The 57525-nt window shown below is 50.1% G+C and overlaps 2 protein-coding genes across 2 annotated transcripts in view; both read right to left on the reverse strand.

Moving 5' to 3' along the window:
* The window catches only part of HOXB13 (homeobox B13), a 3551-nt gene extending 2935 nt beyond the window's left edge, over positions 1–616 (reverse strand). Inside the window, 1 exon segment of the mRNA XM_006109608.1 lies at positions 596–616. Within this exon segment, the coding sequence (XP_006109670.1) occupies positions 596–616 (21 nt within the window).
* Positions 617–21835: 21219 nt separating this feature from the next.
* Positions 21836–43684, reverse strand: TTLL6 (tubulin tyrosine ligase like 6). Its single transcript, XM_014464493.2, has 15 exons — positions 43475–43684; positions 43041–43081; positions 41503–41621; positions 41258–41388; positions 39485–39641; positions 38386–38529; positions 37539–37624; positions 34927–35152; positions 33089–33264; positions 30900–31088; positions 29927–30104; positions 28451–28723; positions 24858–25215; positions 23790–24058; positions 21836–22569 (listed from the first exon to the last, which is right to left on the reverse strand). The coding sequence occupies exons 3-14, from the start codon at positions 41521–41523 to the stop codon at positions 23790–23792; spliced, it is 2208 nt and encodes a 735-aa protein (XP_014319979.1). The 5' UTR covers positions 41524–41621; positions 43041–43081; positions 43475–43684; the 3' UTR covers positions 21836–22569.
* Positions 43685–57525: the final 13841 nt, after the last annotated feature.

Genomic DNA, 57525 nt, shown 5'->3' on the forward strand with positions numbered 1-57525 from the left:
CAGGGATAGCAGCACAGAGGGAAAGAGACAAGTTGAAGAGGGGATGGGAGAGATCTTATGAATTCCTGGAATACCAGTGGGAAAAGATAATTCCCTCCCCTTCTCTGAGAACTAAGGAATTTCCAGGAAGTCGGGCCTGGTTAACTAACTGGCCATGAACTAGTTGTGGAAGTTCTGGACCCCAAGAGCACAGGAGCCTGGCCTGTGGGCCTCTGCCTCTCTGCCCTCCTGCCTCTGGCACGCTTCCACTCAAGCTGAGAGTCCAGAAAGTCCAGCACCTTCTCCTCCCTGCAGGCTCTAAATTTTCTTAGAAAGGGGATGGGGGGTGGGGGCGGGCCCAACCACTGGAGAAATTGCTGGAGGCCCCGCTGATGGGGCCTATTGTGCGGTGTAATTCAAGAAACGAAAACTGCTTTGTTTCACAAATCTGAGGTGTTGTGTCTCTTCACTACCTCGCCCAAATCAAATCTGTCCAAGTCCACTTTTTCTAGAACCCCCAGTTTTTTCTGGAGAAGACAGGAATGATTCCATTTTGCATAGGGGTCATGGCAATTATCTAGAACAGACCACCCTGAGCTCATGCCCACTCACCAACTTGAACCTGAACTTGAGCCATCTTTCCGGACTGGCCCCATGCAAACTGGAGTTGCAGGACTATAGGGGAAATTATAGATCACCTATAACAAATATTGCTGCCCTGGCCACGTAGCTCAGTTGGTTATAGTATCTTCCTGATATGCCAAGATTGTGGGTTTGATCCCTGGTTAGGGCACATACAAGAAGCAACCGATGAATGCAAAAACAACAAGTGGGACAACAAACAGATCGCTCTCTCTCTCTCTCTCTCTCTCTCTTTCTCTATATTTTATTGCATTTGAGAGAAAATGGAGGTGTCTCTTCAACGGGTCTGGGTACTTTTGCTGTAGCATCTTTGCCTGTAGACATCTTTGCCGCAAATATTTTTGCTGCAAACATTTTCACCATATAACTCTGGCCATAAGGCAATTTTGCCCTTAAAAAAGATAAAATCACAAAAAACAAAAGAGGGATGTTAAAAAACAGACATAACAAAATTTAAAAGACTTTATTGAGAAATACAAAACACTTACACGTATTTCAAATGTGTGTAGATTCGTGGCAATCCTGTGCAAATAGCTGGTTTTAGTTTGTGGATTGTATCTAAGCCGTTGTCCTCATTGTATGGGAACTGTGGGTTCCACTTGGTGCCCTCAAAGAACCCTCAGCTTCTTTTCTCCTCCCAATGTACAGGTATACCTCAGAGAGATTTTGGATTCGGTTCCAAACCACTGCAATAAAAAGAGCGTCACAAAAGTGAGTCACACGAATTTTTGGGTTTCCTAGTGCATATACGTTATGTTACATGACTGCAGTCTAATAAGTGTGCAATAGCATGATGTCTTTTAAAAAGTACTTAGCTTAATTTAAAAATTCTGTACTACTAAAAAAAATACTGACCACCACCTGAGCCTTCAGCGAGTTTAGTCTTTTTGCTGGTGGAGAGTCTTATCTTCAATTTGTAAAAAACACAGTATCTGCGAAGTGCAATAAAGCAAAGAGCAATAAGATGCCTGTGGTGTGTTTCAAAATAAGAAACCAACTCCTGGGGCAAATTGTTGTCCTCTGCAAGAAATAAATGCCAACTATTCTAAGACCACCATCATATCTACTCACTGTATTGACCTTTATGTGGGCTAGCTAAGATTTATATATAATATAAAAATGGAAGTAACTGTAAGAACTTACTTTGTCAATGCAGAAATGAAACCAAACTAACAACTGGCTTAAGTACATTGTCTTCAACGCAGTTAATTGGTTTGTCATTGGAGAAATAAAACCAAGCCAAAAAAATCAAACTGTCAAAAATCAAACCAAGCCAAAAAAAATCAAACTGTTATTTTATTTTTTTATAGCAAAATTGCTTTATGGTAAATTACTTATGTGGTGAAATGTTTATGGCAAAAATGCTTTCAGCAAAGATGCCGAAGGCAAAGACGCTTATGGTGAAAATACTGAGCACATTCTGACACTTCCCAGTTTCTTATCATAGCTTCTAGCTTGTCTAACTCTGAAAGACAGAAATATCAGGATTTTTACCTAAAGACAAAGTTTTTTCACTGCTTTTTACTTGGTAGATGACAGTACAAGCATGGACAAATCTCTAAATTTAAAAAAAAGTAATCATAGTCATTCCTGGACATATACCCAACAGAAAATGTTCCTGTCCATCACACGCCATGTACTGGAATGTCCAAAGCAGCTTTATTCATGATAGCTCAAAAATAGAAACAAAACTGAATGTCCATAAATAATTAATGGGTAAATAAATCGTGCTATAATTAAAAACTAGAGTACTACACAGCAATAAACAACTACTGCTACACACAAAATGAATAAATCACAAAGATATGTGGGTGAAAGAAGCCAGACACAGAAGATTAACTTGTGTCTGCCTATTTCTATGCAGTTCACGAACAGGCAAAATTAGGTTAGAAGAGATTACGCTGGAGAGAGGGGGGCTCCTGAGTGGGAGGTGCCGTAAGGAAGCTTTCTGGGTGCGGCACATGTTCTCATTTTCAATCTGCACAGTAGTTACATGGGTGTGTTCACTGCGTGAAAATGCGAGCTGTACACTGGTTATCTCTGCACTTTATCAGTTTTATCTCTGTTTTGTCAGTACAAAACCTTAAAGATTCATAACAGCATTGCTCGCCGCTGTGCTTTTTGGATACATGGTTTTCTTCTTCACGTCTATGAAAATAAGCAGCGAGGCTCACATAGCTCTGCATTGTTGTGGGATACCAGCTCACCAGCTGTCCCACAGATACATTTCCATACAAATAAAAATTATGGGGCTTGTTGGTTTGTTTTTGTTTTGCTCTACAATTTATTTAGCAACTACCAGGTCCCAGGGAACCGTTCTGAATGTCATATTTATTAGCATATGAGCATGTGCTCCCATTTCCTGTAAGGCATACCTATAGGCAACTGTCTGTGATGTATCATAGACCTCAACCGGAGTCAGATAAAGTAGGATTCAGTCTCATCTGTAAAAAGTACCAGTCTCCCCAGGGGCACAATAATCCCTACCTCACAGGAATGCTGTGCAGATTAAATGGAGATTTTGCATATGAAAGCATTTTATGAATTGAATAAGTATGAGTTATATTTGTGTTTCTGCATGTGTGTCTGTTTCTAATGAACTACAAGACGGAGGTTTGGGGGTCAGGAGGGAGGGGGGTGGGAGATCAACCGAAGGACTTGTGTGCATGCATATGGGCATAACCAATGGACATAAGACACTGGGAGGTAGGGGAGGCCAGGGGATTGTCAAGGGCAGGGGGGAAAAAAAAAGGACACATATGCAATACCCTTTGTAATACTTTTAGCAATAAAAAAAAATACTCAAAAAAAAAGACACCTGTTTTTATTTTAAAATTAAAATGCAGTTGTCCTAAAAAATACGGGACACTTTGTACTTGCCTCTCTTGGCCCTGAATCAGCCTGAGGTTCCCACATAGAGAAACTGAGGTTCAGATCCCGTCCCTCCTCCCCGCCACCCCCAAACCTCCCTAGGGCTCTACAGGAGGTTAAGGCCGAGGTCTCAGGATAACCCAGGCGTCTGACCGCCCAGCCAGCCCTTCCCCCAGCCCACAGAATCCTTTGTGTCCTGCTGGGAGCCTCCAGGCAGACCCTCTCAGACCTTGAGCCTCCCCCTCCCCTTTCCCGACCCAACCAAACGCGCTGAAAGCCTCCTCTGCTCCTTTACATACCGGCCAGACACCTCCAGGAAGGTCAAGGCCAAGTTGAAAGTTAAGAGTCTGTTTATCACCGGGAGCCCATTCAGCGCGGCCCCACAGACCGCCTGTGACCTTTACTGCCGGGCCTTTGAGCGCGGCCGCCGCGCCCCGGGGGTTCTGGCCACGGGGACTTGGCACCTCGGTGTCAGCTCCCGCCCCCGCCCGGGCTCCGGCCCCGCAACCGGAGGGAGGGGGCGAGAGGCGCCCACCCGCCCCGCTTGCGCTTGCGGCATTTGTTAAATTCTGTTTTACTTTTCTGTCAAGCAAAGATTGCACCCGGTGACTTCATTCCCCCACTTGGAACAGTGTGCGTGGTCGCGACCCCCGAGGCCCTCAGGTTGGTGGTGAGCAATAATGAGAATTTATTTGCAGCGGCGCCGCTGCTTTTTCTGGAAAGGTCGGGGCTCCGGTGCCGCCAGACGGCAAAGGGCCTGGCTGAACGGCTGGGGGAGCGCTTCCCTCTCTGCGTTTATGAACGGGGCCTAATGGGGTGCGCGCTTTTCTTTCTTTCGTCTTTTCTTCTACCCTTTCTGCCTTCAGTCTCCTGCTATCTCTCTTTTCCTTCTTATATTTGTATTTTTTTCTTCCTGCCTTTCTTTCCTCCGGGTTTAGTTCTCTTGCTTCTTGTGCGTTCTTTCTTTTGTTTCTTTCTGTCTTTAATGCTAACTTTCTCTTCCCTCCCACCACGGGTTCCTCTACCCCCACCCCCTTTGGTTCCTTTCTGCTTTTCTTTCGCTTACACATATTTTTCCTTGCGTCTGCCTCTCGTCCTCCTCATTTTTAATCCCTTTCGTTTTCAATGTTCCCTTCCTTCCTGCTTGCTTTTCTCTCTTTCCCTTGCATCTATTTCTTTGATTTACTTCTATTTCTTTCTCCCTAATCTCCATTGTACTTTTTCTACCCCCTTTCCCTCAACACATAGATACACTCAGGTTTTCTTTCCAGCCCTCTCCACTTTCCATTGTTCTCCGAAGTCTGGGAAGGGCTTGTGGGGCAGCTGTCTGCCCTTGGCAGGGGGCAGCCTTGCGGGCAGGTCTAGATCGGTGTGGCCACCCTCCGAGCTCCTGCCAGTGACTAGGACTGCGAGGCCCAGTTGGGAAAGAGAGGCGCCAGGGCCCTTCTCCCTGAAGTGAAGTCAGACAGGCCCCTCCTGGCTGTAGAGGGAAATCTTTTGGACAAAATGAAGGAGGGGTCCCGGAGCTACAAGAACCAGAGAGGGAAGGCCTGGCTGGTCAGGAGGAGGCCACTATCACCTTCGGGCTCTCCCCATCTGGGCAGCCCCGCACCATCCTTGGGATTAGGTCTCTCTCAGGACAAATCCCCGGGCTTCCGAGGCTGAGATTTGAGGGAGCCGGCTATGAAGTTAGAACTGACCAACCGCGGACTCCATCATGGCACAAGTGTATCTATGAGGCGATGAAAGACGGTCTGCTAAGAGGAGAGGCTACCTCCAGAGACACTGCGCCCTCACTATTAAATGCCTAGAAACAGGAAGCGCCTTAGCCAAGTCCACCGACTGTGAGTGGGGTCCTGATCAGAGGGAGGGAGTGGGGAAGGGGAGACAAAACTGAGGGTCACTGAACAGAGACCAAGGCCCCCGGTCTCCGGTCTTGCAGCTCTGGGCAGGCAAGTGGGCTGCTCCTTGCATGCCACGTGTGTCACTGGCAGAGTTGGAAGGCCCACGGACCCGAGTCCCCTGGCTCCTCTTCTGACCCTGGCCTTTGCTGGGGAGGCCTGGACTGTGCCCCAACCATTTGGGATTCTGAGCCTAGAGGGCTGCACTGTAGAGCCCAAGTCTTAGGCAAGGTTTTGTTCAGCTCAGTGTGATGAGCAAAGTCATTTCTCCTCTCTGTGCCTCCGTTTTCCTATCTGCTCTGTGTAAGGAGTGCAGGGCTGGGCCAGCTGCTCTTTAAGTCCTCCTCAGTACTCACTTTGGGCAGAAGAGAGGCAAGCAGGCAGAGGCAGGGATGTTACTAGAGGTTGAGGGTGTCAGAGTGGAGGAAGACTGCAGAAGGAGCCGCAAAGAGGCCACTAAGTTCACCATTGAGTATTCCACGTAGACCTAGGGTGTGGCGGCACGGTTATTAGGGCCTTGAGGGAGCCCAGCCCCTTGACCTGGCATCTGTGAGGCAACCATCATGGGCTGGCTCAGTTGGACCGGTCAGCTCCAGGGCATGAACTCCAAAGTACCCATTAAAGAGGTCCATTCTCCATAATTCCATGAGGAACCTTCCAGCACTCCCCCCACCCACCCACTTGGAAATGGAGTAACAGGGGTGGGTTTCTTAAATGGAACCCATAACCAAGGTCTTTGGTGTTTGTAGCAGCTTCCAGGGTCCTGGGAGACTCAGCTTCCTTTGTTCCAGCCCCTGAGATCCTGGCTGGCACTCAGAAATGAGGAATATATGAAAAAAACTACAAGTTCAAGAAAGCAATTAAAGTCGCTTACAACCCCCCGCCCCGCCCCATCTCCACCTTATCCCTTCCCTCTCAGGGAATGTAGAGATAGGTGATAATTATCAGGATAAATACTGGTTATTCTTAGGGCTGCTCTTGTATAGACACTGCTAGAGACAAAGACTGAGTTTTTACTCTTTAAATCAAGAGGAATGTCAGTGCCAAGTCCCAAACCCACCTAATTGGCCTGAAGTGGAGCTGTCAGTTTGAGGCTTGGAGGAAAGTACATTTTGAGAGGTTTGATCTCTTGCTCTGATTCCCCCATTTCCCTTGCTGAGAAGCCCGAGACCATTCCAATGGCCCAGAACTTGACCGTCTCCCCCTTCTCTGTCTCTTCCCCACTCCCACAGCAAGAAGTGGCAGGGATGTTCCTAGAGGTTGAGGGTGTCAGAGTGGAGGAAGTTCTTCCCACTAAGTTATCTGTTCCAAGAAACAAAGCTGGGAGAGGAGAAAGGCAGACATTTCACACACAGGAGATCCAGGAGATCCGTCCGTGGGTTGGCTCTGGACTGCTTGAGTTTAAACTCGTACTTCTTCCCCTCCAGCCTCCTTCAGAGATTCCCCTTCACTTTAAACCAGAAAATAAATTTTTTCATAGTCTCCAGAGAGTCTGTAGCTTTATCCATGACTGGAGAGGATTGTAGCTGTTATTGGCCTTGGTGCCAGAACTCTTTCCCCAAATACATTAAGATCTTTGCTGTCCCTTTGTGTGGCTTATATCATGGTGATAGGGCTTGAGAAGAGATTCCCATCTTGGAGGCTACTAACACCAGGGGCCAAGAATCTAGGAGCTTAGAAGAATAGAAAAAGTTTCTCCAATGAAATAATTAATTAGAGCAGTGCTATCTCTGATTGAGGGGAGATGTGGGGCTCCCCCTTTCTCCCTTCTTTTGAAGAATAGGAAGCCCCAAATTCCCCAGTTATGCAAACCACTCAACTGGTGTTTGGGGTTGGGAGGATCCTTACAGATCATTCCATTCTAGTGGGCTGTGTGCTCAAGTGGCTGGGTGGCAGGTCCCTGGGGAAATAAGCTGTTTTGTCCAAGTCAGAATGAATTGACATCAAGAAACCAGTGGTCAGTTCTGTGGTTCCGGGCAGTTCCAACATGCCATAGTGGGAGCAGGAGGAGGGGTGAATAACACGGCATGTAGACACCATGGCAGCTGGATGCAGTGTTGGAACTTCCAGGGATGCTCCGACTGTCCTTCCCAGGGCATTCCCAAAAGTCAGACAGACTGGGACGTGAGTGTGTGGAAGCTCCTCAAGTTCAGCTCCATGTCTACCAGGTCCTACGGGGCCAAAGCTTGGTCACAACGGCACCCCCTCCCAGGCACTGCTGGGCTAGCTGTCCCAGCTCCACTATACTAGGCCAGTGCTCCCAGGTTCTTATCCCTAGAGTCAGCCTGGAAACTTTCCATAGAATGGAGGCCCGGGGAAGAGCCCTGGGAAGCAGACTCCATCTCTCTGGCCCCTCCAACCTCTCAATAACCCTGGGACCTGGCACAGGCCCAGCCAGATCTCCAGGTGTGTGTGTGTGTGTGTGTGTGTGTGTGTAGATGATGCAGAAAGGGTTGGGTGCTCTCTGACTTGGAATCCCCCACACCAGTCTACCTTCAGATTCTGCCTCATTTGTCCTCTGCTCAGCCCATCTGCATGGTTCTTCCCGTGAATCATCTGTCCCAGGGGCCCAGGTCAAGCCTTGGGCCAGGGAAGGCACGGGTGGACCCTGGACCAGCCCCTCATCCCAAGGCCCTTCGTGGCCTTAGATCCCTGCATGTTAGGCGAGTGCGGCGGCCCCTCCAGGGTAGGAGAATTCACAGGAACTATGGAGACCACAACAACTCTCCATCTAAATGAAGGGCGGCCTAAGGACCTTCCCCCTTTTGTCCAAAAGCTTTCCTTCCTTCCTTCTGCGTGTGTAAACACCTGACCTGGCAGATTTTTCAGTAGACTCTGCACCCGGAGAGGTTTACGCAGCTCCTGGATGGCACAGCGTCCCAGGGCGGGTGAGTTCTCTAACTGCAGCGCAGCTGGAGAGCGCGGGAGCTTCCTCCCAGACCTTCCTCCACGACCCAGAAGCCTCCTCTAGGCCAGCAGGTGCGCCTACCCTCCAGGGACCCCTCACCTTGAGGCAGAGGTTCTACCTCAAGGCGGAGGTTCCAACTCAAGGTGGATGTGCCCGCTGGACCAAAACCCGTTTAGTGCGTCTGCGGGAGGCACCCTCCCTCCCTCGGGCCCAGTTCACACCCCGGAGCTCCCTGGACACCACTTCGCCCAGCACCTGGCGCCCAGACTCTTACATTACATCCCGGGGGGTGGGAAGGGGTGTTCTTGGGGCAGCCCATTCAGCGTCCTCATCACCTTAACGGCTGTGCCAGGAATCATAAATGCCCTGTAGGTATGTGCCTTTCATTTAATCCTTACAATAGAATCGGGTAGAGGACAATTGTCACGCCAACTACCCTTTGGAGTTTCACTTTGGAGCTGTGTCCATATGAGCAACAAGAGAGCTAGGCCTGGAAATTTTCACCTACAGCTGAATCAACTGAGGCCCTAACTCCTCAGCGTCTGAAAGTGGCACCTCCAGCACTGCAGAGGGAAAACATAGTAAGGGTCCATTTGGGGCCAAAACATTTTCCAATTCTGACCTCTCCCTGGGGAAAAGTTTGGTGAATCCATGGAGGTTCTCAAAGGCTTACCCCCAGAAAGTGAGGGTGAAAGTTAATGGGTGTGTGTGTATGTGTGTGTGTGTCCTGTTTCTAGGACATTACTGACTTGGGGAGCTTGAACTCCTGTCCCTGCTCTGGCCCACTGTGCCAGCTGTTTGATTTTCAGCTCTCTGACCCTCAGTCTCTTGGTCTGTAAAATGGAAGTGATCATCTGCCCACACAAAGATGAGGGAAGTGAAAACTCTATAAAGAGTACAACACGTGTATAACTGATAGGTTGTTTCTCTCATAGTCGGTGGTGTTTGAGAAGAAGGTGAGGACTTCTGCTGGGGAATAGGAACCAGCCTACCACCTTGTGCTGGCCTCATGCCTATGGAGAGAGCCCCCCCCCCCCAAAAAAAAACAACTAAGAAGAGACCTGTGCCTGGTGGTTCCCAGACAGAAAAGAGTGCCAGGATACCACTCCTCTTTCCCAGAAACTGCCAAGGAGCCTGGAGCCAGGATTTTTATCTCATCCCTGAACCCCACCCCCTCTCCCCTCACCCCTTCCCTCTTTCCAGGGCTCCCAGCTGTGGTGCATCAACCACCCCAAAGCCCCAAATTGTCTTCAAGAGGAACTCCTGGAAACACTGGCTGGGACGTGGGGGCAGAAGCTGAAGGGGGTCCAATAAATTGGCTCCACCCTTCCAAGCCAACCCCTCCATCCGTCTTGCTCTCTGGGACCGGCGAGAGGGAGTCTTCATGCTGGTGCAGACATCATTGAAGTCCTCAAATTTTTCATTTCCCAACTATACCTGGGTCATAAAAAGCCAGCAAATGTGATAAATTCTTCCCCGTAGAACCTAGTTTTAATTGATTGCTGGTTATTCAAGGTGAGTCGTGTGTGAAACACAGTTTGCCTTCGTAAACTGAATTGCACAAAATCCATCCTGAGCAACAGACTTCCCCAGCCCCTTCAAAGACTTGCACAAAACTTCTATTTATCCTTGGAAGGTCTTGGGGTGAAATTTAAGTGTGACTTTAGCTTGTAGAGAGCTCACTCAGTCAGCTGGGGTACGAAGAAGAGATTGAGTCTTGTTTTCTCAACTGCTGAATTCTTTCTTAGAAAATCTAGTGTTTTATACACACACACATTTATCTATTCTAGTCACTGTTTCGCAGTACCTGCAAAGGACCTGTGAAGCCACCTCATTGCAGAATAGAAAGTTATGCTGAATGTTGTTTCAGCTGACCTGGCAGCTATCTCTCCTGCTACTGGGGCCTCTGAAATTCGGTTTTATCATCCAAGGTTCATGTTCGCCTCCCGTCACGAGGTCTCTGCTGTGCCGCCTGGAATTGCTCTTGTCTGGGCTTTAGATTCCTTTCCGTCTAACTGAAAAGCCCCTTACTGTAGGCCCCACATCTACAAAGCAGGCTCCTTCCCAGAATGAGTGCAGGGTCCCTGCAGAGCCATTAGCCCTGCAGGGCTGGTCCATGGCATTGGCATCCGGGAGTCTACATTTTATAAAACGTTTTTGAGATAGTGGGGCTGGGGACCTGAAGCTGTTTGGTTAAAGAGACTCTGGAGATCCAGAATGAGGTAGGGGGGTGGAGGGGAGGGTGTCCGGGCTGGGCAGTGACACCTGTTTGCCAAGCTCCTTGCCCAGACAGACCAAGGCAGTTCAGAGTGGGGGATGGGAGGGGGAGGGGAGCAGGGATTCAAGGCCAACTTTGAACCACCACCACCCGCCAATCCAGGGTTTAACTAGAGAAGGGGAGGGAGACTCCGCATTGTCTGGGTTCCTATCCCAGAGGAGAGTGTGGGTCTTGTGGAGGAAGAAAGGAAGGGGAGACTAAGGAAGAACAGCAGGGTGGCTTGTTTTGTCTTAGTCTTTTGTTTGGCCCCAGAGTTGGGTGTGGAGGGTTCTGACAAGGGGCCCTGTACTGAGCCAGTTCCGCTCCAGCTTTCTTCTTCCCGGTTTTCTTCGGACTCCTTTAATGTTTTATCTTGATTTGGACACCAGAATTTATTTACTTAGTTTTTAGTAAAAGGGAAGCTAGATTTCAAACACCCTGTAGCTCCCTCCAGACCCCAGGACTCTACCCTAGCCGGTCCCCAAAGTCCCCCAGGTCCTACCAAATGGCAAAGTCTGTCTCAGCTTCGGTGGCGGCCTGGAATTTTTTTCTACTCGCGGCCAAGCCCAGGAGACTGCAAACTGAAACAAAATGAAACCCTCTTCTCTCCCTGGCCCACTTAAATGTTCAGTTTCAGGAGGAAAAAACAATGGGTGTCATTTCAAAGTGTGTGGGAACGTAATAAACACAAACTGTGGCAGCTCACCCTCCCCATGAAGACACATTTATCTACCCCATGAGGCATCCGAAACACTTCCCACGAGCCCCACCTGCAAAAAGACAGGCGGACAGACCACAGACAGCGGCCGCACACACATGCTCCGACCTAGCATTTGAATGAGCCAGTTAACCAGTGACGGGTTAATTCCTTCACCAGATCCGAGGCACTGAATCCAAAGGAACCTCCCGTCTCCCAGAGAAATGAATGCAACCTGTGACCGGCAGACAGAAGGAGAGATGGGAGCATATATGGAGACAAGAAGAGGAATGCAAATTAGAGTTAAAGGAATTGGGGGATTCAGTGCACACCGAGCCGAGGGGAAGTCCTAGCCAGCTGGACGGGAGAGCAGCAGGGGCTGGAACTGTCCAGAACCCATGTTGATACAGATACAGATCGCCCAGCCCAGCCCAATCCAGGTTGGCTTTCTGAGATGCCAAAATAACCAGCCAGCTCAGCCAATTCCAGGAGAAATCAACCAGAGCCACTGTTTGGTTTTTCTTTGACCAAACAATAGTTGATTGGCTGGAATTTTCACGTTACCTGAGTTAACTCCTGGGGAGTTGGTCAACTGCCCCCCCTTTGCCCTCATCTAGGAGTAGGTGTGTTTCCCACCCCACTGCTCCCCAAGGGGGGGGGGGAATCCTCTCACCTCTACTGATTGAACATTGGAGAGAAAGTATTCTGGTTTGTTGCTTATAAACAAAACAACCTGAAGTGATTCTGAAGTTTGGCCAAGTCTACGCTCATCTCCTAGGTCAGGTTAGAGGCCAGAAGTAGGACCGAGAGAAGCCCACCCACAATTTTTAAGTCCCGAAAAGCCAACTCATTTTTGTTTTAATTTTTATTATTTGTCTTATTCTTGATCATCTCCTCTTGCTTGGTGTCACAGAGCCACACCACGTTTAGACAAAGAAAACGGGTGGTTTGGGGCAAATATTCAGAGTCCAAGCCCCCTCCCCCCATTTTAGCCGCGCAAATCAAATGGAACCGAACTGGGAGGGGGGAGGGAGGGGGGTGACAGAGGAATAAAATTCCAAAGGCCCTGCTGGGCTGACAAGGATCTTTCCAGCATTTAACAGTTTTCCTTTGGAGGGGCTGACAATGGGGAGCAGAATCCCCAGGAAGGGAGAGAAAGGAGGAGAGGGTGGGAACTGCTGTTGGGGATAAATCCAGTCGGTTTATAATTCCTGGGATGTTTGAACCACCTCAGACCCGCAGCCCAGGAGGTTGGCGTGCCCGCTCTCAAGTCAGAGACCGCCTCCCAGGGCTCTTGGTGGGGTTCCTGGGACGTGGGCTCTCCCTGTCCCCCAGCACACCCTCTCCTAACCCAGCCCCAACTTGAGCCCCCCTTCCCGGTCTGTTTCCCTTCACACAATTCCTTCTCCAAGCTTCCTAAGGATCCTTGCGACCAAGAAACCATCCACCCAATCTTTTTAACCCCATTTCAGCAGATCTCTTTCCGCCTTCTGTGCCTCGGTTGCCCTCTATTGTTAGCGAGGCGGACTCGGGAGACAGGGGAGACCCCAGTGAAGGCAGGGAAGGGAGGATGTGGGCAGAGCCATGGGGAGGAGGCTGGACCCCAGACCTGTGTTTCTCCTGCGCGCGTAGGAGTCTGTTGCTCGCTCCAGGGACCCACCGCGAGCGCCTAATCAGAGCGGGTGGGAGCCGCGGACCCGGAGAACAGCCGAGGGCGGGTGCCGCTCAGGGCAGTGCGAACGGGAACCCCAGGCCGCCGCTACCTCGGCAAGTCCTGGGGTGACCTGCGCGACCGGCCGACCGGCCTGTGAATAATGCGCGGAGCCTGTCCAACCCGATGGGGGCGGCTCCGGGGGCCCCAGCAGTCCGGGTGGGTCGGGGAGCGAGGGGCTCCTGGGTCTGGGCCCTCAAGTCTCGCCTCGGCACCGGGAGGCCGCAGAGGGGCGCAGAGGGGCGCAGAGGGGCGCAGAGAGGCACTGCCCTCGGGGAGCATTTATTCCCATCAGGGGTGCGGTGCCCGCGACTGCTGTCCCAGCTCCATCCCCAGATGCCCCTCTGTTCCCCCGGAGGCGCCACCTCTCGGGGCGCCCCAGCCAGCGGCTGCCACTCCTCGCCTCGCGCCTGAGCGGCCGCAGGAGCAGCGGCTCCAGAGCCGGAGCTGCCAGGGGTGAAAAAATCCGAAGCCAGAGAGCCCAGCGCGTGTGTTTCAACTTGAAAACGAATACAAATCAACTGGAAAATTCGGACCCACGTTCCGAATGGCGCCAACAATTTCCCTTTTCACTCTTCAGTCGGAGGTCTCGGCGGTAAAGACCCGGCCGGGAGCGAAAAGAGTTCGTTCTCATTTACCCCAGAGGTTTGCACCCCGACGGCCCACCCCGACGGCCCACCCCACCCCACGGTCGCGTTAGATTCCGCAAACTGGCTCCAGAAAAAAATACTGCGTGTTTATTTTTTTAAAAAACGAATTAAGTCAATGGTCTGGGTGTTATTAGTTCTCATTATCTGGGGAAAGTCTACATGTTAGTTGTTATAAAGATTGTGTAGATCAGACCGGAATAAGCAGAAATATAGTTTAAAATTTTCCTGTTTTCAATCTTTTCCATAATAAGCTTTTATTGCCTGTGTAATTAAACACGATTAGAATAATAATGTCCAGATTTTAATTTCTTTAAAAAACACACATCACTTGCCAAAACCGGTTTGGCTCAGTGGATAGAGCGTCAGCCTGCGGACTGAAAGGTCCCAGGTTCGATTCCGGTCAAGGGCATGTACCTGGGTTGCAAGCACATCCCCAGTGGGAGATGTGCAGGAGGCAGCTGATCGATGTTTCTCTCTCATCGATGTTTCTAACTCTCTATCTCTCTCCCTTCCTCTCTGTAAAAAATCAATAATAATGTCCAGATTTTAATTTCTTTAAAAAACACACATCACGTATCCAAAAGGAAACATTCAAACGTGCTGAGAAGTACTCCTTCCTGCTGCCTCTCTCTGCATAACACGGTGGCCGGGTGCCCTGCACAGGGCTTTGTCTTCGCCTTTTATTTTTTAAAAACACACGTTGGTGGTTTTAAATCGTTACTAATGTTCCCTTCACTGTAACGACTATTTTATTGTATCGCTGTGCTGTACTTTATTTAACCAGGCAACTGTTGATACAGATTTAGATTGTTTCCAAATTCCTCTTCCTTTCTACGAGCTGTTGCATATAATATACACGACTCTGTGTACGTGTGCGAGTATATCTGTCTTAGAAATGGGCCATCTCGAAGACCTCGTGCATTTTTAATATTCATGGAGGTTGAACCTATCTTTAAGAGTGTTGGAAGCATAGAGAATGTCCCTTTTCAGATAACTGTATGTCCTCTCCGTTTTCTATTTTTTTGTTGTTGATCGAGCTTCTCATTCATTTGTGTTAATATTTTCTAAAACATGAAGTTGTGCTTTCGTGTGGTCAGCAGGACTGTAGATGTGCGGGAGAATTTAACATGCATCCGCCTGTATATGCTGGAGTTCCCCAAGCAATTTTTCCTGTAGGTGGAGGACAGAATAGAGGGGATGGAGCGTCGATTTCAGACTATCCCCCGTTTGGATTTTCTCTTGCGGAATTCCCATCTTCCCCGGAAAGCGGGGAGAGATTTGTTTTTTCTTAACCATGTCCTCATCTTCTCTGCCTTCGGGTTAGAAGACGCAGGAAAGCCCAGGCTGGACCGTGATGTAAAACGGCTTGGGCGCTGCGGACCTGAGACCTCAGGCCCCGAGCCCCCTGCAGCCTCTTTGCTCTGAGCCCCGGCCCAGGGCAAACCCCACGCGGTCAGCAGGCTCTCCTCCCCAAGAGCTTGAGCTTACAAAACGCTAGAAAATGGGGGAGAGGCTTAGATACGGCCCCGCAGGCACCAGGCAGATGGGCTATTGGAGATCCTGCACTTTCTCGGCCTCCGCTTCCCGCCAACTGGTAGAAAGCTGCCGGCCGGGCTGCTGCCTGGACCGGGTGATGGCCACGCGCTTACGTGTCCTCAGAGGACAAGGGGACATAAGAGAAGAAGGGTCGGTGGGGCTGGAGTTGGAGGGGCGAGGGAGACAAACAAGGAGTCGAGGGATGGGAGTGGCCACAGAAGCCGCCTCTCACTCTCCGGAGAGGCGCCCTTCAGCCTGGGGTCTCCAACCCCGCCACCCCCACGCTCGCCGGACCACCTCCATCCCGGTGCCCAAAACTCCAGGGTGGTGGGTGCTCGGTGGTCCCAGGCTTGTTGACAAATGCAGCCCTTCAACCGGATGTTCCCCAGGCGCGGCGCACAGTGAGCCATGGCCAGCGCTTGCAGGAATTCTTTGGAAGACGGAATGGTTGGCGGCCATTTCTGCACCTTTGATGCCAGTCAAGAAGCTGCAAACGCGTAGGCACACCTTTCTCGGGCAGGTCAGGGGGGAACTCTGGCCGGGCCCAGCTCCACCATTGGACCCGCTGGCCTTGCACTCCCTGAGCACTTGCTTCGTGCAGGGCGCTGAGTGCCTCAGGGCAGTGTTTAAGGTTCCCAAACGAGACGTACACGCTTTCTCCAAGGTTTTGTTATTTTCATCCCCTCAGAACGGTTGGAAGTGAGGTCTGGATTTGGTCAATCAAATTTTTAAAAATATTCAGATAACAACTTACCTATTTCTTTTCCTGTCAAAAGAGCTCTCTCCCAGGACTTCTGACCAAAAGATATTTAACTTTTTGGCCCCGTTATTGTATTATTTTAGGTGAGAAATGTGTCCCAGTTTATTTAAAAATTGTTTGAATTCATGGAAACCACACACTTGGGCTTAAAACCTCTGCTCCCGTCTAAAAGGGCAGGTGGTCCCTACCCATTCCCACCACAGGGGGGCCATGGACCCTCCCCTGTGGCTGTCACTTCCCCACACCCCCACCCCGTCAGAGCCCGTCTTCCAGGGGCCTTTTCCAGGAACCTTCTCTTTCTGGGGAGAAGAGCACCAGGGAAGGATTTGCAAGCAGAGCCGTCAGTGGGGGCGGCTGCAGAGAGAACGGTCAGCTTTGTAATGATGGCGGCTCTCTCCACCCTGGGAACCTGGGACCATGACCCACGCCGGCTCTGTCCCCCCTCCATGCCACCCGGGGAAAACCACCGTCTTCCTGCAGCGCAGCCAGGTGTGTGGGGGCAGACACTGCCTCCTGTCACCCTGATCCCCTTTGTATGTGAGTGAGCAAAATGTTTAAAGGCAATAGGAAATAAACTGAGAGCTGCTTGCTCGTGCAGTCCCAATGGACAACCCAGCCCTCCTCCTCCCTATTCAGGGTTGAGCTGAGAAGTTTAAGCTTCAGTTCTTGAAATCCTTGTTGACATTCTCTGACATCCCCTTTCCCTTTCTCTCTCTTAATTTTTTACTGTTTCCTGGAGCTCTTCTGAAGCAGAGTCTATGCGGGCATGGGGGCTTGGGGCGGGGGAGAGGATGAGCGAACACTATTTCTAGAGCAACCGAGTGTCACAGAAAGTTGGCTCCTCATCCAGAACCACGAAGGGAGGCGGGGGGGGGGGGGTGGGGGGGGGGCAAAAGGCGGAAGGCTGGTCCCTGGAATCCAGCACCCAGGAGAAGTGCAGGCACCCGGCAATCCCTCCGCTGGGGTCGGGGAAAGGACAGGGAGAGAAGTCTAGAAAAGCAAAGAAGTTAACGATGTTTGGCCGTCTGGGGGCTTATCAGTGTGTCTGGGTCAGCCAGGGGCGGAGGCGAATCTGGGGCAGACGCCCTGAGGTGGGGCTGCACAGGTGAGGAGGGGCTGCCTGGGGGCCAGTGCCCCCCTCCCCACTGACAACCTGGGACCACGTGTCAGCTGGGCTTCCGGAAAAGCCTTTTGGGGATCCTTCAGGTGAAAGAAGGGGGTAGCTGGTGAAATATTAACCCCTTCTGGGCTCTGAAGGGGGGATTCAGTGAGTGGAGAAAAAGAGGGGGTTAATCCTAACCCCTACTCCTAACCCCTTCCCTAACCGCATCCTGGGAGTCACTTCCAAAGCCTTTTGAATGGCCGATCCCTGGCTTCAGAAAGGTGCACGTTCTCGGGTTTCCTCCTGGCTCCTCCTCCCCAAGAGTGAAGAGAAGCCAGGTGGGCGGTAAAGGGTGATGAGTAGAAATCCCTGGCTAGTTGGGATGATGTTTCAGGTAGGTCCGGAGTGTCTTGGGGGCAAGGTGGGGCGGATTATGGAGTCCCCTCTCCACATCCTCACCCTCAATCTGACAGCTGGGGCCGCTGGGTGGGGTGCCTCCCTGCAGTGAATCAGGCTGCTGACCACAGAGGCATCCGGCCTGCTCCCAGGGTAAACATCCTCTGCGCCTCCAAACCTGGCGGGAGGAGGAAGGTAAAGAAGGAGGTGCCGGGACGAGGGAGGCTGAGGGAGAGGAGGTTCCAAAACCCTCTCTCTCTCTCTCTCTCTCTCTCTCTCTCTCTCTCTCTCTCTCTCTCCTGCCTGGAACCCAGCAGTGGCCTTCCTGGGGCCTGGGCAGGCAGCGAACGGAGCATCCCATGGGGCATTGTCTCTTTCCCACTGGACAAAGAATCAAGTCAATGGAGCCTTGGGAAAGCTGAGCCTCAGTTTTCCCCTCTGTGATATGGGGGCAACCACCATTCCCACTGACTTCCTCTGGAGTCCCCGTGGGAGCAGGGACAGGATGGAGTGACCACACTGGCCACGCAGTTCTGTCCCCTGAGCGGCCTCACACTGATCTCCACGCTGAACGCGAATTCAGAGCACACAGTCCGAGTGCAAGCCCCCGCGGTCTGGGAGGAGCCACACCGGGCCCCTGTGGCCTCGGAGTCACGGTTCAATCTTGCCTCCTACACAGACGGGTTCACTCCGCCTCTCGGGCCCACCGTTCTCGTCTGTAAATGGCGATGGCAGCCCCTCGTCGGGAGATCTGGGGGATGAGGAAGCTCCTAAGCTTTGCCCATAGAATCAGCAGCGACGCCTCTGCCTAAGCTGGTGCCTGCGGAAGCCGGTTTCACGCTCCCCTGGGGACCAGCTTTACCGGCTGCTTTGGGGCCCCTGAGCCGGAGCCGCTGGGGAGAAGCGTGGAGAGGAGCCCGGTGACCCGCTGCCTGGCCCGGCCCCGAGCATTTCCACTGGGCGCCCCGGGCGCAGCTCTCCTCACCTGTCCTCCTCCCGTCCCAGGCGGACCGTCCTGGGACCCCGCTGGGGCGAAGTCCCGGTTTCTGTGCGGGAGCCTTTTGACCCCGCGGCCGCCGTTCGGTCCGGGGCCTGGCTCCAGAGCGGGATGCGGGATGCGGGATGCGGGATGCGGGATGCGGGATGCGGGATGCGTGCGGGGCAGACAGCGCAGTGGAGGTGTGGTGTCGGGGAAGCGCGCAGAGTAGCGGTGGACTCGGGCTTGTTCTCGGCTCCGCGCCTGGAGTCAGCCCTGCTCCTCCGGTCGCTTGGACAGCAACGCCGCCCTGACGCGCCTTCCCCGTGCGCACCTTCTCCAGCAGAACCTCCAAACCAGCCCCGCACGGGCCTCTCTCCCCTCGGGACCCCCAGCCCCGCCCTGCGCTCTTGGGCCTCTCTGCCGAGGGAGACAGGAAGGACGAAGGACGCGCTCCCAGCGGCCCTTCACCTCCACTTCCCCAGGGCCCTCTGACCAATGGCCTTTCCCCGCAGGGTCCCGGGGGAGAGCAGACCAGAATGCTGGGTGGGAAAAGGACTGGTTATCAGATCCACTGAGTTCCATGAAGGGTTCCTCGTTTCTTCTCCTGTCCTTCTCTCCCCTCAAACAGGGATGTTGGGGAATAATCAGGAAATTTCAGATCATCAGGAAAGCTGTTGAGGAACGGGGACTTGGAAGGGTACAGCCAACCCAACAGCTGGCTTTCTTCTCTCAGTAGGAGCCCAGCCCTCCATGAGACATGAATGTAGCCACTGTCTATCTCTCCTCGAAACATACAGTTCCCAACCAGGTGGCAAGAGAGACGCATTTTCGCGGGTATACATTGCGTATACCCGAGACACCAGAAGGCAGCAGGTCATAAGAGGGTCTATTGAGTCTATGTTTAAATACAACCACATTGTAACATGGAAAAAAAAAAAGCAGAGATCTTGATTCAGATCCTTCGTGTTTAAATAAAGGGGGAGGGGTTGTGACTTGTTGAAATATGCCAAAAATTGAAAATATTTGTAATCGTATTCATTTTACTGGGCCTCTATGTTGGTGGGTGTGGCAGATAAAGAATCAGGGGTGTCAACGAGCTGCTCTAAAAACAAAAACAATCCCTACCCTCCTTTGAGCCCCTGCTTCTCTGGTTTAGACGGTGGGAGCTCTGCCGGTGAAGGGACTGTGGGAACTGAAATGGGAGAGTTGGGTGGAGAGGTGGGAGGGTGGAGGGAATGGGAAATGCAGCAGACCCTGAGTCAGAGGCCCCCACACTAAGTCCTGGCTCTGATGTCCCTCCCCTCACCTCAGTTTTCTCATCTGTAAGATGGGGACAACACTGTACTGATCTCTCAGACTGCTGGGAAGAATAACCAAAGCAATACAGAAGAAATGCTTTATCATGATCAGACTTTTCTTGGCCAAAGTGCCAACATGAAAGGGGACCATGCCAAGGAGAGCAAGAGCAGCCCAGGGATCGGTATGAGCACACCCATGGCTACTCGATGCGCTGGTACGTGGGCGCAGCTAGCTCCGTCTCACCCTCTGCCAGATCCGAGTAGAAGTGGGAGTTCATTGCAGCTGGTCTGCCTCGGCCTCTGTTTGCTTTGGCCACAGTGTGACGGCCCTGCTGGCTTTGCCAACAGGATTTCGGTGTTTGCTCTCCCACCTGGCATAACTGCTGAGGCAGCTGGCATTCTGCTCCTGGTGAGCATGCCTACCAAGCTCACAGCAAGAGGGATCTGGCCCAGCACTGCCTGCTGCAGCTTCCTGCGGCCTCTTCCTCAGACGGATGGGGTCCCTCTGTGCTATCTTTCCTAAGACTACGAGGCTTGAGGGAGCAGGGTGGTGGAGGAACACCACAGTCTTTCCTTTCACAATGGTTGCCCAAAAAGTACATTTTGAGGGTTAAAAGGAACCAGGAAATAGCAGGAAAAGAAATCAAAGGGCCAGAGAGACCAGGCACCAGCCCTAAATTTTTAAAGGACTCGTTTTGTTTCCCCGCACTTCTTTCCTCATGCTTTCTGCAGACGGTAGATGTTCCGGAGTAAAGAGAAAGGGGGTCCCTTGCTGAAGGTCACCCCAGACCAGTCAGAGCCCATGGTTGTGGGAGTGTCTTGACGGAAGCATGATTAGCAGGTGTCTGATGGGAAGAACACGTGCTCAGAACAATCACAACCCCTCCCACCCCGAGGCGGCTCCTGGAGCCTCCGGCCACCTCCCCAGCACACAGGGTGCCCTCAGGAGGCGTGAAGTACCCTCCACAGGACACACTGCCTGTTTGGCTTTCCCAGGCTGCTGGTTAGAGTCATGGCTGGAGAATGCAAAATAATGGAAAGCAATACTTAGGAAATTGCAGTTCCAAGGTCTTCGTTGCCTCCCTAACAATTTGCAAAACCCATTTTATTGCAGCTTTAGATTCCTCAAGTTGAAACGCCACAGTGCCCTGTAATTAACCCAAGTGACATGCCAGCTGTAAAGACGAGGGCTGTGCATGATTCTATTCGGTTCATGCAATCACCCAGGATGGGTGGGGGAGGACGCTTAGAACAGCTGCCAATCTGCCTGACTTACACTCCCTGCCAGGGTGGAAGCGAGACTGGACTCTGAGATCACCCTCTGAAGGCTCAGGAGAGGTGTCCTGCCTGTTTGAGGTGGGCTAGGGGCTGTCCAGTGTGGGTGAGCCAGATAAGTGGCTCCCAAACATGGCTATGCATCAGAACCTCCGAGGGAGAGTTCTAGATCCAGGTCAACCCCACCCCACTTCCCCACCCCAACCCACCCCCTCACTGACCAATTTGATCCACAGCAAGGTGAGAGCACACAGTCTTTTTAGCTGCCCAGATAGTTCTGAGCCTGGAAAAACCTGCCCAGACCAACGTGGCCATTTTCCTAATAATTTTAGGAAAGTTATTTTTGCATTGAGAAACTTTTCCGTTAGTGCTGCTCTTTTAAACCCATCTGAGGACAGGAACTCATCCACTGGCTTTATGACACAGACACTCTGATCTCCGTCCCCCAAAGCTGCTTCTCCCAATGTCCCTATTTCCTTTCAGGGACTCAATTCTCTGGAAGCCGACTTTTTGTTCCCTTTTCCTTGTTCCCTACATTTGTTCAACTGCCATGTCCAGCTCTACAATGGCTGACTGGCCTGCCCTCTTTTCTTTCCCACCGTCAGCCGTTCCGATAGGGGCTGCCAGGGCTTCAAACGCAGGCAGGCCACCGTCTGAGCCTCCAAACCACTCTCCTACCTCAGGCTCTCTCCTTGCCACTCATCCATCCTACCATCTGCTGCCAGATCCATCGTTCTCACCCTCCATGAAATCTCTCTCCCGTTCAGAAACCTGCAGTGGTTTGCCACAGCCCACGGAGTTAAGGGGAACACTTCCCAGGATAACATTGTAGGCCCTTCACAATATTAACGAATCGGGCTCCTTGTCCTGGCATCGAGCATGGTGATTTATTTTATTAATGTACACATGAGGGGGAAATGCAGCATTTCTGTAGGTTGATGGAAGAAACATCTGCAGGCTGGGCACTCTCTCCTCACCTCTGTCTTCACTGGCGAGATTGAGTGGGGCTGGTAAGGGCAGTAGCAGGAAGATGTCTGGGTACCGAGGTGGCTGGGATGGGAGGAAGTATGATCTGTACCTGGTGGTGATGACTGCCCCAATTCTCTCACTCGGGGCTCTGAGTTCTCCATCATGTCTAGCCCTCTCTCTGCCTTTGCTCTTTGGAGTTGAAGAACAACTGACACAGGCCTGTTGGTGGACTGAGGACTTTGGATTCTTGAAAGTTGTGAACCCTCCCCTGAAACACTCCTCCCTCACGCTGCTCCGTCTGGGGGAGTCTTCTGGATGATGGTGCCATGTGAGGGGCCCATAGGAATGACACCGGTAGGAGCAACTGGGGCGTGTCCCGGGACAACAGCAATAACTCCCGGAAGTCATGGTCCTACAGCACTGTCAGCTAACTGGGAGGGCACAAAAAGCAAGGCTGTTGGCCTCAGTGGTGCTAGTGAGAGGGAGGGACTTAGAAGACTAGGATATCTAGTTGAGAAAATAAAACTTTTGGTTGATCCCATGGGCAATGCAGACACTGTAAGAAGAGACAAATCATTTCCTGGGAGTAAAAAGTAAAATGGGGGTGGGGTGGGGAATAGCAGAGATCCAGTCTGATTCTGGGGGGGGAAAAAAGAAGATTTTTTTTTTAGATTTTCCTGTAAAATGGCCTCTAGAATATTCAGGCCAATTAACACATCATCACCATTCTTATCTAGTGTTTCAGGAGATGCTCAGGTGATTCACATCCATGGTCACCAGAAATCCATTTTACCTACATTCATCTTCCTACATCCCTATAGCCCCAAACATTTGCTATAGATTATTTAAGAGCAGCCAAGATGGCTGGCCAGAGATAATAAGTGGTAGTGATTAAGAGCACAAGCTTAGGAGCTCATTATCTGTGTGTTCTTGGGCAAGTTACTTAACCTCTCTAAACTTTGGTTTCCTCATTCGAGAAAAAAGAATGACATGGTATTAACCACATAGAGCTTCTCTGAGGATTGAGATCACGCACACAAGGCTGTTGGTACACCAAAGGCAAGTGTGCCCAGCAGCACAAACCCCTCTACCATGCAATGCTATGTTGTAGAGCTCTCTGACGTCTCTATATACCAACTGAAGTTCCGACAGAGGGCTCCCTGCTCCCTTTGGTCCTTTCACACAGTAAAATCAAAGCTTAAAGATCTTTTGTTTCCACATCTCGGTATCCACTGTCCGGCTGCTCGGTCCCCTCGGTACACGCCATTACAGGGCCAGCTTTGGGGCAAGTGGCCTGGGCCAAGGCCAGGTTGGCAGAGCATGAAAGATGTGGAAATCAACCCCTCACAGTTGACATGGTTCTACTTCTGGGACCGGCTTTAATGATGGTCTCAATTTTAGCCGTAAGTGAAGACAAGGCAAAGTGCGCTTAAAGCAGGGGGGACAGCCAAAACCGGTTTGGCTCAGTGGATAGAGCGTCGGCCTGCGGACTGAAGGGTCCCAGGTTCGATTCCGGTCAAGGGCATGTACCTGGGTTGCGGGCACATCCCCAGTGGGAGATGTGCAGGAGGCAGCTGATCGATGTTTCTAACTCTCTGTCTCTCTCCTTTCCTCTCTGTAAAAAGTCAATAAAATATATTAAAAAAAAAAAAAAAGCAGGGGGGACAGATTCGTCGTAGCAGAACTATAAATTGCAAGGGGGTCACGTGTTAACTAAAGTTAGTCTTAATTGTCTACTTACCTGTATGGCTTTATCAATCCATCCACCCACCTACTTACCCAACATTCATTCCAGAAATATATACATATGGTGCTTGCCAATGCACCAGGCACATTAAGGGAATATGCGCGGGCCTACCTATTTCCTCTCACATTCTTTTTGGCCAGAGATCAGGTAGTGATTGCATGCTTCCTGATCCTGTATAAACGGGTCCCTCATAGCACCCAGACGTCTTCTGTCAGGCCTCGGATCCAGTCGGGCTGAAGTGGCCACCACCAGTAGATCCCTCAGAGAAATATCACGGCGGTGAGTTTTCTTCAAGAAGAGGAGGGAGGGCATATCCAGCGGCCTCTTCTCATGAGAGCTTTGGCTGCGCAAGTAACACTTCTGGGGCAGGGAGAAGTTTTCTGGAAAGGCAAAGAAACTGATAAATTGGCATTATCAATTTAGGCTGCTGGACTCAGCACAAATTCTTGGAAAAGGCCACCTCCCTCTAGGGCAGCGGTTCTCAACCTGTGGGTCGCCAACCTGTGGGTCGCGACCCCTTTGGGGGTCGAACGACCCTTTCACAGGGGTCGCCTAAGACCATCAGAAAACACATATATAGTTACATATTGTTTTTGTGATTCATCACTATGCTTTAATTATGTTCAATTTGTGACAATGAAAATACATCCTGCATATCAGATATTTACATTACAATTCATAACAGTAGCAAAATTACAGTTATGAAGTAGCAACAAAAATAATTTTATGGTTGGGGGTCACCACAATATGAGGAACTGTATTAAAGGGTCACGGCATTAGGAAGGTTGAGAACCACTGCTCTAGGGTCTCCTGGCCTAAATCTGATCCTGAATCAGAATCATCCATTGTTCTGTTCTCCAAATAGTTTCTCTTCCCTGTTTTTTCATACTTAATGCCTCCATCTGGTACAGATTTAGCTGAGTGGGCCTCAACTGAATGAGAACCGGGGAATGTTGAAGAGGGTACTTAGACATAGCATTCTATTTTTATCTTTCTTATCTTCCCAGTAAGACTGGAGACTCCCTAAGGACACAGACTATGTCTCCACCATCAGACTGCGGTCACCCTACGGACAGGGAATGTATCCCCCTTCAGACTGGATGCTCCCCAAAGATTAGGACTGGTTCTGTTGGTTACTCCATGGGCTCTGGGTAGATCCCTGAACAGGCTGGCACTCACGTGACTGGTTCCGTAACGCCAGCTTTGAGCCGTAGGAAGCTGGGAACAAGGAGAGCTTCTCCCTCAGGTGAACCTTGGTGAACAGCTCTGACATCAGGTGCTGCTTCCTCGCGTTATTCTTTAGCCACGTCCAACGTGGGTTCAACGAGTAGCGCTGGGATTTTGTCGGCAGAGAAATTTTTGATATTTTCTCCTGGAAGAGGTACTGGGGGGTCTGCTGCTGTTTGCATTTAAGGGAGACCACTCTGTCCATCTCTGGGCTACTGCATTCTGGGCTGTCTGTCGTGCTCAGCAGCGGCGACTCAGGGGAGTCTGAGAACTGGGTGCAGGTTTCTGAGGTCTCTAAGGACGATAAGAGCTGGAAGAGAAAACAATCCAAAATGAGATTGTGGAAAGCAAAGGGCTCCCTGCTATGCCATTCTTGATTTAAACAGATTAAGGACTGATTTCATCAGCAGGATGAAAGATTGGGTTAGAATAGTTTCCTGACCAGGGATTGGTTAAACCAGTGGTTGGCAAACTGCGGCTCCACGAGCCACATGCGGCTCTTTGGCCCCTTGAGTGTGGCTCTTCCACAAAATACCACGTGCTGGCGCGCACGTACAGTGCGATTGAAACTTCGTGGCCCATGGCAGAAGTCGGTTTTCGGCCTGGGCAAGTCTATTTTGAAGAAGTGGCATTAGAAGAAATGGGGGGGGGGCCGTGGCCGGTTTGGCTCAGTGGATAGAGCGTCGGCCTGCGGACTGAAAGGTCCCGGGTTCGATTCCGGTCGAGGGCATGTACCTTGGTTGCGGGCACGTCCCCGGTGGGGGGTGTGCAGGAGGCGGCTGATCGATGTTTCTCTCTCATCGATGTTTCTGGCTCTCTGTCCCTCTCCCTTCCTCTCTGTAAAAAATCAATAAAATATATATTTAAAAAAAAAAAAAGAAGAAGAAATGGGGGGAATAGTATTCCTGACTCATATAATCAACTGAAAAAACTAGCGTTTGCTGTTCTTTCCTTATTCGGGTCTACATATTTATGCGAACAATCATTTTCAAGCATGAACCTTATCAAGAGTAAATTGAGAAGTCGTCTTATTGATGAGAACCTGGAATCATGCCTAAAATTAAAAACAACAACATACAAACCTGACTTACCCAAACTTTCCAAGGAGATGCAAGGCCATTGTTCACATTAGTGTTTGTCAGTCATTGTCATGATTTAATTTTATGGATATTGTAAGGTAAATTGTAAGGAATTTAATTTTATCAATATAATATTGTTATTAAGTATGATATCAAGTTTTATTCAACGCACCTATAGTTTAACTAAGACTTAAAACTTTAAGTAAAGTTTCTTAAGTTAATTTTAGGGAATGTTGTGGAGTGAAAGAAGATGTAGTGTCGAGGATTGAGAAAGGTATGTTGAGATGGTTTGGACATATAGAGAGGATGAATGAAAGGAGATAGACGAAACAAGTATACAAGATGAGTGTGGATGGGAGAGTTGGAAGGGGTCGACCTCAGCGAACGTACCTCAATCAGACTGAAGACATTTTTAGCAAAGGCCAGCTTAGGAGTACCCTAATTAAGTTAATAACAATGTACCTACCTATATAGTTTCAGTTTAAAAAAATTTGGCTCTCAAAAGAAATTTCAATCGTTGTACTGTTGATATTTGGCTCTGCTGACTAATGAGTTTGCCGACCACTGGGTTAAACACTAGGGCAGAATATGGTAGGGATGTCCACAGAGCTTCCTCTGGAGGTCTTTAAATGTGACAGAGATTTTAAACACTAGAGATTAGTAATCAGAGAAATAGCTATTCTACAGCTATTAGATTAGCAAAAATTAGAAAGCTGTTGGTGGGATGCAGAGGTACAGGGACTCTCATGCACTGCTGATGAGAATGCAGACAGTCATTCTGGTGAATCATCTAGAAATACTTGGTAAAATAAGATTACAAATACCCTGTGACCAGCAATTCTGTGCCTAGGTATACACTCAAAATAAGTTATTAGCTCCTTTTAAAAAACTATGTACACCAATGATCCCAGCAACATTATTCACAGTAGCCAAAAATAGCCAAATGTCTACCAAAAGATGAATGAATAAATAAAGTGTGGTATATACATATAATGGAATACTATTCAGTCTTTAAAAAGAAGAAAATTCCGATACATAATACAACATGAATGAACTTTGAAAACATTATGCTAAGTAAAATAAACCAGACATGTAAGTACAAATATTGTATATTTCTACTTATATGAGGTACCTAGAGCCGTCATAGAGACAGAAAGTAAAACAGAAAGGAACAGAATAAGGCAGAAAAAATATTTGAAGAAATAACGGCTATAAACTTCTCAAATATGGTGAAAGTCCTCAATTTACAAAACCATTAAGTTCAAGCATCCTAAATAGGATAAATACAAATAAAATTACACCCAGACACATCATAATCAAATTGGTTAAATTCAGAGATAAAGAGCATCCATTAAGAAGTGACACATTGCATACAGGGGATAATGTTATGAATTTTTAAAAAAGAAAGAGCCCTGGCCAGTGTGACTCAACTGGTTGGGCATCGGCCCATCCACCGAGAGGTTGCCGGTTCAATTCCGGTCAGGGCACATGCCCGGTTGCAGGTTCGATCCCCCATGGCAACCATCAGTGTTCCATTCTCACATTGATGTTTCTCTCTCTCTCTCTCTCTCTCTCTCTCTCTCTCTCTCTCTCTCCTCTCTCTCTCTCTCTCTCTCTCCCTTCCCCTCAATTAAAAATCTCTAAAAAAGAAAGAAAACTAGAAGACAGTGGAACATTTTTAAAGTGTTGCAAGAAAAATAATGTTAACCCAGAATTCTAGGTCTAACAAAAATATCCTTCAAAGTGAAAGCTAAATAAAGGCTTTTTCAAGTAAACAAAACTAGAAGGTTCATCACCAGCCGAGAGGGGAGCATTACAATAAACACTAAAGGGAGTTTTTCAGGCTGAAGAGAAATGACATCAGACAAAAATAAATAAATAAATAAATAGCCCTAGAGTTTTGGCTCAAAGACCTCCTTTTCTTTTCCCCACGTCCATGAAATCCTGAGGTGATGATGTGATGAATTTATGCGGTGATAGCGGCAGAATCAACAGCAGGGCCTAAGGAATCTAAAGTTCTGAGAGAGGGGAAACCTCACCGCCAAGTGAAGGAGCTGTGGTCCCCAGAGGGTGAAGTGACCCCTAATACTTATTCTCTCTGTGACTTCCTGCCACTTGGCCCTTGTTTTCAGACTTCTAGCCTTCAGAACTTGAGAGGATAAATGTGTGTTTTAAGCCACCAAGTTTGTGGTCATTTGTTACAGTAGCCCGAGGAGGTGCCCTGCCTAAAAAGAGGGGGTGCCTGGGCCAGCCTTTCTAACAGCCCTAAAAGTATAGGCCTCTATTCCTAGCAGCTGTGCCATTCCACGCCTGGGGCATCACCGTGGGGAAATCAAGGCCCAGGGAGGGAAGGAGGCTTACTCAGAGGACCCATAGGAGGTCGGGGGCAGAGAAGGGACAAGAAAGCAAGGGTCCCACCACCGCCTCCCGAGCTCAGCCCCCTGGCGGGTAGACCGCTCCACTTACCACGGGGCTGGGGAGTATGTTCACTACAGAGGCGCACTTGGCTTCCTTGATTCTGGAGATGGGTTTCCTGAGATCCAGCCCAGAGCAGCTGAAAAGGCTTGAGTTCCTCAGGTCGGGGAGAGAGCAGTAATGTCTCGCAGAGGAAGGCCCGGGGGAAGCAGGGCCATCTTCCTTCTTGGGGGCCTCCTGGTTGAGGCTGATCTCTGTCTCATTTTTCTTTGCATCTCCGACATCCAAGAGCATGTCAGACGTGCAGGGCACTAATGTCAGTGACTGGAGGGATTGGAAAGGAGGAAACTAAACACATAGCTCATGGGAACCCAGCTCCGTCCACTTCCAGATTCATCTGCACCCAAGAGTAGGTGCAAAGGAGAGGAGGGGGAGAAGGAAAGCAATCAGAATCGAAGTCTCTGGGGCTCTTCATCTCGAGTTCAGGGACTCCTAGAGAGCTCATGGATGGTTTCACGGGGTCTTTGAACCACTTAAAACTATCTTTGTAGCCCTAACCGGTTTGGCTCACTGGATAGAGTGTCGGCCTGCGGACTGAAGGGTCCCAGGTTCGATTCCGGTCAAGGGCATGTACCTTGGTTGCAGGCACATCCCCAGTAGGGGGTGTGCAGGAGGCAGCTGATGGATGTTTCTCTCTCATCGATGTTTCTAACTCTCTATCCCTCTCTCTTCTTCTCTGTAAAAAATCAATAAAATATATATATATTTTTTTTAACTATCTTTGTATATGTCATAGTAAGAGATTCCATAGCTTTTATCAGATACTCAGAGGGTCTATGGCCCCAATAAAGTTATGAAAACAAACAAACACGTGCTCTAATCCTGTCTCTTTGGGTGAGTCATTGAGAAGAAGGAGATGGACTGAAAAGTCAACTGAATCTCTCCACTGAGCCTATAGAGAGAGCTAGGCAGAGACGGGGGGAATCCAGAGATTCAGATCACAGGACAACCGTGGCCCACAGTGGGGGACTGCCCACACTCTGAGCAGAGAGCAGGCTGGAAGCACCCAGCTGGGGTCAGTCACCCCATGTAATGTTCTGAGGGTCCTGCCTCCCAGAACCTCTTCCCTGCTTCCTCCTTTCTAGGCGGTGCCCCTGGCCTCCTGGAAGAAAGCAGTTACAACCCCAACTGGAGCTGGGAACAATGAGTACATAGTCCTGGAGCCTGCTCCCTACGTGGGGATGGTGCTCACCCTCCCAGCTGCTAACTCCTACTGATGGAGGCAAGGACAGACCAGTGAGCGTCCTCTCTGCCTGGATGGAGGGGTCCTCTGAAGGACGCTGGGCTCCTTGTGACTTCCGGGGTCCCCCTCCTGTGGCCCAGCCCTCTGTACAGCCCATTCCTTCATCCTTCAGTGCGTCTGGGCTCTGAGCAGTGGCTTCCTAGGCATCCCCCCCTCCCCCTGTGAATTGGCCGCAGCCGGGGAAGGGTGCTGGGCACGGGTGCTCCCCTCCCATCCGGATTTACTTGGTTGGAGACTTGGGTGGCGGCGGCCTTGTATTTTCGCTGTTGTGTCTGTTGCCAGCTCTTCGCCCCCTTGCCTCTCGCGTGCTCGCCTACCGATTCTCCCTGCATCTCTACCTTCTTCTCTTTCGTTTGCAAGGATTTTTTCTCCTGTTTTAGTCTCAGCTCCTGGATCAGTTGCCTGCCCATTGAGGAACAGTGAGTGTCAGTAGGTTAGGGATGGGCTTTGAATGGGGTGGACAAGACTGGGCAAAGAGCAGGGAACTCCCCATTCCCTCCCCAGGCATGTCCAGTCTGCACACGTGATTGAAGGTCACAGAACAGGAGGTGGAGGAGAGGCATCCCTTAAACCACGTCATTCCCAGGCTTAGGAATAGTATCCAAGGAGAAATACGCAGGAAGGGGACTCCACCACACTCCACCACAACCCTATCTCGCTCCCCACCTCCCAGCAGGACAGATCCCATACATGACAGGTGCTGAAAAGAGGGTCTGGACAGGCCAAAGTCAGGAGCTCCCACAATGGACCACTTCATATCCTGGGCCTCTGGCCAATAACGTAATGGAAATAATGTAGTCCCATGAATCAGGAGACGGACTGTTGTCTCTTTCCTGTCATTACTCTATATGACGTCTTCTCTGCCCCGTCCTCCCCTCCCATAAAATGAGGTGGTGGGCGGGGACCGGACTGGATGGGATGAGTCCCTCCCAGCTCTCAGATTATATACCTGCAGGAACCCAGGAGGCAGCTCTGCGGGGCTGGGCATTCTGGAGAGGGGTGTGTAGGGGGGTGCCTGTCTCAGGGGCGAGTTTCTAGAAACAGCCACATAGCTACTTAACAACACGGGTCCTTGTGACACTAAAGCAAATGTTTCCCTGTCAAGTTCAGGGTTGGAGACTGAAGCTCACAAGCCCTCCTCACAGACCCAGGCCAGTCACCCAGCAGGTCAAGCCCACCTCGAAGGTGCTTTCCTACCGGGCATACAGCTCCCGGGCCCTGGAGGTGGCAGTATTCTGGAAGAGGGAGTTATTGTCCTGGAAAAACTTCTCATACTTCTCCGAAGTCAGATTGGGATAAATCAGGTGGAAACTTCCACAGTTTTCCTTCTCATACTTCTCAGTTTTCTCTCGACGCAAGGCCTGGAAACCCTTGAGTTCCTTGATCCTGTTGGCAAGCAGAACACAGGGCTGCGTTGAGACATGGCTCGATGTTTGGCAGACACGTGACCAACCTGGATATCATCTAGGGCCAGGCAGGGGCCTTGCACACAACAGGGGTCCGTCGGTATTTCCTAAATGTTCCCCTGAGAGGATGCTAGCCATCCCGTCATATGCGCTAAAAGCTGTTGAGAACAGTCTTCTCTGGCCCTAGCTGGTTTGGCTCAGTGGATAGAGCATAGGCTTGCAGCCTCAAGGGTCCCCGGTTCGATTCCGGTCAAGGGCACATGCCTGGGTTGCGGGCACGATCCCCAGTAGGGAGTGTGCAGGAGGCAGCTGATCAATGATTCTCTCTCATCATTGATGTTTCTAGCTCTCCCTTCCTCTCTGAAATCAATACAAATATATATATTTTTTAAAAAAACCAAACAGAAAAGAACAGTCTTCTCTGACAGTTCATCAGATTCTCTCTTGTTGCAAGTAAAACCCCTTTCCCTCTTGGCTTAGTTCTGACCAGGCAGACTATGGCCACCTTCGGCCACCTTCCAATCACAGCCCTCCTACCCTGTCACTCTCTGGAGAACGACAGCTTGTGTTTTGTTAAATTTGAGGGCTTCTTGGATGCGCTTTTATGAGCTCTGATGATCTCACTCTCCCTCACAGCCCCCTGGGAGGTGGAGGTCAGCGAGGGAGGAATGATAAGCCCCTTTTACAGCAGGAAAACCAAGAGCCACTGAGCTACCCAGGCCCAAGTTGTGACAAGGAGAATGATTCAGGAGAAGGGCCCCTAGCTGCGCCTTAGCTGACGCTGCCTCCCTCCTCCAGCAGTTTAGAGAAAGCTAGCACAGTGGAGGGCATCCTGGAACCCCCAGGCCACACACTCCTGGGGGCTCTGGGCCCAGACCTGCCGCTTACCAGCGAGGTGACCCAGTACCAGTCAGTTCCCCTTCCAGAGTCTTTGTCTCCTCAGCTCCGAAACAGGACCAAACTACACCCACTGCCCACCACCCTCCTCACGGAGAAGACAGTGCACATGAAAATGCCTTCCAGACACAGATGCTATTGCCTCGGTTCCAGAAGTTTCATCTCGAAGGACCGGGCTAGCTCCGCCCATGAGAGCAGGGACCACAGGGTCTGAAAATCAACACAGGCATCTCCTTGCCCAGGCTGAGTCTTCGGACACTAGACTCACTCTGCAGAAGGAGGCCTCTGTAAGGCCAGTGCTTCCCAGCGGGGAGCAGGGACATGTTAGCTCCTGCCCACACAGTAACACGGGGGCGGACAGGCAAATCTTTCTTTTGGTTAAAAAAAAAAAAAAAAAGGAATGGTTTTACTTTTCGTATTGGTAATCCCAAAATCTTCATCTGATACTAATAAGCTTATATACCTATAACTAAATCTCCTAAAATAGAGACAAAGGCATAGTCACAGTAAAAATATTCAAACTGCCACATTCCACAAATATAAACTAATTTTCCAAGTGGGATAATCATTTGTAAGCGCTGACTCCCCTCCCCACCAACTCCAAGCAAAATTCTTAATAGTCTCAAACACAAACGATAATGCCAGACATTATGGTAGTAAGCCTTTTATACACCATTTCATTCCCCCCAACAACTTTATGTATCATTCGCTCCATTTCACAGAAAGAACACAGAGGCCCAGAGAAGTGACATAGAGGCCACATAAAGAGCCCTAGCCGGCTTGGCTCAGTGGATAAAGCGTCGGCCTGTGGACTGAAGGGTCTCGGGTTTGATCCCGGTCAAGGGCATATGCCTGGGTTTCGGGCTTCATCCCCAGTGGGGGGGTGTGCAGGAGGCCGCTGATCAATGATTCTCTCTCATCATTGATGTTTCTATCTCTCCCTCTCCCTTCCTTTCTGAAATCAATAAAAAAATATATATATTTTTAAAAAGACCATATAACGAGTAGGCTATTGTATCATAACTTGGATCAGGACAGACCAGTCATAAAAATGGGGTCCCTGGGGGGGGGGGGCTACTGTACTTGGCCTCCCGGGAACGGCATTGCTGCAGGAACCGGCCCCGCTGCTTCTCCTCCTCCAAGACTTTCTTTTTGTCACAGCTCCCCAGGTTGATCAGGACCAAGGTGTCATACAGCAGGCTGTCCTTCACCTCCTTATCCAAGCAGGAGTCGGTGGAGAAGCTCGGAGAGTGGTTGACCTGTGAGGGCAAGACGGCAGCTGGAAGCTGGGCTCTCCAGAGCGAAAGCGGAGAGTGAGGCCTAAACGCCACCTCCAGGGAGTGACCTATGCCCACCTTGGGGCCCTGGGAAGGGAGAAGGTCTGGACTGGAGCCACAGTGAGGAACGGAGGAGGTAGAACCCCTCTAGAGTAACTAGCTTCCAATATATATATACTAGAGGCCCGATGCACGAAATTCATGCAAGGGGCTTGGTCCTCACAGCCGTGGCGGCTTGCCTCGGCCCTCACAGCCCCAGCTTCGTCTGGAAGGACATCTGGAAGGTCATTTGGCTGTCTGGTCTAATTAGCATATTACGCTTTTATTACTATATATAAATTTTTTAAATTGATCTCAGAGAGAGGAACAGAGAGGGAGAAAGAGATAGAAACATCAACGATGAGAGAGAATCATTGATCGGCTGCCTCCTGCATGCCCCCTACTGGGGATCAAGCCCACAACCTGGGCATGTGCCCTTGTCAGGAATTGAACCCGGACCCTTCAGTCCGCAGGCTGACGCTCTATCCAGAGCCAATCCAGCTAGGGCTAACTAGCTGTTATTTTAGTTCTTGCTTCTTGGGAGGCATCAGGGAGTACCCCGTCTTTGGTTTCCCCTCCATCTGGTGTGCGGTGTCCTCTCACGTGCCTGGAGCAGATGGAAGGGGCGGTCCAAAGGACCAGGCGGGGAGGTGGGGAGTAGAAAGAAATGATGCATTCAAGATCCTGACCGGGCTTGCAGGGGAGACAGGTGGGAGAAGGGAGAAGACACGTTCCTGCTCATAGGAAAGTCCATATTATCCAGAGGCACTCTGTGACACTGGAAGAGTTCTAGCCGTTTCTGCAGGCCTGCTCCTGGTAGCTAATTCTGCTCTTGAGGTAAGAGCTCCAAACAGCCATGTTCTCCTTCCCACCCACACCTGGGAACAAGGACTGGGAGTGGAGGAAAGGCAAGGCCTCGGGAATCTGATGTGCAATTCTCGGCTTTCCCACCCCAAAGGCTGACTCTTGTCATTGGCAGCTGGCACTAGCACCTCTGATTTGCACCCACACCCCTCACCCCTCCTCCCAGTGCATACTGGAGCACTGACTGCTCGGGCACAAGTACAATCTGGAAGAGAGACCGCCACCCGGAAGCTTCTCTCCTCCTCCTCCCATCACCCTGGGGTCTCGGGGAGGCAGGAACATCACTGCGTGGCTCCACATCCGTTTCTGTGGCCACAGACGCCAGGCCGCTCTCTGTTAGTGCTGGGGACGGAGCGGTCCAGGCCCCTGAGAGCCAGGCCTGCAGCTCCCACCTGATCTTCAACATCATCAGCCCAGCTTGGATGAAGAGCACCCCCTTTCTGGGAAGTAAAAGGACCCTGTGTTACAAAAGGTAGAGCTGTCACTCTGAGATCAGTTTCCAAGTCCGGGTGGACCTCCAAAAGGCACAAGGAATTCTCCAATTCCTGGCCGTCTAACCCCCTCTGGTGGCCACTTCTCAGCTAAAGGAGGAGCCCCAGGCAGCCAGCACTGGGGGAGGAACTGGCGCCAGTAAGTTGATTAAACAGATCTAGCTGCGCTGGGAGGGCGGAGAGATGAGCCTGAAGCTGGCGGATCCCAAACACAGGGGCCAGTTTTCACCCCTCGCCTCAGCCTCCCTACCTCCAGCAACCAGGGCTTGAGTTTGCGGTCCAACAAAATGTCGAAGCCCAGGATTTCGAAGCAGGCGCTGTTGAGTGTGTGGTTGGGGAAGCAGGTGTGGTAGTTGTGCTTGATGATGGGGTAGGCGGAGATGATCGTCTTGATGATGACATCCTCGATATCTCTCCATATCTGCTCCACGTTGTAGCCATGGCTCTCCATGTACGTGTTGAAGGTGGAGAGCTTCCTGGAGGGGAACCACAGGCCATGAGGCTGGGCAGCCCACCTCTGGTCATCTAAGGCCACGGCATGCCGAGAACCAGAAACTTCCGTAGAAAATAGGGTGCCAGAGCCAATAGGGATGGACACCCAAGAGCTAGGGGGGCACCAGGACTTTGTCAGCTCAGGGGGGTCGTGCAGGAGCCACAGGGCCACACTCCTCAAGCCGCCACAGCCCTGGAGTGGGCACAGATAGAATGACATGTAAGGCCTGCCTGGGCACTTGCACTGTGACCCAGAACACACCCGTGGGCTTGGACAGGGACTGAGTATCCTGGGTGGAAAGCTTAATGGATAAATTTAAAAAAATAAGAAACCAGTACCCTACCTCATGCTTCTGTTTTGGTGGTTATTTCTTTGGTGTTCATTAGAAGCACTTAGGGAGCCTTTTAAGAACACAACTACCACCCTGGTGGGTAGCTCAGTTGGTTAGAGCATCGTCCCAATATGCCGAGGTTGTGGATTCCAACCCCAGTCAGGGCACACACAAGGGTCAACCAATGAATGCATGGATGGGTGGAAAAATGAGTTGATGTTTCTCTCTCTCTCTCTCTCTCTCTCTCTCTCATCAATAGACAGACTTACACACACACACACACACACACACACTACTGCCTGAGTTCTACCTCAATCTGAGGGGGTTCTGGGGACACTAAAGACACATTAATTTTCTGTCAGGACTGCCCACTTGGAAAAGGGCATTTCCACAGATGGAGTTACCAACTGCCCTGGGAAGTCCCACATCCCAGGAAACCCCTCACTCCCAGGCCAGCCGAGATGGCTGGTCGCCCTGTCACAGAGGTCAGAGGATGTGTCCAGGTTTCTGAGGAAACATCTGAGGGGTTGCTCCAGTCAGCTCCACACTGGGCAGGTCAGAGGGAGCTTCCGTTACAAATCAACACAGCCTCTTCGGGATGATGCAGGCACATCACAATGAATGCACAGTGACATGTTAATGCCCAGGGCTTAGCCAGTTCCACTGAACACACCAGCTATGTGCCAGGCTCCTGAGAGGTGAAGAGGACCCGGTCTCTGCCCCAGAGGCCTGCTGGGAAAGGGAGATCACCCCCACCCGGCCCGACGCCACCCTTCAAGCAGGCCTCGCCTAGTGATTTCCCATTTGCTCTTTGGGACTCTGCCACGGAGGACACCGTGATTGCCCCTGCACCGAGCCTCTCTGATGCTCTGAGGCCAAACAGGTGGCCTGCTTATCAGTCCTTTGAATCTGGTGCAGGAGAAGGAGCATGTGCCTGGGAGTCTGCAGACCGACCTTCTTGTCCTGCTGTGGCATTCAAAACGGTGTGACCGAGGCAACTGAACCTCTCAGAGACTCGGTTTGCTCATCTGTAAAATGAGATGGCGCCTAACTCACAGTTCCCCATCTACAAAGGGTAGTTTGCAATGCCTCGGCCATGGTGTTGTAAAAATGTAATGGGGGAAACAATGCAGCCTGGCCGGTGTGGCTCAGTGGTGAGTGTCAACCTATGAACCAGGTCACGGTTCAATTCCAGGGCAGGGCACATGCCCGGGTTGCGGGCTCGATCCCCAGGGGGGAGCCTGCAGGAGGCAACCAGTCAATGATTCTTTCTCATCATTGATGTGTCTATCTCTCTTTCTCTCTTCCTTCCTCTCTGAAACCAATAAAAATGTATTTTTTCAATGCACCCAAAGCACCCAGCTCAGGCCCAAACACACGGGAGACCTCCATAAAAACCCTTTTTCCTTCTCCTTTGTCGGGTCATGTTCACCCTCTTCAGTCCCCCTTTCTCTTAAAACTCCAATGAGACAGGATTAGACGACAGCAGGCGTATAAAAGCTGCTTGGGAAGATGCTCATGCCTTCCTCTCATGTTTCCCCTTCTTCTGGAGAATCGGAAAGCCAGCGAGCCACAGGCCAGGTCACACCGGGCCGCGTGACACACCATTTGGGAATCTCAGTTGGAGCCACACACCAGGCAACCACAGCTCAGGAAGCGCTGCCTGGCGTGGCCTTTCCCGCGCAGACCAGAATCAATAAATATCTGTTGGCTTGGAAATGTCAGAAGGGCCAACGGTAACCAGAGTGTGTTTTGGTGTGTGTGTGTGTGTGTGTGTGTGTCTGTGTGTGTCTGTGTGTGTGTGTCAGTTCGTGTTTATCTCTCCTCCTCCCACCCTCCTAGGGTTTACGATGCGGCCCTCTTTTAATTATTAACAGCCAGAGGGATTAACAGCCAGAGGGCAGAGACTAAGGAGTCTGTTCTGGGTTTAGAGGCCAGGAAATATTTTCTGAGAGCATGTGACCCAAGATGGAAACATCCCAGAGCGCCGCTCTGAGACTGGCAGGGAAAGAGAAGAGACGTGAGGCCGCTTGCTTACCTCTTGCTGCCAGAGAGCGAGTCTTGAATGAAATTGGAACTGTGCTTATTGATGGAGTAATTAGTCAGGTGCATGCAGATATCATCCTGGGGGAAGAGATGCAGTCTATGGAGTCAGAGGAAGGGCAGGCCTCCCGCCTCCTCCTGAGGCCCCTGGGGCTTAAAGAAGAAAAGGGGGCCCAGCCCAGTGTGGCTCAGCAGTTGAGCGTCGACCCAGGAACCAAGAGGTCACCGGTTTGATTCTGGGTCAGGGGACATGCCCGGGTTGCGGGTTCAATCCCCAGCGGGGGGAGAGGAGGCAGTCAATCAATGATTCTCTCTCATGATTGATGATTGTATCTCTCTCTCTCCCTCTCCCTTCCTCTCTGAAATCAATAAAAATATTTTTAAAAAAAGGGGGGGGGAGTCTTAGAGCTAAAACTGGCAGCACAGGGGAAGAAGGAGGGGGTATCCCACAGCCTGGAGTATGAGAAACCCCAATTCCTCCTGAGATTGGGGGGTGCCCTGCCTGAGGGCACTCCCGGGGTGTGGAACTGTGGCTCTGGCTTTGCAGTCAGGCAGACCTGGCCTTGAGTCCCAGGCTGATCTCTTCCTGGTTCTGTGACCTTGGACAAGGCCTCCTTCTCTCTGGGTTTTCATTTCCTCTCTGTAAACGGGAGGTGATAATTCCTATTCCTGAGGGCTCCTGGGCGGGCTCAAGGAAAGAAATAGGCAACCCAGCAAGTGTGAAGTGTTCAGCCAAGATAGCCAAATCCACAATGTTAAAGTGTCAGTGGATTTAACTAGGATTTTTTTTTTTTTTATCACACTAAGGGAGGGAGGTAAGGCAGCATGTCCCCTGAGCTCACCAGGTTGTCTGTGCAAGGGTGGGAGTAAGAGGTTGTGGCGAAGCGGGCCAGTCCTTCCTTGTACGTAAAAATCCTGAGAGGGTCACAGGATGTCATCAGCACATAAATCCGCAGGTCAAACTTGAACCCATCGATGATAAAGGGCTGGAGGAGAGAACGGAAGTTACACCATCGGAGAGATTCGGACTGGAAAGTCATTAGCACCCCGTCTAGTTTTCTTGGCGCCAACATTGCCTCTTGCTACAGAGTGCAGACTGGGCCAGGGCTGGGGACAGGGAAAAGGGGGTTTGGGCTCAGTGACTAGCCACATGATCTTGTACAAGTCACTAAACCACACTTTTTAAATAGCATTAAAAAGTCCTGTGATGCGCTGGCCAGGTGGCTCAGTTGGTTGAGCATCGTCCCATACACCAAAAAGTTGCAGGTTCGATCCCCAGTTAGGGCACATACCTAGGTTGTGGTTTGATCCCCAGTGAGGGCGTGTGTGGGAGGCAACTGATCGCTATTTCTCACCTCTCTCTCTCTCTCTCTCTCAATGTCTCTTCCTCTCTCTCTAAAAATCAATAGAAACATATCCTCGGGTGAGGATTAAAAAAATAAAAACAGCCTGTGATGAAGAACATGCTGTCACTATCCAGGGCTATGTTCTGTAAGAGTTCTCCCTGCAGTGCTGGCCTGCAGGGCTGGCCGGTGCCTCCCCCTCCATGCACGCTTCCGCAGGGCTCCCTTCCTGCAGTGGGCTATCCCGCCGGGACCTCTGACCTCCAGTCATGGAGTGGAGCTGGTTACCACTATCTATCCAGGACCACTCTCCTCTCCTCAATGACCAAAGGTGCCCTCCCAGCTGTCGTCTGTTAGAGGCAAGGGACCAGCCTGGTAGAGCCAGGCCAACCAACAGGGTGCAAGGCTGAGGGACGCTCTGGCCCGGGCACATGTCACATCCGGTCAGAAGGCTTGGGCTGACAAAGTCCAAGGCAGAAGGCAGGACTCGGCTTCACCCTCACCCCTGCCCTCCATTCCCTCATTCCTCATTCGGTCCAGTGGAGCTACAGCCCGAGGTTGCTGTGGAGATAAATAAACAATCACCATGAAGAAGTACCTTTGAAATATAGAGCTGACAGATCATATCCTCCCCCGGTTTGATTTCTTTCACCGTCCGGGTGATGAATATACCTCTCCCTTGGCAGCCCGAATCCGGCTTACAAATGTATGTCTTATTTTTTCTTGACCTGCTGTAGTTCTGCAAGTCTCCCCAGCTACCAGACAGGGAGGGAATGAGATACACTTTTAGCTGGGAAGCAGTAAAAAGGAAGGCTAACTCTGTACATTAAAAAACAAACAAACAGTCCTAACTGGTTTGGCTCAGTGGCTAGAGCGTCGGCCTTTGGACTGAAAGGTCCCAGGTTCGATTCCGGTCAAGGGCATGTACCTTGGTTGCGGGCACATCCCCAGTAGGGCATGTGCAGGAGGCAGCTGATCGATGTTTCTCTCTCATCGATGTTTCTAACTCTCTATCCCTCTCCCTTCCTCTCTGTAAAAAATCAATAAAATATATTTAAAAAACAAACAAACAAAACAATCTAATGTGACAAACACCTTGGACTGACAGACAGATGCCCCGAGGCCTGGTACTAGGAGAGCCAGGAAAGCACCCACAGTGGGGAGAAGATGGGCTTTGGGGGGAATTCAGGCCTGGATTTAAACCCAGGCAACACCACTTGCCAGTGTAACCCTTCGCAAGGACCTGACCTCTGAAAGCCTCAGTTCCATCATGTACACAATGAGGGTGGTGGCACCTCTCTTGTACAGGACATAACGCAGGCAGGGTGCTGATAGATACCGCACACCCCATAACGTTAGCCGTGACCGAGGAGTTGGATCTTCTGGTTCGCAGACTGGAGATCTGGAGATCTGAATCTGGCTCAAGCCCAGTGATGTGGCCTTGGGTCAATCGGCCTCTTGCCCCACTCTGGGCTCAGCTTTTCCTCTGTAACATCTCCACTCCAGCCAGAGTGTGAGAGAGGAAATACCATCTTGGAACATACTTTGAAGGAGGTATATTCAGCCTGGCCAGCATGGCTCGGCGGTTGAGCATTGACCTATGAACCAGGAGGTCACAGTTCAATTCCTGTTCAGGGCAGATGCCTGGGTTGCTGGCTTGATCCCCAGAGTGGGGCGTGCAGGAGGCAGCCGATCAATGAGTCTCTCTCATCACTGATGTTTCTATCTCTCTCTCTCCCTATCCCTTCCTTTCTGAAATCAATATTTAAAAAAAAAAAAGAAAGAAAGAAAAAAAGAAAGTATAGCCCTAACTGGTTTGGCTCAGTGGATGGAGCATCGAATCGGCCTTCGGACTGAGGGGTCCGAGGTTCAATTCCAGTCAAGGTCATGTACCTCGGTTTCGGGCACATCCCCAGTAGGGGGTGTGCAGGAGGCAGCTGATCGATGTTTCTCTCTCATCGATGTTTCTAGCTCTCTATCCCTCTCCCTTCCTCTCTGTAAAAAATCAATAAAATATGTTTTTTAAAGAAGAAAAGAAAGTATATTCAGAAGAGGGAAAGAAACTTAATGGACTATAAATCTCAGTCTTCCTATATTTCTTGTTTTGCACTTTAACTCAAAGGAGCCTTGTGACCAGTGGAGAAGTCACTTAACTCAATGGTCCTCGGTGGCTATGAAATCCGGAGGTGCCTGTTGACCTGATGGCAAACACATTTCCTTCTAAGTTGCTACTAAGCAAGTGAGGAAAGTCTGGGAACCCTGGCCACACCCCATATCCCTTCTCTTCCTGAACAGGAGAGAGAGATGGGAGATCCTGTGGGAAGTGGAATTGGGGTGGGGAGTGGAGAAGGGAGCTCGGGTAGGCACTCACTCAGCAGGAAGACACCAGGTCCGAGGGAAAAAGTGGAAATCTTTAGGGAACAACTTTGACATGCGACTCATATTCCTGGCCAGCAAGTCCTTGCGGCAGATTTCACTCATCCCCGGGAAGTGATTGATTTTCTGCAACGGAAGCCGGAATTCATGAACAATGGGGGACACGGGAGTACCCATGGGGTACCCTTGGGGGACAGTGAGGACCCCACTTATGCGGAGGACCAGCTCTGACCCAGATACCTGGTAACTTTTCATCTCCATCACCCGCTCCAGCGACACTGAGTAGTCCGTCCAGTAGAGAGTCCAGTCGTCGTTTTCCCCTCCCTCTCGAAGGCCATACTGTTGGGCGGCCCTACGCACTGCCAGGGGGTTGGAGAAAGAAAGGCCCATTAGCCCGGGAGGGGAGGGAGGAGCATAAAGTGGGGGAGTTCCATTCCCAGGTGCTCCCAGACTAAGCACCGAAGTGAGACATCTCGGCTCCCTGGGACTGAAGCCATCTTGCCCTGCCCTAGAGACATCATCGCCAAGAAAGGAACGCAAAGAGTTGAAAGCTATTTAAAAAAATACAGCCTATGCCCCATCATCCCCTAGAAGGTTATCTGGGACGAATGTTTTAACCACCCTGGCTTCCCCTGGCCAGGAAGTGGGCGTCTGGCTTTCCCCTAAACACGAAGCACTGAATGTTCAGGGAATATAAACCTAAATCAGGGATGGCGAACCTATGACACGCGTGTCAGAGGTGACACGCGAACTCATTTTTTTTGGTTGATTTTTCTTTGTTAAATGGTATTTAAGTATATAAAATAAATATCAAAAATATAAGTCTTTGTTTTACTATGGTTGCAAAGATCAAAAAATTTCTAGATGTGACACGGCACCAGAGTTAAGTTAGGGTTCTTCAAAATGCTGACACGCCGAGCTCAAAAGGTTCGCCATCACTGACCTAAATCCTTAACATCAGCCAGAGCCAAGCTTAATTAGTAGAGTCAATTAACAGAAAACAATTACACAATGTATTTCAAATCCACACACATGCTCTCACATCCTTCTCCCCCTGTCCCTGTTAGCACTGGTAACTGGGAGCTGATGCCAACACCAACGCAAATGCCTTCAAGGGCCTGGAAAGGAGGAAGTGCCTGCAGTGACCAGGAGAGTCAGGGCCGGCCCAAAGCACCCAAATTTGAAATTAAAATAATGACAACACCTCTGCTCTGTAGAACAAAGCAGGCCTACAGGTCATCTCCAGCTCAGGGACTGCCCGTTTGGAAGTTGTGCTCTAAAAAAGAGCCACTGAACCCTGGCTGGTTTGGCTCAGTGGATAGAGCATTGGCTGCGGACTGAGGGGTCCTGGGTTCGATTCCGGGCAGGGGCACATGCCCGGGTTGCGGGCTTGATCCTCAGGGTGGGCGTGCCGGAGGCAGCCAATCGGTGTTTCTCATCATTGATGTTTCTCTCTCTCTCTCTCCCTCTCCCTTCCTCTCTGAAATCAATAAAAGAAATATATTTTTTAAAAAAATGAAAAAAGAGCCACTGATTGTAGCAACAGCTGCCTTCTCTACAATCAGATCCCCTAATAACACAGCACTGCGGTCAAACCCTTATTTTCTTGGAATGAGCTCCCCAACTTCCTCAAATAGTTAAATGAGCTGAGAGAAGCAAAGAACAGGATTGGGAGACACCCCTTTTCTTCCTCAAAAATACGTAAGCGTGACCCTTCCCAACCCGGTGGGGGAGCCCAGTGGGTCCCCATCACGGATTCCTTGAATGCAGATGCTCACCACTCTCATATCGGCAGCTGCACAGATTGATCACCAATCATCTGGAAAAGAGAAAAAGAAGAGCAGCAAGACAGAGACAGACACACTTGCCGGAACAAGAGGCCACACCCAGGAACATCCCATCCCAGGTGGGGCTGCGGGAAAACCAGCCCGCCGCACACCATTTTAAAAAAAAATAATAAAAGGCAGTCTGAACACAAACACAACAAAGACTCGGGCAAGGTGTGGCTTTAGATGACATGCACCATCATCTCATTCTAGAAAACATCATCTAGAGTGGCTCCTTTTTATCTGAACCGGAAGTGGTGCGATTTTGACAGTCTCACCGGACAGTTTCTCCTCTCCCCGTGCATGAGCAGCCAAGGCCCCCTTCCTCCCAGGCCCCTCCTGCTCTTACCAACGTGGGTCCCCATCCCCCATCTTTCAATCCTAACCTCCTTTTCTTCCTCTTCTTCTTGCCTTGCAGCTGGGCATTCTGAAGCCCCTTTGGTATCGCAATGTTCTCTCCCACCAAAGCCAAGGTGACGATTTCTTTCAGATCTGCCGTGGAACTGTCCTCCCTCTCTTCTGACTCTCTCCCTTTCTTGCCTTCCAAAGGCTGAGGCTGGAGCATCTCCCTGGACTGGGCGGAGACTCTGGGGAAATACAGGCCCCCCCTGGGAAGAAGGCAGAGAGAGCGGCAGTTACTTGGGTCCACCTGCAGGGGGACCCCCTCTCTTGCTCACAGCAGTGGACCACCAGTGTTCTGGGACAGAGCGACAGGTTGCCGTTTATCAAAGGCCACCACACCTCTACCGCTGGGGCCAGGCTCCAGGAGGAGCTCATTCCATCTTTTGCCCCTGACGATGGCCTGAGGGACTCACGCGGCCAATCCTGGCTCTGGTTTCTCCCTCCTGGGACTTTCAGGAGCAGGCTGAGATGCTATGCCTGGCACCACCTGGTAAACAATCTTCTTATTAAAGTGAGTGAGCGTCTGGGGACAGCCTCAGAACCAAGCCCTAAGCCAGTGGTTCTCAACCTGCCTAAGGCCGCGACCCTTTCATACAGTTCCTCATGTTGTGGTGACCCCCAACCAGAAAATTATTTTCGTTGCTACTTCCTAACTGTAATGTTGCTACTGCGATGAATCGTCATGTAAATATCTGATCTGCAGGATGTATTTTCATTGTTCGAGACCCACAGGTTGACAACCGCTGCAAGCCTTCCTAGCTGAGGGAGTCGGTCCCAGGGGGTGCAGATGAGGTGCTCTGAGGAGGCCTGTCAACGTTTGGGCACTGCATGAAACCCCTTGCAGGCAACCTGTTGTCCTGACAGCGAAAGCAACCGGTGCTCATGGAGTGCAGGGCTGACTCAGGCCCAGGGCCCAAAGCAGAGCTTCGGACACCCCCAACCCCAGAAGAGGCTGTCGTGTCTCCCCCACCATCCCATTCCAAGTGAAAACAAGACCAATCGTAAAATACTCGTAAGGAAGTCCTGCAAAATTCTCATCCCTCCACCCCCATGATGACTTCTTTGATGTTTGCTTGAATTTCAAATATCAAGTCTTTTTTTTAAATGGTTTTTAATACCCCTGCTTCACTAATCCTTATGAAGGTGCTTAGTTTGCCTCTGGGTAACCCAGAACTGCCCAGGCCTAATTAACTGATTTATATCCTGTTCACACCTAAGACTTCTATGACCATCACGCCTATTTCTGGTGTTCTCCTGCCTCTCCTCACCTCCAAACCCTGGCCAACCTCCTACCACCCGGTCCTCTCTTTTAATGCCTGTAGTCCTCTTGCTGCTACTACCTGCTCTTCCCTCACATACTCTTCAACTTCTTGTAAAGATAATAATAACATCTTTATTCTAATTTATTCAAATTTATTATTACTACTTTTGAAATACTATAACATTAAAGGAAGTTTAGGAGAGGGTAGGGTGAGAAGTCACCTTTAGCTCTTCTACCCTAACATGGCAACATTGGCCCTTTTGTATATTCTTTTTTATTCTTAAATTTTTTAAATGTTTTTTATTGATTTCAGAGAGAGGAGGAGAGATAGAAACATCAATGATGAGAATCACTGATGGGCTGCCACCTGCATGCCTCCTGGGGATGGAGCCCACAACCCGGGCATGTGCCCTGACTGGGAATCGAACCAGTGACCTCCTGGTTCAAAGGTCGAGGGCTCAACCACTGAGCCACACCAGCAGGGCTATTATTAATTTCAAGCATAATTATTCTTATATAATTGTAACCATAACACGTAAAGAATTTTGTATCTGCTTTTTGACCACTTTATATCATATCAATATCCTTTCGGTTACAGCCAACTTTACATATTTCTAGTTTTTAATGGTTGTGTAATAATACCCCATTGAAGGAATGTGTCTGAATTTAATCAACCATTGCCCTATTGTTAACAATGTAAATTGCTTCCAATTTTATTCTATAACTAGCTCTAAAATGTACATGTTCATATACAGAAAGCCTTTTACTTCTTTGGGATTATTTTCTTACAATATATATCCAGAACCAGGAGTACTAGGTTAATGAATATGAAAATTCTGTAGCTTATGTATGTTATGTATTTATTTCTTTTTTTTAATATATTTTATTGATTTTTTACAGAGAGGAAGGGAGAGGGATAGAGTTAGAAACATCGATCAGCTGCCTCCTGCACACTCCCCACTGGGTATGTGCCCGCAACCAAGGCACATGCCCTTGACCGGAATCGAACCTGGGACCCTTGAGTCCGCAGGCCGACGCTCTATCCACTGAGCCAAACCGGCTAGGGCTGTATTTATTTCTTTATATCACCATGTCACTTCCCAGAGGGATTCCAACCCTTTGGACTACAACCAGCAATATGCAATTACAGCAGACTCACCAGTCACACAACCTCTTGGGAATCACCTCTCCTCTGTACCCAGACTTGCTAATTCGAGACAATTTTATGCCTTACGGCCATGTTTTTAACATGACTACACCCTTCCACCTCGCTCTGCCCCTTTCCCAAACCAAAATTGGGGGGAGGGGCTCTAAACCTATAAATAATCTATAATAATAAAAGCATAATATGCTAATTAGACCCGACAGCCTAAAGACCTTCCAGACATCCTTCCAGTTGTCCTTCTGGACGACCTTCTGGATGAAGCTGGGACTGCAAGGGCCGAGACAAGCCACTGTGGCTGTGAGGGCCGAGCCCCTTGCACCAATTTCATGCATCGGGCCTCTAGTCTATATATATAAAAGGCTAATATGCTAAGTGTCCAACCATCGACCAGTCACTATGATGCGCACTGACCACCAAGGGGGCAGACGCTCAATGCAGGAGCTGCCAAGCTGCAGTGACTTGGCTGTGGCGGTTCTCGGGTGACACACCCCGAAACCAGAGAGGAGGGAGCCCAATTCCTCGCAAGGCCGCACGATTCCACCTTTAGCCGTGGGTTATGTTGTTACTGGGGCACTGTCAGCCCTGAATCTGGTTTACTGCACACTTGGGTTTGCGTTCCACACCCTGTACCATGGCAACTTTTCAGAGTGGCCTCTCGCACTCTGGGACCCCTCGGGGGATGTCAGAGAGCCAGTTTTGGCCCAATCCCCGCAGGCCAGGCCAAGGGACCCCACCTGCCAGAGGGACCCTGCTCACTCCTCAGATGCCGGGGAGGGACCGCAAGAGGTTGGCTCCAGGGCATGTCCAGCCCATCTCACCCAGTCCCACCCCACCAGCACCTTCTAATTAATTTCCTTTCAATGTGCACGAATCTGTGCACCGGGTCACTAGTTTAATAATAAATCTGTATGTGGACTTTTCAAATAATTGTCACATATTCCATCTCACTGGATGCTCACAGCCACCCCCAAAAGGGAGGCAGAACTATGAAGTTGGCCAAGGATGGGCACTTGTTTCTCTCCCTTGCTGAAGCGGGCTGTCACTTACACCCAGGTCCCTTTATGGTGACACCTGCTCAGGGGAAGAAAGAGTTGTGCTCAGTGCAACTTAGCGATGAAACCTGGGCCCTGAGAGTCAATTTTTCCCAGCGAACAGGCACATTCTTGGCAAGTTCAAGAAGGCTAAAGTACATGAAATCCTGACCTTCGGCTGCTCCCTTCCTTCCAGGTAAACAGCCAGCTCCACTCCCTTCGACCTCCATCCACAACGGCTCCGGTTTACCAAGCCCTTGAGGAGTGGCCCCGTTTACCTAAAGGTTAATGTTAACTTGAGGAGAGAAAACAGACCCTGAATTTGGCCTCGAGTTGTGGGTTGTCTTGGCTCTTTTTCATATCCTTGTCCAAGTAGCAAGAACAAGTTATGACTGCTTATATTTGTCTGCCTCAAAGAGAACAACAATGACATCAACAAAGGTCAAATTGTTTACTCTTAGAGGGAGAGCCTCAGGCACACATAGCAAGAAACTTGGCCCATGTACTTTTTTTTTTCAGAGAGAAAGAGAGATATGGGAACATCAATGATGAGAGAGAATCATTGATCGGCTGCCTCCTGCACAGCCCCTACTGGGGATCGAGCCTGCAACCCAGGCATGTGCCCTTGCCCAGAATCGAACCCAGGAGCCTTCAGTCAGCAGGCCGACGCTCTACCCACTAAGCCAAACCAGCTAGGGCTAGGCCCATGTACTTTTAAAGGAACTGGTTCACTACGGCATTCTTGCCTACCTTCCCCTGAGCCACTTCGATGGCACCAGAGACAGGTGTAAGGCAAACTACTGTCGCTGTCATATATGGCTATGTCTGCTGTCTTTGGTCCCCTGGCTTTCTCTTCCCCCAGTCTCGCCTTCCTGCTTCATCCCAGAGGCTAGACCAGGGGTGGGCAAACTTTTTGACTCGAGGGCCACAATGGGTTCTTAAACTGGACCGGAGGGCCGGAACAAAAGCATGGATGGAGTGTTTATGTGAACTAATATAAATTCAAAGTAAACATCATTACATAAAAGGGTACGGTCTTTTTTTTTGTTTGTTTTATTAATTTCAAACGGGCCGGATCCGGCCCGCGGCCGTAGTTTGCCCAAGGCTGGGCTAGACCCTGCCAGCTTCTCTCCACAATCTCCCACAAGAGAGTATCTTGCTCAAAGGTTGCTACTGGGGCTTGCATCCTGAATCTCACCTGCAGAAACATTTACTCAGCCCACCGTAGTGTGTGGTGGTTGTTATAGTTGCTAAATAGTAGTTACCAGTACTAGAAAATGTAGATTTTTTTCCATAAAACCCCCAGATTCCCCTATTTCTTTCAGAAAATAGGTCCCCATTGCTTCATGCCAGCAATTAACCAGAGCAGGGGAATGGCTTCCTCTTTAGACATTTTCCGTGTCTGCCCCAGTCCCTAACATTCCCTATTGTCTCTCTGATACAGGAGCCAAGTGACGGTTGCCCTTGTGCTATTGTTTTCCTTATAGTAGCATTAAGAGAGAAAAAAACATGTATGTCCAGGTCACTTCTCTCATTTAGGCTACATGCCTGGCCCCATAGACATCTGGAGGTACCTGACCTCCAAGCAGCAAGGCCTTAGAACAAAAGCTGCTTCCTCCCAGGCTGGACCAAAAACAGCTTCACGCCTTCATTTCCGGAACAAGAATTAGATATGAGCCTGGCTGGAGCTAGAACCCTCTCAGTCTACTCTAGGCCTTACTAGGCTCTACCAGATTTTCCTTCCCAGTCTCAGCAACCACTTCCTCCCTGCTAACCTGGGGGTTCCCACCGTCTCCCCTGCCTTCTGATAAAGCCCTATCATAGATATTATTTTCAATCTATTACAGATGAGAAGACTAAGGCAAGGAGAGAGCAAGGTAAGAGGCAGAGCTGGGATTAGAAGTCAGGTCTGTCTGACTCCACGGGCTGCTTTGCCTCCACACTCCACCCACTGCCTTTCCCTCTCTGCTGATCACCCATAAACGGTACAATCATAAAGGGAAGCGACTGATCTCCTGGCTCCCACAAGGAGTCTTGGTGACTTTTGTCCCTTGAGAATCAGTTGGTCCCACAGCATTTTCCTTACAGCCAACTGCTTCCAAATTCCCAGACACAGGGGCCTGGGTCTCCCACATTTGCCATAACCTGGGAACAGCTCTATGGTTTCCACTAGGTAATTATTTTCACTGTTTCTTTTTACCAATATCAACCTTGTACCAGGGCTCTTAGTAGGGGTTTAACTAGAACATTTTCCAAGCTCTAGTGAATTCCTGGATATGACAGCTGGGAGGGGCTTTGGAGAGTGACTTTAGGTCAACCTGTTTGATTTTTAGAGGAGGTTTGACTTGCACACAGCCAGGGAGCAAGTCCGTGGAACCAGGAGCGAAGCCCCGGCTTCCTGCCCCCCTATTTACCTTTCCATTAGGCCAGGTTAGTGACCAGGCAGTGTGCATCTTTACTTTGGGAGCTTAAAAAAGAAGAGTACGTTGGCCTACCAACCTAGCAAACACAGGAATACAACCTTCAGTTTTGTTTTTCTTAATGACACAAGACACGTTCAGTTCACCTTTTCAAATAGGATAGTTAAGACAGTGAACAACATCTGATATTTTCTTCCGTTTTAGAATGGGGTTTGAGCTCGGGATCTTCCAAGCCAGAGGCTGCCAACCAAAGCGGGGTTAGACTGCATGAAAATGACCTTCCCTGGCCACCAGGGGGAGGAAATGAGCTCTAGGATGGCTCCATGCAAACACTGCAGGTTATTTCTGGACTATACTTGTTGACTACTCTTTTGCCCCTAGAGGTGGTGCAAAGGGGTAGAATAACGTTTAGTGCTTTCTTTTGCAAGGCTGAATTAATACAGTGCCCTGTAAATGGCAGGAAAGGATCATTTGATTAAGAACAATAGGGGAGCCCTAAACGGTTTGGCTCAGTGGATAGAGCGTCAGCCTACGAACTGAAGGGTCCCAGGTTCGATTCCGGTCAAGGGCATGTACCTTGGTTGCGGGCACATCCCCAGTAGGGGGTGTGCAGGAGGCAGCTGATCGAGGTTACTCTCTCATCTATGTTTCTAACTCTCTATCCCTCTCCCTTCCTCTCTATAAACAATTAATAAAATATATATTTTTTAAAAAGAACAATAGGGGAGCCTGGCTGGGGTGGCTTGGTGGTTGAGCATCGACCTATGAACCAGGAGATCGGGGTTCGATTCCTGTCAGGGCACATGCCTGGGTAGCGTTGTGGGCTCAGTTCCCAGTGGGGGGCATGCAGGAGGCAGCCAATCAGTGATTCTCATCGGTGATGTCTCTCTCTCTCTCTCTCTCTCTCTCTCTCTTTCTCTCTCTCTCTCTCTCTCTCTCTCTCTCTCTCTCTCTCTCTCTCTTTCTCTATAAAAATATGTGTGTTTTTTTTAAAAAGAACAATAGGGGAACATGTTTCAAGTGTTAGCCAAATCTTTTCATCCTGACCTTCAGAGCTCAGGCTTTTCTTTCAGTCTGCAGAAATATGTAGCACTGAAGAGCCCTCCTACTGTGTCTGCCTGTGACTGCCTTCTCTTCCCCCAAATAATAGGTTTTCCTTCCCCCCCCTCCCCTTTCCATCTTTTGGTCCTCATTCCTCTACTAGAAGCATCTCTCCCTTGGCTTCCTGTGGCTAGCTGTTGGAAAAGGCTGACGTGGATCGGGGTGAGGGGGAGATGTGGAGGTAAGAGGTCTGCTTACAGACTTGCTCTCAGATTTGCCTCTTTGACACCGTATACCCTAAGAAGCCAAGTACATAGGTCCCCCACTATTCACGGTTTTGCTCTCCGAAGTCAACTGAGATCTGAAAACACTATTCCATTTCCCCAACTATCGACATCATCTGCTCCCGACACCCACCCATCAACATTGTCATTGCTCAATGATCCTCTTTCTGAGGAATCGTCAAAAGGCCAGTAGTAGTCTAATGCTACGTCACAACGCCTACATCACGCACCTCACTTCATCTTATCACCTAGGGTTTGTATCATCTCACATCATCACAAGAAGGGTGAGTGCAGTACAATAAGATATTTTGAGAGGCCACATTCACATAACTTTTATGATAGTTATAATTACTCTGTTTTATTATTAGTTGTTGTTTATCTCTTACTGCGCCTAACTTATAAATTAAACTTTATGCCCTAACCAGTTTGGCTCAATGGATAGAGCGCTGGCCTGGGGACTGAAGGGTCCCAGGTTCGATTCTGGCCAGGGGCATGTACCTTGGTTGCGGGGACATCCCCAGTGGAAGGTGTGCAGGAGGCGGCTGATCGATGTTTCTCTCTCATCGATGTTTCTAACTCTCTATCCCTCTCCCTTCCTCTGTGGCCTTGGAACGCCAATAAAATATATTTTTTAAAAATAATAAAAAAATAAACTTTATCACAGGTATGTAGGCATAGGAAAAAACAGTACATGTAGGTTTGGTACTATCTGTGTTTCAGGCATCCACTGGGAATCTTGAGTATATCCCCCGCAGATAAGGGGGGGAGTACTATAATTATCTCCTCTCTCATTCCCTATCTTCTCTGTGATTACAGGATCACCAAGATTAAAAACTTCCTATCTAGAAAAGTGCTTTGAGCGTTAATGGAGGCAGGATCAAATAAGATGCCTTTTATGGCCTTTTGGCTTTTCATTCTAGCCACCCTTTGAATTTTTGCCAAGAAGAAGTGCTGAGACTAATGTATAGCATAGGAAATATAATCAATAATATCATAATAACTTTGTGTGGTGGCAGATGGGCATTAGACGTATCATGATGATCACTTTGTAAGGTATATAAATGTCGAATCACTATATTGTACATCGAATCACTATATTGTACACCTGAAACTAATATAAGAGTGTATGTCAACTATAATTTTTAAATAAATGAATTAATTTTTTAAAAGTGCTGAGAATGACCGGCCACATTCACTGGGAACAATGAGAATCGTGCTGACTCAAATGCCATCTTTTATTCTGCTAAAAATTAAGGAATTTCACAAGAGTGGAGGGTGCAGTTTTCAGAGCAAGCTCATGCCCGGCCATTGTCTCCACAGCACTCGGTGGGTTACTAGCAAAGACAGACGGATCTGGATGCAACCTACCTCTGCCACTTACTAGGAGGGTGACTATGGGTGAGAAACTGAGCCTCTTACACCTCAGTTTCTTCATAAGTAAAATGAAGATAACATTCATCCTATGGGGTTGTTTTAAAGATAAGTTAGTAGTTTTTAAAGCAGTGCATGGTCCAAAATAAGGGCTATGTTGTAAAATAAAAATATGATGGTAGGACTGGTGAACATATTAAAAGTGCCTGCCACATACCAGCGCTTAGTAAATGTTAGCACATCCCCACAGATAAGTTACATTTTTCCTAGGATTCAAATCCCAAACGAGATCTTTCCTCAAGGAGGGTGAGAAATAACAAATGGAAGTGAGACAAAAAGAGGAGGAAGGAGGCAGGAGCAGTCGCAGAGGGCTGTGCTGGCCATGAAAACCACAGGTGTGTTTCTGGAAGGTGTCGCCAGAAAAAGGAAGACAGGTGATCAAGAGAGGGTGTCACGATGGGGAAAGAGGGGACGGAGAGGGTGGTGCGATTTCCAGGAATCCCTGGTATCGAAGGGACAGCTCCCTGGGGGCAGGGGTTTGGGAAATTGAGGGAGGGCAGCAAGTGAGGGTGCCCCCGGAGAGATGTGAGCACAGAAGGGTGTGTGGAGCTGGGACAAGAAGGGTCGGTTTGTGGGCAAGGTCCTGGCATCGGGGCCTTGAGGATGAGAAAAGGGAATGAGGGTATTTTAGCGGTAAATTCGAGTCCAGGGCCGGGGAGAGAGTGGGCGTTACTGAGGCCAACTGAGAAGAGAGAGGCTGCGGAGCCCACGGGCGCAGGGGCCGTCGGGGTGAGAGGCTGTGGCCTTGGAACGCCAGCAGGGAGGGCCGAGGAACAGCCCTGGGGGGATGAGCCCCGTGGGGACACCGGGGGCGTGTGGGTCTTCAGTGGGGAGGCCCTGGGGGGCCGCGATCGAGGGCCAGCACCGGCTTTGGGGAGCTCTTACCCACGATTCCTACTCCCCCGTCTCGCCCGGGCGGTGCGGGCCCTGGTCGCTCGCAAGCACGCTTGAGGACCCCCTCCTCGAAGGGTTGGGACACGCTCCCATTGGCTGCCAGACAACCCCTAACCCCAACCCGCGCTCTTCCTACTTTGGGGTCCGCCCGGCCCTCATATTTGCATATAGGGCTTTCTAGGCCTTCGATTGGCCCCTGGGGTGGGCTGCCATGGCCCCCCTCCTCCCTCCTCATTCCAATTAACCGCCCCTGCGCTCCGAGAGGCCGGCGCGGCGCCCGAGGTTGTCCCGGGAGACGCGAGGACGCTGAGCCACGCTCCCTGCGCACGGGGCTGGACTGCGGCTCGCCCTCCCCCTCCCCGCGGGGCCACCGCGACCGCGCCATCGAGGCGCCCTGCGCAGGCGCAGATCCGAACCGTCTGGCTCCCCGGCTCCAGCTGCGCTGATCGAGGGGCGCCTGGTACCTAATTAGGCCCCCTGGGGTGCAGGAGCGCTGTACAGGGAGCATCGGATTGAGACTCAAGTCAAGATCCCAGGCCCTCTCTTAGGCTTAGCTTCTTAACTGTAAAATGGGTATCACAAACCTCTATGAACGGCTGAGCTTTTTCTAATCCTGACAGCTCCCAAGCGAATGGGAGATCGTGGCTCCTCCACTGAGTTGGTCAATAAGAGAGGGCCGCCCAAGGTTGGGGGGTCTTGGCTTCTCACAGCAACATGGTGACCGTCCTCAGACAGGTGGGGGATCAGAGTCCTGACTGGTTTCAAAGAATAGGGGTTCCCTTCCTTTTCTACCTGTGTCAGCATAACATCCTGGAGAGAATCTGTTAGACAGACATGAGCAGAGCAAGGACGGTGGCCAGGTACAGAAACTCACCAGGGCTGATGCCTAGCAAGGGGCAAAACTGGGAAAACAGGACCCTCGCCCCCAGGGTAACCTTTCCTCCCCTAGCATATCACTGGTCACGTGGTTTGGACCCCTGATCTTTCATATCCCTGGTCAGGCAGTTTAGACGGCCTGCTGTTTTCCTCCCTAAAGACAACCTCTAGGCCTCAGTTGTATTTTAACTCCAGACCCAGAAAAGCAGAAAAATCAGACCAGTGACTCTGAGGCTGCCTCAGGACCAGCTACATTGACTAATGACCCCGCCCTGGCACCGACCAATCCGTGGAGACCATGAACCTGAAGGAGCACACCTGGAAAGCTGATGACTATTCTATTAAGTCCCTCCCTGAGACCTCCCCTAAGCTTTCTACCTATAAAAGAGCAATATATACGCTCAGGACAAAGGACCCAGCACCGGTTCTCCCCAAGAGAAGCTTGTCAGCGCTATTCCCTTCCCCCCATTTCCCCCTAAGGGACCCCAGGAGACTTGCAACCAGGGGAGCAATGGGCAGCAGCAGCTCATCCCGGGCTAACCCCTGAACCTGTCTCCAAGGCCCCTTCTCTCTGACTTTTCAGTGAACTAAAGCAGCCCAGCCTCGGCTCTCCTGTTGCTTCTCCTATGGCCTTCCTTGTTTTACTGTTCTAAGTACTTTTTTGCTGCCATCATGGACCCAATACCCTTTTGGCTAAGTGCTGTGTAGCTCTTCCCTTTGGATATTCCCACCCCCCATCCCCTTTTCTTTAAATAAATTCAATTTTTCTTTACCTTCTGAGGTGGCTATTTAGCCTGCCTGAGCAGCACGGACTTGAACCTTTCAGAATTGTTATGAGTTTATTTGAGCCAAATTGATGACAATTACCGGGAGGCAAACTCTCAAGGGATTGAGAAGATGCTCTGGAAAATGGCAGTTTTACCATTTATTTTATACAACAGAATCAAAGGAGGTTACATGAAATCCATTGTTGATAGATTAGGGAAGCAGGAGAAAGCAAAATGGGGGAATCTTGGGGATTAGATAACAAGTAAAATGAATAGACACATACTTCTTTTACTTGGCGGGTATAGATAATTAACAGTTAACAATTAACACCAGTAACAATGAGGGGTTTTGTGGTTTATGCTCTGCTGCAGTGTTTGTGCCCAGAGGGGTCCGGAAAAAGGAAATTAGCCTGACATTCCCAAGGTATGTTACCTAGATGCAGAAAGACAATAGACAGGCTCAGTGAAGGTACAGATTGACCTTTGTCAGAGAAGATACCGGCCTCGACATGACTGCCCACCATGACTCGCTTCTATTAGGAAGTTTTAATTCAGATCATCTGTGGTTGCTTTCCGTCTCTGAGTTTGTAAGGCCACCATGCAGGCCTCCCCTGAGCTTGTCAGGTTTAGTCTGTGGCCCCCTTTTCCTCCACACCTGGCTCAACCCAGACTCCTACCTTCCAAGGATTGGCAGCCAGTAGAGCTGTTTCTGCCTCGATTAATTCAGGATTGGTGCAAGATGAAACAAAAAATCAACTTTAAGTTCCTGAATCATAGCGATTTTAGAATCACCTGTAAGGACTCCGCTGAGGATTCCTGTTGCCTATGTCCATCCATCCCTCTTCATTCTTGAGAGCTTTCCAGATGCTTGATTTGATGCCACTGAAACGTAGCTGCTCCTGTGAAAGCGATTATTTAGTCCCAAGAAGTGAGACTACGGATCATTACTCTCCTGTGAGGGTAGAAATCTTTTCTGGCAGTTGAAGGGAAGCACACACGGAGGAGAAATGGGCCCTTCTCAGGAAACCTCTTCAAAAGGACTCATGGAGGAGACAAAATCCACATCTGATGAAGTTGGTCCAGGAAAGTTTCCTAGCGGGTGTAAGCTCTTACCACCTTCATTGGGAACATGTGTCCCATGCGTGTGCCCAGGACGTCAGGCTGTGAAATGACATCAGAGAAATGGCAGGTGAAGGGACTAAAAAAATCCTTCCACCTACCATGAGCTACAGCAGATGCAGAAAGAAACCTCATCTGAACTTCCCTCATTTGAATAAAGCAGAGCTTTAGTAGAGGAACCACCATAATCCCCCACCTCTGGGGCATCAGGGAGGCTCAACATGGACATTAAAAACAAAAACAAAAAACCTGTGTAGCCCTAACTGGTTTGGCTCAGTGGCTTAAGCGTCGGCCTGCAGACTGAAGGGTTCGGTTCCAGTCAAGGGCACATGCCCGGGTTGCAGGCTTGATCCAAGGTGGGGTGTGCAGGAGGCAGCCAATCAATGATTCTCATCATTGATGTTTCTAGCTCTCTCTCACTCTCTCTCTCTCTCCCTCCCTCCCTCTCCCTTCCTCTCTGAAATCAATAAAAATATATTTAAAAAAAGAAATGCCTATTATCATGGAAAGATTAACAAACTTGTTGCCCAAACAATGAAGCCCCATCCCAACCTGCATAGCCTACCTCCCCATGCCTATAAACAGCTGGCTTGTGTGGGGTTGCAGAGCAGATTTTTGTGGGTGACCTGCTGCTCTCCCATACTGCCGGCAGTATTGGAACAAACGCTCATATGTGATTCAACCCTGTCTCTGCTGAATTGGCTCAAGTAGTGACAGGCAGCCCGGACCCATTGGTTGTCCGGTTTTACCTACACCTGCTGATCTGTCCAGGCAGGAGGCTAGAGGCAAAGGCATGGCTTAGTCCATGGTGCTTAAAGTCATCCTGGAGGGTGAAATCAGTGGCCCATCTGCGGATCTTCCAGAAACCTCTACTATCCTCTCCTCTCTTTCCTCCAGGTGGCCCTGGGTTATCTTGCCCCTCCCCCTCTCCAAGGCCCTGGGAGCCCAGGTGACCATCATCAACCGGCCACCCAACAGATGCTTCCCTAAGACCAACTGTGCCAACTCTGTTCCCCTCCCCCATCCCGCCTTTTTCTTCCCCCGGTGTCCTACCAATCTGCTCTCCCAAGCTCCAGCTTGGATCTCTGGTCCCTCTGGAGTGATATTGTGATGGAAATGAGGGAGAGGAGGCTGGAGGGAACCGCAAAGATTTACGGTTTCCTGAGGGTTTCCATTAAAATCCCTGACAGCCAGCTCTTTATGAGAGTCTGGCTGCAGGAGGAGCTAACAGGCCAGCGCCTGGCACCGCTGTCCTTTCATGGGTGATGACAGGAACAAACACAGAGCGAACAGTAGAGGTGCCCCCACTGTAGAGCAAAGCAGGCTTGAACCCCCTTCGGGCATCCGCTCCAGGGCCAGAGAGAGACAGCCAGGAAGTCAGAGAGCTTTCGTGATGTGTGCTGGGCAAGCTAGAAACATGACTGTCACAGAGCTTTTTTGAACCCGGATGTGAAAAGTTGAAGCAGCATGTTGGAGGGTCCTTCCAGCCATCAAAACATTTGGATGGTGTCCCCTCCTCTGAGCTCCAACTCAGAGGCAAGAGTGTGTGTGTGAGGGGGTGGGGTGGGGTGGGGGGAGTCTGAAACTCTTGTTTTCACCGTCTTTTTGTTCCTTAGGAAACCCACCTGACTCAATAAATAGATCGTAAGACAATAACAAAACCCTCAGAAGGTTGTTTGCAGTTGACACACAAACTCTTGTTTCTCAGTTTAGGACTCTTCAAGTCACTCAGGAAAAAAAGCCAGC

This window comes from Myotis lucifugus, unplaced genomic scaffold, assembly GCF_000147115.1.
Source record: "Myotis lucifugus unplaced genomic scaffold, Myoluc2.0 scaffold_254, whole genome shotgun sequence".
In the NCBI taxonomy this organism is placed as follows: Eukaryota; Metazoa; Chordata; class Mammalia; order Chiroptera; family Vespertilionidae; genus Myotis; species Myotis lucifugus.

Coding starts and splice junctions, on each gene's coding strand:
- TTLL6 (XM_014464493.2), bottom strand. CDS start 41,523: ATGGAGATGAAAAGTTACCAG. Junction 38,530..39,484: donor GTCAGCTCTATATTTCAAAG/GTACTTCTTCAT, acceptor TCTCTCCTCCAG/CCCTTTATCATCGATGGGTT. Junction 24,059..24,857: donor GGCGTTACGGAACCAGTCAC/GTGAGTGCCAGC, acceptor TTGCCTTTCCAG/AAAACTTCTCCCTGCCCCAG.